Genomic DNA, 72,089 nt, shown 5'->3' with positions numbered 1-72,089 from the left:
TCATTACAGGAGAGCACCTAATACTGCACTAGAAGCCAAACATGGATTCTTCACTGGATTTAATTATTTCATTAAGTCACTGTTCTCCAGGTGATGAGTGTTGGTTTTATTTATTTATTTTTTTGAATTTTATTATTATTTTTTATACAGCAGGTTCTTATTAGTTAGCCATTTTATACATGTTAGTGTATATATATCAATCCCAATGTTGGTTTTAAATGTTCTTGTGGCCTTCCATTGAAATCAAGATCTAGTTATAGACATCTGTTTTTCTTTCTGACCATCATAATCTCCTCTTGCATGATCATCAGTTTGAGAGAGGGGCAAAAGTTCAAAGTTTTTTATTTCAATTGTGTCAAAACAGTCATCCCTGTAATGCTCTCATTCATAGAGCAGTGTGCAGTTCAAGTTGTTGCTAAAGTTATATGAGTCTGCTCTTCAAATCTCATCTACATTCTGATGCATGGCAACATGGTTATTTCTAGAACAGTTATGTTTAAAATACATTTAATGAGTAAAGACTTTTGTGGGAGAGAGTGATATATGATTTTAATTCTGTACTTTAGAGCTAAAACACTGGCACTTATGCTCCCATCTTTCTTTTAAATCTCCCACTAAACATTTCAGATTCTTACTGCCAGGGTTGTAGAGATTAGTTACTGGAAGAGTGCATATGTGGGAAGGGAGGAGGAAGAAGCCTATGCCAGGAAAAAGCAGGAAAGAATATTTTTGTTAATGTAATGGCTGATGAACTCATAATGACAGCACTACCTAAAGTGGGTACAGAATAGAGAAAAAATGCTAATGTCAATTGAGATATATAAAATGTAGGCATTGCCAAATGAATGCTTTCTTTGGGTGTATAACCGGAGTTTTTACTAGTTACTATCAATCTTTTTAAAAAATTGCTTTGATCTGCAAGACCCTCTGCATACTTTTTCGCACAGCTACTGATAGGTTAATCCTGACATAGACCTCTTCTGCAGTCTCACATAGCCAGCTTCCTACCTAGCACTATTCATGCACCTTGCATAAAGACCAAATGAGGCATCGGTACACAGATCAGCATGATAAATCCAATAATTGTCATGACACTAATTTTAGGCAAGGTGAATGCCAAATAGCATTTTAGGAAACGATGGGGAATAGTTACCAGACAGAAAAAAGGTAAATGTTATTTTGCTTTTATTATTAAATCTTATTAATCCAGTATTCCATTTACTTTTTCAACATTTATATCCTTTGACTTATATATATTTTACACACGTATTAATTAGTGATTAAAGTTGTCACATCAAATAGATTTTGAAAAAAATAATTAACATTCGTCACATGTTTGGGATTCTTTCATGAAGGAAACACTAGTTGTTTTACTGCTTTTAAAAGTGCAGGCTCCAGAATAAATTAAATCTGTAAGTATTTCTTTTAAACTTTCCAAAACTTCAGGTATACCATATATGATTTTTTTTTTTGGCACTAGTAGCAGCACAGATACGAACTGCAAGTTTGTTAACTGAAAGCCTAAATAGCTAAAACATGTAAAAATTAATCTGGAAGGTATCTTTTCATAAAGTTCACAGATTGAGCTTTTAAATTCACTAATGTAAGAGAAGTATTTTTACCAGTCTTCTTTTCAGTGCTCTTTCTTTTCATCAATGGGAAGAAAAAAAATCTAAGACTTGTTTCTGAGTGCCTTGTACATTGTAGACACACAATAAATATTTTGCTGAATCAGTGTTGATTCAAGAGTTCTCCAGAAAAGTTAGCTGTTACTTAAAGGCCGAGTTAGTGGTTATTATCTGCACAATTTTAGATTGTGCTTTCTTGGCTACATACATGGAAGGATTAAGCTTTCTTCCTACCCCCCCTTTTTTTTGATATAACTGATCAATGTGTAAAGCTTCCTTCAGGGTCAATGCAGACTCAAACTAGTGTCATTTCAAGTGATAATCCAGTGAGATTAACTCCACAAAGAAACAAAACAAAATAGAGCATGTGTGTGTGTGTGTGTGTGTGTGTGTGTGTGTGGTATTGTTTGGGAAAGAGAAAATGCACTTAATTCTCTATTCTGAAGCTGAACAAAACAGTAGCTCATAATACAACTTTGTGGGTTTACGCCCTTTGCTACTAACCTCAAAGGTATATTTGTGCTCGTGCAAACCAAAGTTACCAGGTCCCATTAGTTGGGGTCTATAACAATGGGTGGCATTTGCTAAGTATAGCCCCACCCAGTAATTTTTCTGGTGCACAGCTGTGTCTGGGAGCACAGCTGTGCTTCCCCTGAACCCTACAACATTTTACTATGCAGCTGTGAGAGCTGCTTAGGAAATTGTTAGGAAGCAGCTGCAGAGGCTTCTGGTTGTAGCATCTTCTGGAATCTGACCTGAGTCAGGATTCAGTGGTGACTGTGTGACTCTTGTAACCTCCATATTCTGAACACACACAGATGTGTGCTCTGGAATTTGAAGGAAAAATCTTAGGCCTAGGTTTCTTGTGATATGTTAGCTACTGTAGTTTCATGATGGGTCTCACTTAAGTCTCAAAATCATAATTCTATTAAAATAGCCTCCAGATTATGTTAGTCAATTTCCATATGAATAACCACATCCATAACCTGTGTGATTCTAACTGTATTTGGGGACTGGAGAATTTCCCTTTTATCAATTATTTTAAATTATCAGCTCATGTATCTTTGAAAATTAAATCATATACTTGATGTTATACTACACTAAGTCAGAATTTACTCCCTTAAATTCTCTGCTGAATACTGATTTATTCTTATAATTTACATTTTCTATTCCTATTTTATTATTTTATATATTGACTAACTCCTTTCTCACAATAGCTAAAAAGGTCTTTGTGAACAACTGTTATATGCTCAATATCATATCAAATTTGGTAAAGCATATAAAAAAAACCTCATTCTCTAACTTTAAAGACACCCAAGATATAAGCATGAAACATGTTACTGCACTTGATTAAGGCCAGATTAAAGCTAGAGATGAAAAATATAAGAGAAAAACCACCATTGCATGTTTAAAACTTGAAAGAGAAGGTAGGAAAAGAATAGTACTTTAAACATTAGGTCAGTTTAGGGAGAAAAAAATGTGAAATTGTCCTAGCAACTGAAAAAAAGAACTTCATGAACATGCTTTGAAGGTGGGGAAGAAATTTGACATATTCAGTAGACAGAGACGGGTTCTATGAGGTAGACAGGCACGATTAAGGAGCTGGAGATTCAGATCAGATAGGTAAGAAAGAGGTAGGTTATGGAGAGTTTAAATGTCATCTCATTTGATGCTGTGGAAATTGGAGAATGTTAACGGTTTTAACTTTTAAACAAAAAACGTGCCCAAATTAGGAAGGGCACGTTTATGTGAATCATGTGACTTCAGACCCTACCACCGGGCCAGATTCAAAGTAAATACTCAGCTAACACCGAATAAGATGTTTCTGATAAATGAAATATCAGAGACAGTCCTAAATATAAATTGAATAGTGAATTTAATTAGTGTATCTTTCAGAGTTCCAGCAAAAACCAAACACATTCAGTGGTGCTGTTTAAGAAATGTTTTAATGCAGCTACTCTTTAGAGAAGTGCAGCCAGATTTAAAAGACCCAAGTGTAGTTGAGGCACCTTTGGACTAACAAGAAGAGGAAGCCATTACCTGTGCAGGCCAAGGGGTCAGGGGCAGAAACAAGAGTTACTGAGCCCAGCTGAGAGCTGGAACCAGCAAGAGGAGGTGCTAACAGAAGCTGTGGTCTAAGTAGCCACACCAGAACTGAGTGAAAGCAGGAAAGAGGTGACAGGACTGAATACTTTTAACCTCTCTCTTCCTGCACTATGACCTCCTGTTGGTAACATTCTTGGCCAGACCCAATCAGGAGCATGAGAGCCAGGGAGAGTAGGTGATGCGTTTTGTAGAGGTCAGCCTCCCAGGGCACGGAGCAGGGCTGAGATGGACAGAGAATAGATCTGGGGGCAAATGGAGAATGATCAGCATAAAGTGTTTAAGTTTTTTTTTTTTTTTACTTTATTTCCAAATTTGGAGATAAAGCTTTTGTCTAAAATTTGGGTTACATAAACGGTATTCATCTTAATAGTTTATATTTGGCTAATTGAAAACACCCTTTTCTTTACTACACCAGAATGCTCTGCTTATAAAAATGTCTTGACATGTTGTGTTAAGAGTAACATGGCGTGAAGTCATGTTCAGACAGTTCACAAGAAGAGATATTCAGATGGCTAATAAAAATATGAAGAAACGTTTGACCTCATTAGTAATCAAAGAAATAAAAATTGAGAAAACCAATGTGATCCCATGCTTTTTTTTTCCTTTTTTAAAAATAATAATGGTAGTTGTTGCTATTTATTAACCAGTTATTATGAATTGGGCACTGTGCTAAATGCTTTATTTTATTTATTTATTTATTTATTTTTTGCGGTACGCGGGCCTTTCACTGCTGTGGCCTCTCCCGTTGCGGAGCACAGGCTCCGGACACGCAGGCTCAGCGGCCATGGCTCACGGGCCCAGCCGCGCCGCGGCATGTGGGATCTTCACGGACCGGGGCACAAACCCGTGTCCCCTGCATCGGCAGGCAGACTCTCAACCACTGCGCCACCAGGGAAGCCCTAAATGCTTTATTTTTATTTTAATTTTTTATTCTTTGGCTGCGCCGCGCGGCTTATGGTATCTTAGTCCCCCAGCCGGGCCGTTGGCAGTGAGAGTGCAGAGTCCTAACCACTGGACCTCCAGGGAATTCCCATTCCATACTTTTCTGATCAAACTGGAATGACAAGAAAATAGGTAGATTCTTAGAACTGCTGAGAGTGTAGTCTGACAGAATTGTCCTGTATTGATGGTGGAGAGAGTGAAGCTGGTACACTCGTTCTGGAAATCCATTTTCTGATTTATAGCAAGAAGCTTAACTAAATTCATTTCTCTGCCCTAAAAAATTTTACTTAGTGGAATTTATCCTAGGGAAATAAGCATGTAAATATGAATGTTTACTGTTATTGAAAATAGCAGATATTAGAAACAACTGTCAATATGGGAATGATTTAAAATGATGGATCTTATAGAATACTATGAGGTAGAAGCTTCTTTGAAGGAAATTTAGCAAGACAGATGTTAATTATGTAAGTACAAAAAGTAGAGAAAAAATTTACTGTTTAGCAGAAAAAAAGGAACATGTAAAAATTATTGAAAACCTCAAAGAACTTCATATAGATTATGAAGATTATGTAGATTTTTGTAGTTTATATAAATTATGTCTAGCAATATTTACCATATTAGAAATTAAAACTGAAAACTTTTTTTTTTTGGGGGGGGGTGGGTTGTTTGTTTGTTTTTGCAGTACGCGGGCCTCTCACTGCTGTGGCCTCTCCCGCTGCACAGCACAGGCTCCGGACGCGCAGGCCCAGCGGCCATGGCTCACAGGCCCAGCCGCTCCGCGGCATGTGGGATCCTCCCGGACCGGGGCACGAACCTGCGTCCCCTGCATCGGCAGGCGGATTCTCAACCACTGCGCCACCAAGGAAACCCTGAAAACTTTTTAAAATGTGAGAATACACAAGCACAGTCGTTAACTGTCAGAGTGATGCCATTACTCATATGATATAGTTTCTAGAAAATTCCACAGTACATTTGTGACAAGGTGAGAATGAAAAGGGCAAACGATGTCTTTATATTATGAAAATAACTTTCATCTTGTGAACCCCCTAAACAGTCTTGGGGACTCCAAAGGTCCGTGGATCATACTTTGAGAACTGTGTGCAGGTCTAGAGTGTTTTACCACTTACGTTGGCAAGACTTGCACCAGTTCCCTATCCAGAGCCCTGAAATAGCACGTGTAATGGTCAGTCTCACTGGGCAGGTTTCATCTCAGATTACAGTAGTGTCACCACTTTAATTATGTAACGTCAGCAGTTAAATTTCTTCTACCATTGTTCTTACATGTTTTTAAAATTATCATGGAAGAAATAACATTATGAATTTATTTTCTTGCTCAAAAATCAGGAGGCTGAGTCTAACATAGGTTTATTTCTTTTGCTTATTTGTTTAGCTTAATTATATGAAGTATCTTATAAAGACATGAAAATGAAATCCCCCTTCCTTGGTACTGTAACATATTGCCCCTATTTAAAAGAGTAACAATATAGTAAATCCAAGTTTCCAAGTTATTGTAGCTCTGGAGGATACAGCTGGCTTCTTAATAAGGCTAATCAATGGCCCCTATTTGGTAAAGTTAACAGCTAGCACCCAGTGAGACAGAACTAGTACTGAGATGTGAGCATACAGACGATCTGCTAGGATTGACGTTATATACTGGTTTGGATATATGCAGAGACTGGGAGACAAAAGCCTTCTTAGCTATTGGTGCATGTTGAATAGAAATGCCTGAGCTGGCAGGCATTTACTGAGTGCCTGCAGAATTCAGAGACCTTTGAGGCTGTTGGTTGAATTTTAGATTGGGGAGAGGGGTCATAGAAAGAATAGAAAGACAGGGCTCTTCTAGATGAGTTCAGGCTTCTTACTGAGTAGGTGCAGGTAGGATCTGAAGAGAGGAAACTTAACCGACCTCAAAATGGGAGTTTAAGAGGGGCTTCACTGAGATTTTCGGAAGTCATAGCAATGTAGGAACATCATAGCACACAGGTCACTACTGAACAAAACTGCCACACGGAATTTACTTTTCAGTCTTCTACTGCCTCTCTCTCATCTTCCATTGCCCTATTGCAGTCACTGAACAAAAGATCTCTTAAGAAAAATGCCATGATCACAATAGCTACTGTTTGTTGGGTCCTTGCTGTATGCCAGGTCCTGAGCAAGATGTTTTATGTGAATTATTCATACATGCATTTTCAGAACAACTGTATGAGATAGCTTCTACTATTTCCTCTGTTTCTCACATGGGAAAATTGAAACACAGAGAGTTTAAGTAATTCACCTAGCATCACACAGCTGGTAAGTGGGGGATGCTAGAGATTTAGTGTTACCCTAACAGAAGGGTTTGTGTTTTTAAAGAAGAGCGAGTACAGAAGGTAATATTTTACCTAAAAGAATCACTCTTGGGGCTTCCCTGGTGGCGCAGTGGTTGAGAGTCGTCTGCCTGCCGATGCAGGGGACACGGGTTCGTGCCCCGGTCTGGGAGGATCCCACATGCCGCGGAGCGGCTGGGCCCGTGAGCCATGGCCGCTGAGCCTGCGCGTCCGGAGCCTGTGCTCCGCAACGGGAGAGGCCACAACAGTGAGAGACCCGTGTACCGCAAAAAAAAAAAAAAAAAAAGAATCACTCTCTAAAAGAGGGATGTTAGGCACTTTATCCCCCTTAGCTGGGACAAACATGGGTTTTTTGACAGTAGAGAAAAGTAGCTTTCTTCTGGTCACTTCAAATCACAATGCCTCTGAGGACCTGTGGTTTGTAGTTATTAGGAAACATAATCGATATTAACCTGAGACACAAGTGAAGGAGAATATTCTAAATACCTTTGGTAGAATATGTTTTAAAACTGCAAATGCAAACCATTTGCTGCACTGGGATTCAGAGAGAGTCCAGAACAATAAAGTCAAAGCGATAACTGTAGTCTCTCAGAAGAGGTTATTGAATAGGTTTGCAATTTTATTTGCTTAAAATTGCTCTGATTCCATTGTCCTTTTGCATGTAACATGAATAGCTTGTGTACCAGCAAGCACTGCCTAAGAAAAAGATGGCACTTTGAAGTGTGAACTCTTTATAACAGAAAACACCATGATCACGGAATAAAGAGGATTAAAAAGTAAAGCACGTTTTGAGCCAGAACAAAAGAACAACGCGTGGCATGCTTGCACCACCTTGTGGAATAATATATACTTGCACGTCTTTTAGGAACGTGAAGCAATTTTTTCACATATTTAAATTTTATTTAGAAGAATCAGATGAATTAGAATAACAATATAATTTTAAACTACTAGAAGCCCATTGTTATGTTTTCTTAGTTATTATGTTATAATTAAGATACATTTATGATGCCCCAAAACAATATTATATGCTTGTATGCCTTATTTTATTTTGGTAATTTAAGTACTACTTGTCATTTAAAAAATAATGATAATAAAGTAATCTTTCCTGCCCTCCCCCCAGCCTGCACTTGTGAAAGGGATGTTAGTTCAGGTGTCATTTAAGACAACACAAGCATAAATTATTTCACATATAATCTTTTATGTTCAATGAATAATGCATATTATGATCAGTATCCAGGGTTCCAGGTGTTTTTGTTTTAATATTAATATGCATTTTAAAAATTAATAAATATGTGTATTAAGGTTCTCTATACCATTCATAATACAAGCATGTAAAAAGAAAGTGAAATGTTAACTGATTGATGGAGCTTTCAAATTTGGAGACAGCTCAAGACACAGTTTTCTATTAATTTTGCTTCATTTTGGTCAGACTAAACATTTATAGAATTTAGGTAAAGAATTAAGATATGCATTATGTTAATGACAGACATTGTTATTACACCATGTGTTTCTGAATTTGAACATTTTCATTTAAATCTAAAGGATGGAATCAGATGACACTATATCCCAAGTCAAATGAAGAAAGGAACTCTTTTCTCCTTTATTTCATATGTGTAAGCTATAATAACCCTATAAACAGCGAATGCTCCCACGGCTAAGAGCTATTATATTCCAATCAGATATCTTTTTATAGACATTTAGACATTAGAGATGAAAATAAGGTGATAAAATATCATTTGCTCCTAATTAAAGTGCCCTATTTAAATGACAATAGAGAGATCCTCTTTTATAATCAGATCATGGGAGAAAATTCTTTAATAAGATGGTACTATCCTATGTGATTTGATTAATAAATAAGCCACAGTCTGTTCTAGATTTTTTTATAAAAGGATCGTCAGACTCATAGTCAATCTTTAATCTCAGGGTAGGTTTATCCTTAGCTTTCTGCTGCTTTTCCACCCAGTCCAGGTGGCATTCCCCCAGGAAAACCCAACAACTATTTTAATCTTAATCTAAATGTGAATAAAAGTACTGTGAAAATAATGAAATAATGCATTTGAAGGTAAAATGGCAGGAATGTGGGGATGAATTGCTGTTTTGAATTTCAAATAATTCAAACCATCAGAAGTAGCATAGTATAAAGAAAAAACAGTTTGGGAATGAGCATGCCTGGATTTGAATCCTGATTCCAACCCTTACTAGCTCAGTGATATTTGGCAAATATTAGAACCTTGGTTTTCTCTTAAGTAATAATAATATAGACACAACAGGGTTGCTGAGAAGGAAGAATGAAATAGCATCAGTAAAGCAACGAGTGTATACAAAATAAAAGAGGAAGCAAGGAACACATATTGAACGTTTAATCTTTCCTTTCAGTAGAGTAAAAGACATTGACAGACTACACTATGTATGGGCTGTGAGCTTAAACTCAATGAAATCTTTAGATTAAAATAGAAATGTAAGTTAACTTAGACTTAATGAAGTTAGACAGTAGACTTCGAAGACGTTCAATACATTCAACAAATGGTTGATCTTGTTTATGTCCCTTTCATTTTACAGGACAGTCAGAGCAATTTATTCTTGCTGGAATCTCTAGATGCTGATGCTAAAATCTGATTCGTAAGTTAGAAACCCAGGAGTCATTCTCGATTCCACACTCTTCTTTATGCCTTGGTAGAATCCATCAGCAAATGTGGTCAATTATATCTCCCAAACATTTCTTAAATTCTTCTAGTTCTCTCATCTCCACTGGTGTGTGCTTGTCCAGGTCACCTTCATCTTGAGCCTGGAATTTTCAACAGTCTCCTAACTGGCCCTCTATCCTTTCATTCTTGCCTCCTCCAATCTGTGCTTTCATAGTACAGTCAGGGTTTGTCTACTTCCCTTCCTTTCTCCCTGCAGTCCTTCTCTTTGCACATCTATTTTCCTTATCCTGACCTTCAAGGTATTGCATCATCTGTCCCTTGCTTACTTCTAGGACCCTGCCCCAGACCACCAGCCCCTCTCCCGTTATACTTCTTCACATTGGCCTTTTTTCAGGTCCTCACCTTGTTGACCTCTCCCTGCCTCAGGGCCTTTGCCTTGAAAGCACTACCACTTCTTTTTGCATAGCTAGCTCTTTTTTATTCTTTATATCACTTTCTCAGCAAAGCCTTCTGATCCTCACCCCAATCTAGTCGTTCCTTCTTTACTCTCACTTTATCTGTCTCAGAAAGAGCATCGATTATGTACGAGCAGCTATTGTAGACATGGGATAAATCAATTCATATGACAGACAAATATCTCTAATCAAAAGTAGTTTACATTCTAGTATAGAAAATAAAATAATCAAATTGTATAGTATGCTAGAAGGTGGTAGATGCTTTGCAGAAAAATAAAGCAGAGAATAGGGTTGAAAAGTTCAGGAGTGAAAATTGCAATTTTAAGTAGTATGGTAAGAAAAGTCCTCCCTGATATGATGACATTTGTATAAAGATGTGAAGGAAGGAAGGGAATGATACAGATAACTGGGGGAAGATCATTCCAGACAGTGGCAGGGAAACTGTAAATGCAAAGGCCCTGAGGTGGGCATGTGCCTGGTATGTTTGAGGAACAGTGAAGGGCCAGTGAGTGTGGAGCGGATTCAGCTTTTGATTCGACACTTACCACAATATGAAAGTTAATTAATCCTTCTTCCCCCCTTGTCTCTCTTTCTCACTGATCTCCATGAGGGAGGAGCGATTTCTTTTTAAACCTCTGATGTATCCAGTATCCAAAGCACTTGACACAATGCCTAATACATAGTAGACAGCCAAGAAAATTGTTTGATGAATGACTCTTCTCTTAGGCTACTGATGTTGAGAACAGATGACTCAACTTGGACATGAGGTGGAGTGCGGCTGCTTTTAGATTTGTGTATTCCTATGGAAAGATGTTAAAGTTAGAGAAGGAGATTATGGTTGATGCTGCAGAGCCTCACCAGAAACTTACCAGACATGGGCAGGTCCTTCCAGAAACAATTACAGGTAAAGAACTTGGCTGGAAGCCATCAAATAATAATGAAGGAAATTGCATGATCTTGAGCGTGATTGTAGGCAATGTGATGAATTATTCCTCCCTACCTCAAAACTATTTCTGTCTATAGGATGAGAATGGATACCTGGAAGCAATGGACTTTCCCTTAGGCCTGGCCTAGAGAGAAGCTGAACTTCATTGTCCTTTGGTCTTCCCTTTTCTAGCTTCCATTCTCTGAGCCCATCTTTATCTCCTTATGTTGAAACATGTCTGACAGTGTGTTTCTTTACTGCAGTTATATTCTTGTTTCTGTGGATACATGCTGGTCATCATGATTTAATTTGCAAAGAGGCTAGTCTTTTTACTGAATTGTTTTCTAACTTAACATGAAAATCTCAAAAAATGATGCTTTACGGTAGGCACTGTTTTAATATAAGGTCAGCAAACTTATCATCTGGAAAGAAAGAAAAATCTAACTGTTTAGCTGGGGATACTCCTGATGGATGATGACTCGGAATTTATTCAGTGGGTTCTCAAATCCAAGAATTGGATTAACCCTGATATTTGGTAATGAGTTGTCATGATTGGAATGATAAATAAATACAAGTCTTTTTTCTACCATGTAGATTTGAGTGGATGCAGAGAATCCTAATTTTGCATTCAGGATTAGAAACCCCAATATTAACACTCTTCTCAAAATTTCTCACATCATCCCGCACTAATTCAGTGAGCATTCCTCTACAGTCTGCCTGAAACGGAGCAGGACCCTCTATGGTCCTACCCCCCCACCCCCATGTCCTCAGCCTGCTTTTGTCTGTGGAAAAACTTTAGCCAAAGAATAAGTTTAATCAGAGAAGTGAGAAAATGCAAAAACAGGAAAACAGTCAAAAGAGACCAAGTAATAATAGTTTAGTCATTGAGCATAGTCAAGGACCTTTAGTTCCTCCTTAAGGGCAGTAGATAATATTCTGAGCCATATCCTGTGAGCTGTCTTATAGATGCTGAAACTCCCACCAGGTAGAAGAAGTTAACTACATGATGACCAGGCTGTAGCCATGACATAGGCTGCCACAATTCTGAGAATTGGCTTCAAAGAAATGGGAACAAACTGACCCTGGAACTGAAGACTAACTGTACCTAAAACGATCAAGAGGATGCTGGTCAGACCACCGATGACCAATTTCAAGATGACTGTCAGAGCTGACTGTATTGTTTCTGCATGCGGCCCCCTCCCTCTGTCTATAAAAGCTCTTGCCCCCTGATTGTCCGGGCGGGGGTCGGGGGTAGGCATCAGCACCCCCCCGCCCCGGTTGTCAGCTTCCAAAATAAAGCAAACTTTCCTTTCCACCAACCTGGTCTCTTTATTGGCTTTTGAGCGGTGAGCAGCCAGACCCCACTTTTGGTTACATGCCTTGGTTGGTCTTCTGTTCCTTAGCTTTTCAAGCTACCACCCCTAACGTTCTCTCTTTCATTGAAGACTTAGCTGGTTCGAGCTCATTCATTCTCTCAGTTTTATCTGTCATTTACCTCAAGGCCTCCTGAGATTTATATCCACCAGCCCTCCTTTCTTTTTGGAACTATAGTCCCATATTTTCAGTTAGTTGTATGTTGTACATGTTCACCAGTTTCTTATTTTCAGGTACTTCAATCCCAAATTGTCCCACCAGACTTACCATTTCCCCTTTGAGATCTCTCTCTTGCAATCTTCATTTCCATTTGAAGATCTCATCATCAAACCTAGAAAATAATACTAGAAAATGAAGAAAATGATCTTCCTTCTCTTTCCCCCCTTCACATTCAGAAGTCACTTATTTACTTCATAAATATTGAACACTTGTGGCTCTGGGGGTAAAATTGTTAGCAAAACCACCTGCTTCCTGTCCTCATGGAGTTTATCCTCTGTTCTTGTCACTCAGCTCTTTCTATTCTATATAAAGATACCAACACATCCTCTCTTCTCTGTCTTCATAGTCACTGCTGTGGTTTGGGTCTCAGCATTTCCTGCTTTGATAGTGAATAGCCACAAAGTTGGTTTCTGTGCCTCCATTGTTTTCCCTCCAATCAGTCTGCATTGCTGACAGAACCTCCTGTTTCTTTAATGCATGCAGGTTTGCATCACTGCTTGATCCTCACTTAAACCTCTTTGTTGGATCTCCTGGACTGACAAAATAAGGTGTATAATCCTTAGTAAGACATCTTTGCCCTGACTTACCTCTCCATTTGCATTTCCTTCCTCTTTCCTTCTCTTGCACCTGCCTCGTGTTCCAGGCACATAAGAGCTTTTAACCATATTCTGATCACATGACTTTCATGCTCCTGTTTGAAAAACCATCTGCACTTTTCAGGGTTTCGTGAACACTGTTTAGAAGACATTCAGTGTCACTCCTTCTGTGAAACCTTTCCTGATTTCCCATGCTTCCCCATTTCAGGGCTCCCCCAGGGCTTCATGCATTGCTTTTTAGGACTTGACTTTCATTTTTTGTATTACCCACATCTGTAATACAATGTTTATTATTTCCAGTTTTAGCTTCTTTAAAATGAAGCAAGAGGTAAGAATACTTTTGAAATATTCCAGTGGCAGAGTCCTTATAGATTTTTTATGTTTTTTTTCCCAAGTCTTTTTTGCATTGTATTTCCACTGTATTGATATTTCTCTTAGCAGGTCACCTTTATTTAAAGCCTTTCCAAAGCAATTAATTGGGTTTTTTTCCCCTAATACAGTAGTTTTTAGTATATTCAAAGAATTATACAACCATTACCACAGTCAATTTTAGAAGATACGCATTACTTCAAAAAGGAATTCCCATATCCATTAGCAACCACTCTCCATTTGTCCCTAAATCCCTAGCCCTAGGCAACCACCCGTCTATTTTCTACCTCTATGGATTTGCTTATTTTGAACATTTTGAATAAATGGAGTCATAACTTTTATATGATTGGAGTTTATGCCTGGCTTTTCCACTTAGCATGTTTTCAAGATTCATCCATATTGTAACATGTGTCTGTATTGCCTGCACCTTTATGGATGAATAATATTTCATTGTACAGATAAGCCATACTTTGTTATCCATTCATTAGTTGATGGTGTTTTGAACTGTTTCCACTTTTGACAATTATAAATAATTTTGCTATGAACATTTCTTTATGAGCTTTTGTGGTTTAGTCTTAACAGAAACAACTCTTTCCTTTTGAACTCTTATTTGCATAGCGGCTAAGAGCAAGCATGGATTCTAAAGTTAGATTGTTTGTGTTTAAATCTGCAACTTACTATCTGTATGACTTTGGAAAAGTTTCCTAGATTCTTTGGGCCTCAGTTTTCTCACCTCTAAGAGGGAGATAATAATACTGTCTACTACATAGGATGGTTGTTAAGTGGGTTAATTTATATAAAGTATATAGAACAGTGCCAGGAACATAGGAACTTCTCTATAAATATTTGCTAACAATGTAATTATTTATGTAATATTTATTGAATTGCATAAGTCTAATAGCGGGTGCAGCTGGTAAAACAAGGTTGGGAATAAACACAACTGATTGTTGATAAACTTAACTTGTGGGATTCGTACTAGCTGGGATCACTCAGTGTGCAATCATATCAGACACTACTGATGGAAATGCAAATTGTTAATTAATGTGAACCCAGTGGGCCACTTAAAGGAAGGTCAGTTAAGAGGGCTTCTACCTTATGGGGAATGCTCACAAAGACAAGGTTAAAAGTTAGAGCTTAGATGAAATTGCAGGTGGATCCTTGCATTGCATCTTATATACTTTATCATTTAATCTGGTTAGGCATTGAAAAAGGAGAGAAGCACGCATTCAGTGTGGCCTAGAAGTGTCTAAGTTTCCTCATGTTAAATAAGACCACTAATACCAACTACGTCAATTTTGTAAGATTGTTGTGAGGTTGGATGAAGATGTGAAATCTGTGAACTGAAAGTTATTTTTTAACTTTTTTGAGGAATAATCACAAATATAATTGCATATATTTAAAGTATACAACATAATGATTTTATACACAGACACACACACTTTACAGAATGACTACCAACATCAAGATAATTAACACATCCATACCTCATGTAGTTAATATAGCTAACTCTTTTTCATGTGTGTGTGTGTGTGTGTGTGTGTGTGTGTGTGTGTGATGAGAATGCTTAAGATCTACTCTCAGCAACTTTCAAGTATATAATGTGTTATTAACTACATGGATTAATCTGGAGCGCATTATGCTAAGTGAAATAGGCCAGAAAGAGAAAGGAAAATATTGTATGGTATCACTTATATGTGGACTCTTAAAAAAAAAAGCTGATTTTATAGAAACAGAGAACAGAATGATGGTTGCCAGGGCCTGGGGGGCAGGGGAAGTGGGGTGATGCAGATCAAAGGGCTCAGATTTTTAGTTGGAAGAAGGGTAGGTCCTGAGGACCTTATGTACAGCACGGTGAGTGTAATTCTGTAGCAGTGCAGTACCGTCTATGTGAAAGGAAAATCATAATTTGAATTGTTGTTTGAACATTTGTGTATTTGTTTGATGTGTAAGTGATTTGGGTCAGGAAAGTAAAAACCACCCTAGGTCTTTACTGTAGAAAGGAGGTGTAATGTAGGGAATCTGAAAGGGCAGAACTTGAGAGGAGCTGGGCCAACAGTCTCAGATGCCTGTAGCAACGAACACGCGTACATCTCAGGAAATGACCCAAAGTCTTGGGCAAAAGCTCCTGAGCCCTCTGACCAGACCACACCTGCCCCAACTGCGACCTGAGAACAAGGGTTTCTCTTTCTTTTCTGCCTTCCAGCTCTCACACAAGCTTCTCTCACTGAAGGACTCTCCCTGGATCCTTGCTGGCAAAAGAATCTGGAAATGTAGTTTGCAGGCTTTATACTCCTGCAAGCTCAGGAGGCGAGCTCAGAAGGCAGGGATGGTACTGGGTGTCAACAAGTCATATCCAGCAGTGATTGGTAGTTTGAATTTGAAAATATTTCCACTGACATGTTGTGCTTGATCGAGCCTTATGCAGACTTTCCTGTTTTTCTTGTATTGTGTGCATGGTCCAGAGGGCTAAAATGATGAGTGAGAAGCAAAAGCATGGCTTCTAACAATGCACACACGTTTGAAAATTCCATTTGAGTGGCTTCCCTCCAAGATAATGGCTGGAGAGGTCAGTATTTGGGGCTTAAGTGAAATGGAATATTGCTCAATTTAGTGACCACACAGAATTAAAAGAGATGTCAAATGTTTTTGAAGTATCTTGACATGAAACATTTTGAATGAGGCAAGAGAGAGTGGAAGGCACATTTACCAAAGCAGAGGTGATAAGTTTATAGATAACAGTTTTGTGTATATTTTGAAATTTATTTAAGCACAATCTTTTACAATAATGTTTGAAGTAAAGTGATTGATAATACATTAAACATGATGTATATGAAGCTGTGTCTATTCACCTGTCTGTATATGTTGGATAGATTATTTTCTCCTCCATCTCCTGGGACCAGGAGAAAGCCCCAAAGACCCTTTGGTAGTGCTCATAAAGGCGGAGGAAGAGATGCCAACGTTTTTAACATAAAACTGTCCCAGGATCTTGGCAACATCAAGGGTCTAAATGCCCTGTGGGTCTTTTGACCTAAAAAGCCCAAGTTCAATTCAAGTGCAACTAAAAGGAGCTGAATGCCTAAGTCAGTGTGAGGCTGAGAGAAAGATGAGTGGGCCTGAGGTGGATGGTAAAGCAGTGCAGAATTACAGGTAGGAAACTACACAGTGCATTGCCCCAAAGAGACTACTAAGCATCAGTAACGTCACACAATTTCTTGAAATATTTCCTTATTTCCTGACAGATTTTTAAAGTATGTATAGTTACATCACAAACTATTTTCAAAAATAAAAAATTTTCTGAAATATAATATACATATTTTTGTATGTTGATGAAAAACCATATATTTATTATCTGAAAATTTAAAATAAGCAGAATGATTATATTTATGCACTTTAATTAGTTCCTTAATTATATCTGTCCCTAGTAGAATGGACAGGATGCATAAGTTTTCATGCATCTAGAATATTGCAGCTTGGTACACCCTGTGGCCACCAGGCATAGCAGTCATCTCCCCATGACTCTGGGTGAGACATTATCTGTTCCTAAACATTTGTGTCCTAAGACCCTGCATATAGTCCTTGAAAGGAAAGCATTATGTTGAGTCTGGAATAATTTGGGAAAAGAGAGACCAGTTATTACTGGCTGTCTTTTGGATTTTTTTATGTATTAAAATAAGAACTCTTTTTACTCCACATGATGTCACATACTACTAGATGAAACCATAACTGTAGATGGAAGTACAAAGTAGAAATCTTCCAAACTCATCCCAACTCTGACTGAGTCTCAACTGGATTCAGATACTGGTCCCACTACTTCTTTGTGCAAGTAATTAGTGCCTCAGTTTTCTCATCTATAAAATGGAATTTCTGTGAAAACTGTTGTGAGGTCTAAATAAATGTAAAACGTTTAGAGCCAGGCAGAGAGGAAAAGTACTATCAATTACTTTTATATTATTTAGAAAACTTTTTCCCTCCAATTCATTGTTGAGATTAAAGACATTGTCCTATAGTTTCAGAGGTGTTCTTAAATATCTACAGACATCCGTTGTGATTATATCACAATTTATTCAGTGTATTGTTGAAGGACATTTGGGTTGCTTCCAGGTTTCATCGTTTATAAATAGAACTGCTGTGAACATTCTTGTTTATGTCTTTTGGTAGAATGTCCATTCATTTGTCTTGAATAGAAACTCAGGAGTTAAATTGCAGGGTTAAGGGGTAATATGTTTGTGAAACTTTATTGAGTGCTTGAATTCTTAAATGTCATGTCATCATCATCATCACCACCACCAACAACAACATCATTACCGTCATTGCTAACAATTTTAGCTGGTCTGTTTTGCCAATGAGTTATTTATTTCCCCCTCTCTTTTCTAAGGCACACTTTCCTAAGTCAGAGAGATATCATGTATGTGTGTGATTTCAACACTTTCTCCTCTCAGTCCGTAACCTACTGGACCAGAGGTCACATCAGATTCAAGCTGGGATGTCCATATTCTGTTTCCAGAAGCTGCAGTTGGGACTAAGAGAGAGCTGTTCACTCTCTGTGGATCTGGAACATGGAAACTTGCAAATGCAAGACAGACATTATACCAAATAATTAGAGAGGCAAAGGCAGTCAAGGTTTAGAGAGAGAAGAATCAACCAGTTGTAGTAAAAGAAAGACATACTTCTTGGATTCCTGAGAATTTTCCATTTTCTCATTCAAGTCTCTAATTGAGATTAGTTTTTATTCTATCTGTGGATAGTCTGAAGCACTTCTGTGTTCGCTGAATAGAATGTCCCTTTTTCTACAAGCTTGCTAGAGGGAGTGTTTGATACCAGTAATCGAGTGTTTTCCTAATATCATTTTGTACTGTATCATTCCTGGGTTTAGCTGTGCCAATAATTTGGAAAATTATTTCTGTTGGATCAACTTGTATTCCTCCAATATACAAGCATATATAGCAAATGGGACAGTCAATAAATAATAGAAAGGTAATAAATATTCTGATATCAGCAGTGCTGAAGCAAAATATTCTCCTTACAATGTCACTAACATCACGGTTTTATAGATAACAGAAGAAGGCTTTATTTTATTCAGAAGGCTTCGTGCTCTGATGTCTTCAGCTAGAAAGGTAACTCTTGTGAGTTCTAAAGGCCTCTTTCTTCTCTCAGTGGGTTTTACCGTCCTGTCCCTTTGCACCAATACCCCTCCGTCCCCACATATAGTTCTGATTCTGTAGCTGGGAACTTATGTGTGCTTTATTACACATACCCAGAGTCAGGGTATTTCTTCCCAAGATACATAGATGTTTACACGTCTCTTAACAGAAATTAAGGCAAGAGTGTCCCTTTGCAGTTTGTTCTGTTGGTCCATCACTCCCATGAGTTAGAGCTCTCAGAAGTAATAAGTAATTGGAGCCTGTGCTTTAAGAGTAGTGTTTTGGAAAGATGCTGTTGGAGGTCAGGGTGCCTGACATGGAGAGCTGGTGGAAAAGTTATATAATTTAACTCTTCATCTACTTTCTACCTTCACTGGTCCACTGACCTGACTTGAAAAATAAATTTGAATGCCTACAGATACTATCTAACTCAGCCTTGAAGAAGCTAAAGGAAGCCTCTTATTATTTTGTTCTTTCCCCCACCGTAGTCTACTTCTAATTGTATACAGTGGCCTGAGGGGTGGGTACAGGGGTGGGGGGGTAAGGGGTTCGTAGTTCTACCAGACAGATTGAACAGATGAACAAGTTAGCATCTTTCACCCTCATCTCCTTGTTTATCCTAATCTTTTCCTTCACCATAAATTAAATGTTTTACTTTTATGAGAATTTGTTCCAGAGCTTGAACAACTAGACACCTATGGAAGGTTTGGTATCAGAGGATCTAAATTTCAGGATGGATGTGAAAAGTCACATTGGAACTCTCAGGTTCGAGGAAATGTCTTGAAAGTCCTTCTTTATCGTGTCCTCACCTGTTGCTTCTCTCCACCCTGGGAAGGTGTCAACCTCAACCCAACTCCTGTCTTCTTTCACTTCCTAATCTCACCTTTAGTCTGTAGTTTCCTGAAATATGATGATGAATCTTCCACAGCCCCTGAGTTCCTGTGTCTCAAAATATTCAGCTACTAATAGATCAGCTAAGACCAAATGGCTGCATGCAAGATCGGTGCTCCAGGTGGATTATAAACAGGCAGACCAGGCACCTGGTTAGGGGCATGGGAAAAGCTGGGTCCCTCAAACATCAGACAAAATGTAAAAATTCCTAATAATAGCTAATGCTTATTCAAGGCTTACCATGTGCCTGGTACTACGCTAAGCACTTGATATATAGGTTAACTCTTTTAACCTTCCCAGAAGTCCTATAAAGATATACTATTGTTACCCTCAGGAAACAAAGGCACCGAGAGGTTTCTTTCTTGTCCAAGTCACGGAATGAGTAAGTGGAAGCAGCAGAGCAGGAATCTAGACTCAAGCATCTGAATCCAAAGTCCAGACTCAATCTCACCTCCCAAATGAAAGCATTTGATATTTAAGGGAAAAAAATCATCTTGAAAACGTAAGATTTTTTTGAATGAACACTTATTTTATAGCCTAGAATTTTAATTTTCAGCATATCATGGATGTGTATAGGGAAAACACTAAAATCTCTTTTGTGTTAGGGCTTTAGAGTTTTTAATATGACTTTGGGCCACTTTTAGGCTGTGAGGCTTTGGGCAGTGTATGTCTCTGAGCCTCAGTTTCTTGTTTTATATAATTAAGATATAATAGGCGTGTCCTATAGTCGTATCTGGAAAGACAAATTTAAAAGATAATGTACATTATAAGTACTCAACAAATGGTAACAATACCTGTCATTTAATGAGTGATTATTAGGAGACAGGCAATTCCTACCTACACATTATCTCAGATAATCAAACGGAGGGACACTAGCTACTGCAAAACACTATCAAGTTAAAAAAGTTTAAATCCCTCTAATAGGACTCAAATGTGAATGTTCCTTTCTTTTTCCTGGTTGTCTGTTTGTTGTTGTTTGTTTGGTTTGTTTTTGTGTTTATTTTTTTGGCAAGGCTTATTACAAGTACAAGACTTTTGAGTATCACAAAAGTTTATAACTTAATATCTTTCTTAGGAAGAATTATACCTACGTTGCTGACCCTTAAGAAAACAGAAAAGAATACCATCTGTATGTCAGCATTAAAGATTAAAAACTTTGTACTAGGGGCTTCCATGGTGGCGCAGTGGTTGAGAGTCCGCCTGCCAATGCAGGGGACACGGGTTCATGCCCCGGTCCGGGAAGATCCCACATGCTGCGGAGCGGCTGGGCCCGTGAGCCATGGTCGCTGAGCCTGCGCGTCTGGAGCCTGTGCTCCGCAACGGGAGAGGCCACAACAGTGAGAGGCCCATGTACCGCAAAAAAAAAAAAAACAAAAAACTTTGTACTAGGCAGTACAAGTGGGTAATTTAATTCTCTCAGAATGTTTATGTCTGGTTTTCTTATTGCCCAATTTCAAAAGGATGCTGTGTTTTAAAAATGAATATATAGAAGTTTCTTGATTTCCCTTTACAGTAAGTGATTTCCCTTTACAGTAAGATGAACATTTGATGAAAAGAAATGGGATTTTCTGAAGTACATCTGACACAATTTGCTTCCAACTGGTAGGTATAAATTAATGTAACAAAAGGCAATAGTTTTTTAAGTCTTACCTAAAATTGAGGTATCTAACCTTGTTTCTTTTTAGAGACTGAGAGAATATCTACTGAAGGTAATGAAAACAGAGTTACTGTGTTCCCTCGCGGCATCATTCTTGGAGACTTGACATTTGAATTCCCAAGTTAGCTTTTATTTTTAACAGTTGTTGAAAATATACATTTTTAAATGCCAACAACTTAGAAGTAGTTTCCCTTTCCCTAGCAATATACTGGTGGCATTCAGTCACATGGTTCTTCCTTCCTGTTAACCTAACATGATTGGAAATGTTGTATATTGGGAAAAAAGAATTCCATGGTTTCTGATGGGTTAGACCACTAAATGATTCAATCAAGAATATGTGTGCGGGCTTCCCTGGTGGCGCAGTGGTTGAGAGTCTGCCTGCCGTTGCAGGGGACACGGGTTTGTGCCCTGGTCCAGGAGGAGCCCACATGCCGCGGAGCGGCTGGGCCCATGAGCCATGGCCGCTGAGCCTGCGCATCCGGAGCCTGTGCTCCACAACGGGAGAGGCCACAGCAGTGAGAGGCCCACGTACCGCAGAAAAAGAAACAAGGTACTTTAAGGACATAGGTACTTTAAGGAAGCTAATTTATTGTTCAGTCTCTAAGGAGGAAGGTATAAAAGTGAAAAGCTTTCACTGTGAGCTTGCTGAGAATTCAGATGTAAATTATTTCACATGACAGAGGTTCATAAAACTGTAGATGGTATAGAACAAAAAATCAGTGAAGAAAAAAATTGAATTAAATGAAGACCAGTGGCAGCACATTAAATTGTATTAGGATTAACAAGAGGGTTTTCCTATGGTTTAATAAAGTACTTTCCAAGTTTCTATGACCTCCTGGATGTACTTGTACAGTAAGTGCAGAACAGGCATGGGAATGTGACAGTCCTTCATATTTGCATTAATGCCAAAGACTCTTAGAAGTTAATGAGAAGGAAATGTTTGAAAAGATTTCAAGGTTATTCTCATATATTTATGAGAATATTTATGTATAAGGTTATTTATTTAGCATGGGACTGTATCTTAAGAACCACAAGACAAGAATACAGATTACCTTGATTGATTTTTTTTCACTTGATTTTTTTTCACTTTTCAGGCTTCCATTAGTCTTTCTTTTTATTTGTACCATGTCAGAGTTTCCATGAATACAGCATCTTTTTTTACCCCATAGTTTTATTTTCTTTTAAGTTGGAAGTAAATGGAAATATATATTTTTTTTCCTGTCTGAGTTTCCACTAGGTGACAAAACCTTGGATAATGAGAATAAAAATGAACAAATACTATAATTGTCCTTAAGAACAATATGAGACATGGAAAAGAATGTTCATGGCAGCACTGTCGGTAATATAAAAACTGGAAACAGCCCCAATACTCATTAATATGTGAATGAATAAATAAATAGTGGTACATTCATTTTACTATATAAAAGTGAAAACCACTTAATACACAGCAACTTTGTACATCAATCTTAGTATCATTAGGTTGAGTCCTAAAGCAAGTACCAGAAGGTTCCCTTTTTCAGAAGCCACTTTTTAAGGATTGTAAAAACTTTAAAGAGCCGAGATTCCTGATGCCATCATTTAGCTGCTACGCTAGCCCTAGATACCTAGGTTTGACCTTCTGATTGTGAGATAAATAACACCCTCCTTTTTCTATAGTCCCTATACTTACTATTATTAATTTTTGATATTTACAAGTAAACACATTCCTATTTGATACTTTTTAATAGTTTTCTTTCAATGTTATGAATTTTTCAATTTGATTAAATAATGATTTTTATTTATTTATTTATTTTTGGGCAATGGTCTTTGTTGCCGCACGTGGGCTTTCTCTAGTTGCAGTGAGCAGGTGCCACTCTTCATTGTGGTGTGTGGGCTTTGCATTGCCGTGGCTTCTCTTCTTGTGGAGAACAGGCTCTAGGGGCACGGGCCACAGTAGTTGTGGCTCGCGGGCTCTAGAGCACAGGCTCAGTAGCTGCGGTGCACGGGCTTAGTTGCTCCATAGCATGTGGGATCTTCCCAGACCAGGGCTTGAGCCCGTGGCCCCCTGCATTGGCAGGCGGATTCTCAACCACTGTGCCACCAGGGAAGCCCCTAAATAATGATTTTTAAATTGTCAAAAGTAAACTATGTCCTGTCAGTATAGACCAGGGCCAGTGAGAATGGTCTGCAGGGCCAGCTAGTGTCCCTGGGGACACTCATTTGAGAAACTCAACAATAACCAAGTGTACGTACAGAGCAGAGGAGGTTCAATGAACTATAATGGATTGTTATAGTATCTCCATTGAACTGAGAGCCTCTAAAGTCATAAACTCTATTAAAGCCACCCAAAGAGGGTTTCTAAACTGTTCATCTCTCCTAAAATTCCAACACAAGTAGACCTCTTAAGTCAGTGACCATACTACTACCCTGGAGGCCTATCAGGATGAGGCCCCTCTGTGCTTTAGAATTGGATTTGTTCACTATGGTCAAACAGAATAAATTGAACTCTTTTTGTATAATTCCAAGGATGCACCTTTAGATCTTTTCCAGAGATCTTAGGGTACATATTAAAATGAGTTGTAGCTGAAAACTACTTGCTACCCAGCTCCCCTTTCCAAATTAAACATTTATTCTCAGCTGGATGCTTGGGTTTCCTTATTATATTTGATTTTGTTTAAATATCTACAAAGACAGGCATTTTTGGATTTCTTTAACATCAGTGGATTAATTGCTTGCTGTATTGTTTCCTTTGTAATTCTTTTTTTTTTTTTTTTTTGCGGTACGCGGGCCTCTCACTGCTGTGGCCTCTCCTGTTGCAGAGTACAGGCTCCGGATGCGCAGGCTCAGCGGCCATGGCTCACGGGCCCAGCCGCTCCGCCGCATGTGGGATCTTCCCGGACCGGGGCACGAACCCGTGTCCCCTGCATCGGCAGGCAGACTCTCAACCACAGCGCCACCAGGGAAGCCCTCTTTTTTTTTATGATATTTAATAATGAAGTGTTTTACTTCATATTTCCTGCGTATCAGATCTCTATACCTCCCTTCCCTCAAGTTGCAATTTAAAAAAAAAAAATTCAGGACAAAGGCTGATTCTGTGATTACAGATATCCTGGAAAGAAAAAAGAGAGGAAATTAAAAAGGGGATGATCAAAATTGATATAGAATAATAAGATGATTTCTTCCTGGAACAAGATTTTTATTAAAAAATTGAAAATATCTTGCTGTCATATAGTATCAGTCCTGATAGTTAATTTCTGACTGGAAGAATTCTGGTTCTCATTGTGGTGCTTCCACATTGTTTCACATTGTTTTGTGTCATCTGATTACCTTATCAGTGAAAACTACCATTTAGGTAACTCAGGGAATCTGAACAAGATGAGTGATGGGAAGATTCACAAAGGCCTACTGTCTTTTATTATTTTCTTTCTTCTTTCTTCCCCTCATTACCCCAGATCTCTTCAAGTTCAACTTTTATGATGAATTAGACACTCTGAAGCCAGAGTTTACATCTCCTTAATCATGAAAAAGTCATGAAAGTTCTTGTTTGTTGACAAAATTTAAACCATGTGTAATTTGTTGAACTGTATGAACTCCAGCTACCATTTAGTGATGCTCATTGTGTGTCAGACACTGTGCTTAGCACGTTACCTATACTGTCTCTCATAGTTTTATATACACCTTTGTGAGGTCAATACTGTTCTCTCCATCAGTAAAGATAGGACACTGGTGCTTAAGAATGTTATGTAACTCGATCAAAATCAAACAGCTGGCAGTGGATAGACTGCCTAAGATTTGGATCCAGGTTACCTTAACCTAATTCCTTTGCTTAAAATAATTAAACACTTAACTCCTTTTACTCCATTTGTAGAATTAGAATCTTCAAATGGGAAGGAACCTTAAAGACTTTCTTATTTAACCTAATGCATAACTTCTCTGCATATCTCTTAGCTCTTCTTGAACCCACTAAATGATGGGAACCTCATTCCATCCTGAGGCAGCTTCTTCCATTTTCAGAAAGTTCTACAGAGAATTACAGTTATTTACAACTTGCCTCTTTCTGTACTGCTGTGGATAGGGCCCTGGTTCTCCTCACACGTGTCGTATGTAATCATTCAATCCCTTGTAGAGAGGTAGTGTGATGTAGTAGCTAAGCCTCATCTGTAGAATGAGGATGACAGTCATAATAGTGCAAGTGACCTTAAAATGGTGGTGTGGGTTAAATGAAGTAATACATGTAAAATGCCTGGTAATTAGTAACTTATAAAAAGTGTTGAGTTTATTCCAGCAAAGCCCAAGCATTCCTTTAAGACCTTGGGCATTTCCCTCACCACCTCTTTCTGAAACCATAAAAATCAAATTTCAGCAAAGTGATAATTGGTTCTAAATATCGAGCCAATTTTAAGCCAGGCCTCCACCTCTGTCTTAACTTTAAACTTTGACCTCACTTGAGCTCCAACATTTGTGTTCAATTTATTCTTACTTGTAGTCTATTCAGATTAACGCCTTGTTTGGATGGCCACCAGCACTGGTCCAAGCTTTGACAGGTTTTGATTTGTCTCCGTCAGCTCTAAGTGCTGCAGTCTTAAAACAAGTGTTTCCGGAATCTGAGGGCCCTAATAGTGTACTCGGACCTCACTTCCCTGGGGTACCTGTTGTGGGGCCGGAGAGGCTGCACACCTTTCAGATGGTGGCCTCACAAATGTTTGAGGATAGTTATTATATCCCCTCTTTAGACTAAATGGCACTAGTCCCATCAATCAGTTCTTACATGACATAGTCCGTCAACCATGTGTATTTTGTCAATGTCTGCCCAAATTTTGGAGTCCAGAACTAGGCAAAATATTCCAAGTGTGGTCTGATCTTGGTGAAGTACTGCTCTTGCCATCTGTGTTTAAGCAACCTAATCTTTTGAATTAAAGTGAAAGAAAGGTTGGACTATTCACAATCATTTTTTAGTAAAACTTTAAAATAGTGTGATGTGTGAGTGTGTGTTTGCGTGGATAGTTATGTGTATGTGTGTTTGTGCTTGCACCCAAGCAGAATATAAAATAGAGTGGTTAATTCTTTCAGGTAATTCATTTTTCTCCTGTTGTAGAACTTCAGAAAAAAAGTTGTTTTGATTTAGTAACCCTTAACTATTCTTTGATGTTGTTTGAAGAAACCATGGTTGAAGGGATTTTTTTAGTGTATTCTGTTTTGTCTGTTCTTATTTATAGATGTGCCTTTACTTGAACTAAAACGCCTCAAGAGAAGGCTAAGAGGAAACAGTTTGGTTTTAAAATTTATCTTTCCATTTAAATGAAAATTTAAACTAGAAGTGTGGATTAAGAAGTCATTAAACAAGTTAACTAAATTGAGGGAAGTAAATATCAGTTTACTATCATGAAGATCAATTCAACTAATTCATTTTCAGTGTCACCACAGTTCCTGATCATTTTCTCATGCTCTCCATCTGGTGTGTATGTGTGAGGAATTTTAGACCTTAACACAAATGTTGTCACTTAGTCTCTTAGGATTCCTTTTCCCAAATGCTAGTATTAAAGAATGCAGCCTCTCTGTTTTTCTTCTCTTGGCTGCTTCTAAAAACAATTCATTGGTTAAATTTTTGGCAGTGCAAGGAGCCAACACAAGTTAGCTTATGTGGAAAAAATAGGGGGACAGACTTGAGGGAGAGGAGAGGTCACAGAAAGGATAGGAACCAGGGCATCTCCTAGAATCTCAGCAGTAGAAAATTGTAGCTTTTCCTCCAGAGTTGTTTCCCAACCATTTATTGAACCAGTTCATGGTAAAATAAATCTCAGAAACTCTAGAATTAAAAAAAGTTCAAATTATTTTTGCACTTTATATGATAAACAAATGGTTTAAGTAAGAAGTATTTTATTTTGAGGTCAGTGTATTAGTTGTCGTAGTCTCAGTGACTATGAAGAAATCTTTAAAATTCAGTAAGCGTATGTCTCTCATATGTGATAGTCTGAGCCAAGCATTCTAATAAGCAGCCATGCTCTGCTCCACAGTCATTCTATTTTTACTCCTCCACCCCCTAACGCTTTATTATTTTCTACAAGTTACAACATCAAAAATAGACAAAAATAGCATTCGTGATTGATATTTTAAAATCTGAAATTTTGTTTTAGAACATAAATAGATCTTTATTTTTTTTGAGATTTGATTTTAAATGTGGATAGCTGTTCTTCCCAATAAATAAAAGCTACACATAATCATTCTTATATTATCTCATTACATTAAGTTTCTAGAGTTCTAGAAACATTTGCATATGCTAGGTAAGAGTCTGAATCAGATAAATGTAACATAATTGAGTTGCCACTTATGTGGTTCCCACTTCCTTACCCCTCCTTCACTATTCAGCCTCTGTCATTCATAAACCTTGCTCTCACAGGGGTTATCAAGGATTTCAGTGTTGCAAAAATCTAATGGACGTTAAATTTTTCATATAACTAAATGTCTTAGCAGAGTTGACTACTCCATCCTTTTTAAAGCACTGTCTGTCTTCGCATCCTTGATGTTGCACTATCCAGGATGTTGCCTCCCTACTTGGGTACTCCTCGTCAGTCTTCTTTATAAACTCCTCTTTCTTTGCCCATCCTCTAAATATTGGACTTTTTCAAGGCTCAATCTAGAGTCCTCTGCTTTTCTCATTGTGTGTGCTCACTGGCTTTAAATACCATCATTATATCTGTGACTCCCAAAACTCATACCTTGGATTCTAATCTCTTTTCTTAGCTCCAGATATATTTCTAATGGTCCACTCTGAATTCTCACAGACATATCAAACTCATTGTCTGTCAAAAAACTTCTCCAGTGTTTTTCATTTTAGTAAATAAAACCTGCATTGATTTAGTTGTACAGGACAAGATCTTCATACATTCATTCAACAAATAATTTTTAAGTATTTTGTGCCAGGTATTATTCTAGGTGTTGGACATTCAACGAAAGATAAACTTTACCTCTTCATTTTTCTTATCCTCCATTTGCAAAATCCATCATTAAATCCTGTTCAGTCCACTGCCAAAACTTTCTCAAATATATCCAGTTCTCTCTATCCCCACTGACCCCACCATAGTCCAAGTCACTCTGTAGACTTGCCTATTGCACTTACCAAAGTAAATTCTTCCCTGGAATACAGCAGTAGCCTCCTATGTGTTATTCCTCCTTCCATCCTTGCCACTCCATTAGCCAGTTCTACATAGAAGTTATAATAATCATTGACAATGCAAATCACGTCATTCCACTGCTTAATGGTTCCAAGTATACTCAGAATAAAAGTTCATTTGCTTACTAGGGACAATAAAGATCTTCTACTGCCTAACTCTCTAAGTGCAAGTTTCATCTGGATACCACACTCTAGCCCCAGTGGTATTGTTTTGTTACCCAATTGTGCCAATCTCTTTTCCATTTCCTTTTTCCAGAGTCTCCAAATTTCCATCATTCTCATCTCATCTTAAATATTTATTTTTTTCAGAGATATCTTACTTGCAATTTATTTTTTATTTTATTATTTAATTTATTTAAACATCTTTATTGGAGTATAATTGCTTTACAATGGTGTGTTAGTTTCTGCTTTATAACAAAGTGAATCAGCTATACATAGAGGAAATCAAAATATACCTAGAAACAAATGACAATGAAAACATGATGACCCAAAACCTATGGGATGCAGCAAAAGCAGTTCTAAGAGGGAAGTTTATAGCAATACAATCCTACCTCAAGAAACATCTCAGATAAACAACCTAACCTTACACCTAAAGCAATTAGAGAAAGAAGAACAAAAAATCCCCCAAAGTTAGCAAAAGGAAAGAAATCATAAAGATCAAATCAGAAACAAATGAAAAAGAAATGAAGGAAACAATAGCAAAGATCAATAAAACTAAAAGCTGGTTCTTTGAGAAGATAAACAAAATTGATAAACTATTAGCCAGACTCATCAAGAGATATCTTTTTTTTTTTTTTTTTTTTTTTTTGCGGTACGCGCGCCTCTCACTCTGCGGCCTCTCCCTTTGTGGAGCACAGGCTCCAGACGTGCAGACTCAGTGGCCATGGCTCACGGACCTAGCCGCTCCGCGGCATGTGGGATCTTCCGGACTGGGGCATGAACCCATGTCCCTTGCATCGGCAGGCGTACTCTCAACCACTGCACCACCAGGGAAGCCCTGAGACATCTTATTTGACTTCCAATTTAGGTTATGTTCTTATTGTACCTTATTCATTTTCTTCATAGTGCTCATAAGAGTTTATAATTATATATTTATTCCTTTTTTTTCTTCCTCACCAACTAAACTATAAAATCCATGAGAGTATCTTTGTTTTGTTCATTTTAGGCCCCAAATTTACCACAATACTTGATATATAGAAGTCATTCACTCTGTATTTGTTGATAAATGAATGAATTATCTTAAGTAGATGTGCAAAAATACCAAATTTTCTACAACCTTCAAAAAAGACGTTGTGTTTCAACATTCATGTTTCCTGTTTTTAATACACAATCCATCATGAATATGTTAATTAATATATGGCTAAGAATAAAAACAATTCAAAAAGTGTAAAATGGTCAATATGACCATGGCAAGGAACTAATGAACTGACCAGGTGAAGATCTGTGGACATGGTATCAGACCTCCACATAAGCCACACAGGCTCACTTGGCAATTCTTGAACTTTTTTTCAGTTACTACAGCAGGTATGTGAGTCCTAACTCCCTTTCCGTTGTCCATCCATAGAAGTTTTTAAGTTGATTTGCTTGCATTTTTCAGTTATATAATTATGTGTTCTGGAATAATTTTTCTTTCTTTCCAATTTTTATAATTCTCCATTACCGCACCCATAATTTCTGATTCATGAGAGTATTGACTTTCTTGAACAGCTGAACTTGAAGTCTTTAGAGATTCTATGGTTAAACCAATTCCTTTAGGACATACTTCAGAACCAGTTTTTCAACTACTTAACTAGAATTTTTAATATAAAATCACATTGACCAAGTTTCCACTCTTTCTTTAGTATATGTTGACACTAGTACAGTATAAAACTAGTAGGAAAGCACAATTTCTGTTTAGAAATTATGGTTTATGTAGATTCAATTTTTGATTTTCAGATGGTCCATCTGAGTTTCATTGGCATTTTATATTTATACTTTGCTTACAAACACAAAGATAGTTTCTTGGTGGAAGGGAGAGAAGTGGCAAAGAAAACTAATTTGTGAATCTTCAGGTAAAATTTTTTTCCATTCTGGAAAAAGAAAAAAAAGAAAGTAAATGGGAGCAAACGTACAGTAACTGACTGTATGTCTTTAAATTAGAGGTTAAGAAAATCTCTCTTGGATAATGAGAACAGGAATGGAAGTATTTAAGGAAGACTGTCAATTTTTAAGAATGCTCTCTCTCTCTCTCTCTCTCTCTCTCTCTCTCTCTCTCTCACACACACACACACACACACACACACACTTTGTGCTCAGGTGTCATGTTTCTTGATGTAGGTGTGGCTGAAGTGATAAGTCAACAGCTCTAGCTTCCATTACTGCTTAACTAAATGGGCAATCTTTTCAGGTATCAATCTGCTATTAGCAGAACTTTTCTTTTCATGAAGGAAACATGTGCTTGAAATGATTAACCCTGTGTTTAAGTACTGTTTGCCAATGTGATCTAAGTGCCATTTTAGTTTCCTAGCTGTTCACAGTTCTGTCATTTTAGACCTGGCCTTACTCTTACTTCCACGTACCTGGCACTTCTGCAAAACCATGAACATAGTCTTCATATTTACCTTTTTATTAAACTATAAAAACTTAAGGGTAGTGATCATGTTAATCTCATTTTTTTTGTATCCTCTACAAAGGCTTCACATGATGTCTTGTATGCAGTACAAGCACAATAACATTTTTTATTTGCATTTTTATGTATGTGTCTTGTCTCTGGAACTTCGTGGCAGCAAGGGCAGTGACTTATGTCTGTTAGAAATTTATCTAATTGGATTGTTCTTTTTTTTTTGATTTTGAGCTCCATGAGCTATTTGTATATTTTGAAGATTAATTCTTTGTCCATTGTTTCATTTGCAAATATTTTCTCCCATTCTGAGGGTTGTCTTTTTGTCTTGTTTATGGTTTCCTTTGCTGTGCAAAAGCTTTTAAGTTTCATTAGGTCCCATTTGTTTGTTTTTATTTTCATTACTCTAGGAGGTGGGTCAAAAAATATCTTGCTGTGGTTTATGTCAAAGAGTGTTTTTCCCATGTTTTCCTCTAAGAGTTTCATAGTGTCTGGCCTTCCATTTAGGTCTTTAATCCATTTGTAGTTTATTTTTGTATATGGTGTTAGGTAGTGTTCTAATTTCATTCTTTTACATGTAGCTGTCCAGTTTTCCCAGCACCACTTATTGAAGAGGCTGTCTTCTCTCCATTGTATGTTCTTGCCTCCTTTGTTGTAAATTACGTGATGATAGGTGCGTGGGTCTATCTCTGGGCTTTCTATCCTGTACCATTGAGCTATATTTCTGTTTTTGTGCCAGTACCATACTGTGTTGATTACTGTAGCTTTGTAGTATAGTTCGAAGTTGGGGAGCCTGATTCCTCCAGCTCCATTTTTCTTTTTCAAGATTGACTTGGCTATTCATGGTCTTTTGTGTTTCTGTATGAATTGTAAAATTTTTTGTTCTAATTCTGTGAAGAATGACATTGGTAGTTTGATAGAGATTGCATTGAATCTGTAGATTGCTTTGGGTAGTATAGTCATTTTCACAACATTGATTCTTCCAATCCAAGAACATGGTATAGTTCTCCATCTGTTTATGTCATCTTTGATTTCTTTCACCAGTGTTTTATAGTTTTCTGAGTACAGATCTTTTGCCTCCTTAGGTTGGTTTATTCCTAGGTATTTTATTCTTTTTGTTGCGATGGTGAATGGGATTGTTTCCTTAATTTCTCAGTTTCTGATTTTTCGTTGTTACTGTATAGGAATGCCAGAGATTTCTGTGCATTAATTTTGTATCCTGCAACCTTACCAAATTCATTGATTAGTTCTAGTAGTTTTCTGGTGGCATCTTTAGGATTTTCTATGTATAGTATCATGTCATCTGCAAACAGTGACAGTTTTACTTTTTTTCCAATTTGGATTCCTTTTATTTCTTTTTCTTCTCTGATTGCCATGGCTAGGACTTCAGAAACTATGTTGAATAAGAGTGGCAAAAGTGGACATTCTTGTCTTGTTCCTGATCCTAGTGGAAATGCTTTCAGTTTTTCACCATTGAGTATGATGTTTGCTGTGGGTTTGTCATATATGGCCTTTATTATGTTTAGGTAGTTTCCCTCTGTGCCCATTTTCTGAAGAGTTTTTATCTTAAATGGTGTTGGATTTTGTCAGAAGCTTTTTCTGCATCTATTGAGATGATCATATGGTTTTATTCCTTAATATGTTAATGTGGTATATCACATTGATTGATTTGCGTATATTGAAGAATCCTTGCATTGGGCGGAAGACCTAAATAGACATTTCACCAAAGAAGACATACAGATGGCCAAGAGGCACATGAAAAGATGCTCAACATCACTAATTATTAGAGAAATGCAAATAAAAACTACAATAAGGTATCACCTCACACCAGTCAGAATGGCCATCATCAAAAAATCTAGAAACAATAAATGCAGGAAAGGGTGTGGTGAAAAGGGAACCTTCCTGCTCTGTTGGTGGGAATGTAAATTCAAATAACCACTATGGAAAACAGTATGGAGGTTCTTTACAAAACTAAAAATATAACTACCATATGACCCAGCAATCCCACTACTGCACATATACCCTGAGAAAACCATAATTCAAAAAGAGATATGTACCACAGTGTTCGTTGCAGCACTATTTACAATAGCCAGGACATGGAAGCAACCTAAATGTCCATTGACAGATGAATGGATAAAGAAGGTGTGACACATATATACACGGAATTTTACTCAGCCATAAAAAGAAACTAAATTGAGTTATTTGTAGTGAGGTGGATGGACCTAGAGTCTGTAATACAGACTGAAGTAAGTCAGAAAGAGAAAAACAAATACCGTGTGCTAACGCATAGTAGCAGCAACATATATACACTACCGAATGTGAAATAGTTAGCTAGTGGGAAGCAGCCGCATAGCACAGGGAAATCAGCTCGGTGCTTTGTGACCACCTAGAGGGGTGGGATAGGGAGGGTGGGAGGGAGGCTTAAGAGGGAGGGATATGGGGATATATGTATGCATAGGCTGATTGTGTATGAATAGGCTGATTCACTTTGTTGTACAACACAAACTAACAAAGTATTGTTAAGCAATTATACTCCAATTAAGATCTATAAAAAAATTAAAAATAAAATTAAAAAGTAAATTAAAAAAATTAAAAAAGGATGTTCTCTGAGCTCAAAAAAAAAAAAAGGAAAGAAATTTATCTTAAGGTCCCGTTCACCTTTACAAAGTGGTTCCTTTAAGACAAGGAGGGCTTCCATTGTGTATAGTTATTCCCCACTAAAAATACTGTCATGAATGTTTCTTAACCTCAGGCCTTGCTGCAGAAACTTACTTCCTCTGTTTACTGTTGCCCTGGATCTGACCCACTGCAGAAGCTCTCATTCCTTGGCCAGCTGTGCTCTCCTAATTTGCACTTTACCGTCACAGTCCACTTGACCGGGTATTTATCTTTCTCAGCCCAGGCTAGCTTGACTTGTCATGCCAGAGCTGGAACACTCTGGCACCATTTCCATGGCTTTCTCAGTCTTCACTCCTTGTCAGGGCTTTCCAGGCTGAGAGCTAATTTAGTCTGACTCAGCCCCTGAGTCAACTGCCCCATGTATGCTGGCTGCTAGGGCGTCAATATCCTTGCCTGACTCTGCTTGGTAAAAGGTATTCTCGGTGCTCCCGTTTTCCTTCCAGCCTCACATCACCTTTTGTGATACATTCTAACAATTGTTTATATCAATGCTATATGTGTAGGAGGCACCCAATACATTTTAGAGACAAAGAACAAATGTTTATAGTAATAGTGTAGATAGTGTTAGGGAAACACCCCCCCTTCAGTTTTCACCACCGAACTGCTTATGATTTCAGTCATTCACCTGTTCTTGAAACCCCTGCATGTTTATGAGATACTTAATCCAGGTGATTTGAGACAAAAGTTTTCTCCTTCCAAACTAACTTACTTGGGTGGAGTTCTAAGTTCAGTGCTAAATTAAACATTAGCTTAATCCTCTAGTAAATAAAATTTTCAGAGGAGTATTTATTTCGTATAAGTAATATTTCCTTAACTTGCTATTCTTCTTGATTTATCATTTTCTTGGGCATATATTTTCCATTAGCTAATCTTTTGCTTTTTTTTTTTCTTTTTTTCTTTTTTGCGGTACGCGGGCCTCTCACTGTTGTGGCCTCTCCCGTTGTGGAGCACAGGCTCCGGACGTGCAGGCCCAGCAGCCATGGCTCACCGGCCCAGCCGCTCCGCGGCATGTGGGATCTTCCTGGACCGGGGCACGAACCCACGTCCCCTACATCAGCAGGCGGACTCTCAACCACTGCACCACCGGGGAAGCCCAATCTTTTGCTTTTTTAATGTTCACCATATCCACTGAGATGCCACTGAGTTTGAGATATTATTTCCTTTGGTTTGGTATCTGTTTATGGCACTGTAGTAGGTATTTGTTACACGGTTTTCCATTGCTTCAGTTTTCTTTACCTGAAGCTCATTTTCTGTGTTTACCTAAGGGCAGTCGTTCTTCATATGTGCAAGATAAGTTGTTCATGTGGAGGGAGACGACACCTAATTTGATTTTGAAGATCCTTTAGGAAGTATGTCCATTGATTTTTTTGGGAACCTACTAAACCAATTAATGCTAATCATACATTGCAGTTATAAAGATGTTAAAGTTTTTCATTTTAAGGAATTTATAACCTAGGGGCAATGACTTATTTAGAGATCTATAATAGGGACTTCCCTGGTGGCGCACTGGTTAAGAATCCACCTGCCAATGCAGGGGACATGGGTTTGAGCCCTGGTCTGGGAATATCTCACATGCCACGGAACAACAAAGTCCATGAGCCACAGCTACTGAGCCTGCACTGTATAGCCTGCGAGCCAAAACTACTGAGGCCCATGCGCTCTAGGGCCCTCATGCTGCAACTACTGAGCCTGCATGCTGCACCTACTGAAACCAGCCATGTGCCTAGAGCCTGTGCTCTGCAACAAGAGAAGCCACTGCAGTGAGAAGCCATGCACCACAATGAAGACCCGCAGCCAAAAATAAATAAAATTATATAAAAAAAGATATCTGTAATATATACCATATTAAAATTTTCAGTTTTTTCCAGTATTTTTTTTTCTGTTCTTGTCCCTTGGAGACAATGCAGTCCTTTAAAAAACATCTTCCTTGACAGTTCTTTGAGGAATATTATATGGAAGTTAATTTGCATCAATGAAAGACTCTAAGCTGAATTACTATTAATGATTTTACCTGCATTTAATTTTTAATTTCCTGTAATAGACTTCACTGTTTTCCAGAATTATCAGTCATTAGTATATTCTAAAATTTATAGTAGGATACATAATCCCTATATGTTTTCTCATATGTGTCACTCTGGTAGGGAAAATTTGGGATTTAAAAACCAGCTCTTTTGACTCAAAATCATCTCATTCCACTTCATCATGAATACTTTGCAATGCCGTATTATGCCCTAAAGTAATGTTCCTTAATAATTTTTAGTAATACTTCCTTTCTTAATGCTATGCCAGTTGTGGGCTTTTCTCCCATAAAGATGTACATGTGAACATACACTTAAAACTTTGTATACAATTTTAGGCACATTTTTGGACACTGAAGCCCATCCACGAACTCTCCCAGGAGCTCTGCTCTGAATTCATGTAATTAGGATCTTGAGAGCATAAGGTTGAGTGTGACATTAGAAAACTCACTGAGTATTACTTGAATCACAATTCTTCCATATCAGTGCCAAAGAATGATGCTAAAGGATTGGAGATGGTATTAATTTGAGATTTATAAAACAGGAAAAAAGAAAGGGAATAGTCAAAAGCCACCGTTGATTTATTTGTAAAGATATGTGACATGGGATACGTTCTAGAGATGATAAAGAACAGAGAATAAAAATTGTTTTTAAGAAGAAAGATTTATAATGCAGTTTTTACTCTGTCAGCAATTCAGTATCCAATGTAGATATTAGTAATAGAGGATTGAGTAAAGTGAAAAGAAAGGTTTTAGATCACAAAAAAGGTCATGTAAAGCCTTCTGAATCAATGAATCATTGAAACCTTTTAGAAGAGAGAGACACAATTAGCAGAGCAATAAAATTTCACTCTTATCAAAACTTCCTTTTTTTTTTTTTTTTTTTTTTTTTGCGGTACGCGGGCCTCTCACTGTTGTGGCCTCTCCCGCTGCGGAGCACAGGCTCCGGACGCGCAGGCTCAGCGGCCATGGCTCACGGGCCCAGCTGCTCCGCAGCATGTGGGATCTTCCTGGACCGGGGCACGAACTCACGTCCCCTGCATCAGCAGGCGGACTCTCAACCACTGCGCCACCAGGGAAGCCCAAAACTTCCTTTTTTTTAACATTTAATGTTCATTATGTATTATGATTTGAAGGATCACTGGATTTAAGAAATAGGTACCACTGATTCAGAACTTACTCCACTACTATATAGATAGTAAGGACCCACAGGGTTCATCATTACACACCCAAATTTCAAATATTAATCAGGCAAAACAATTCACAAGTTACCAGTAGCTTCTAAAAGATCACAATAAGTCATAACTTCCACTGCTTTATATATTCCATATCAACCATATCACCTTTTGACTCTGTAGAATGGTAAAAATCCTCATGTTCTAAGCTGCTATCAGATTTGATTACTTTTAGTTTGGAAGTTTGAAGTGAATCTGAAGTGTAAAAATTTACAGAAATTTGTCAGATGTTCCTGATTTTAACCAAAGTATATGCAGATCTTCCATACGGAAATGACACTTAAACCGAGTTTTATAGGTTGTCATGACAACATGAGTAGTGTTCCATGAGGAAGGATTTGAGCTTTATCATGTTTGCAGTTGTCCTAGCAACATGACAATCTGACTTCATGAATGAAGTGTCATTTTGCCAGTTAAACTGGTTTGAAAATAATTGGACTTCTACTGGAATCTCTATCTATATATATATCGTAGAAAATTGAACACTGTTTCAAAAACAGAAACAAAAGAAATAATATTAGAGACTGAGAAAGGGGACAAATATCAATACATATCAGAGTAGGAAAGAGATATGTGAGGATGAGGTCGGGACGTGGAAGACACGGAAGGAGGGAAGAGTAAAAGGAAAAAAAGCCAATAAAATAAGGAAAAGGAGGATGACTAATAAATCAACAAATTTCACAGTATCAGTGGGTGGGGAAGGTTGAACATGGAAACAGCAGAGAATGTTACCATGGAAACATTAGGGCACTTTGAACAAACAGGAGTGCCTTATTGTTTTGTAACTAAGTTGTTCCTGTTGTAATTCTTATCAGGAATATCAGTTGGAGTATCAGTCTGAATCACACTAGAAGCATTTTCAGTATCTGACAAAGGAGTTTTGAAGGAAACAGCGTCAAACTAAATAGATTTGGTACAACAGAGAACAGTGCTTTATACAATATCACTTTCATACATGGACAACTACAAATGAATCTCACATCAATCAGAGCAGCTGTGAATATAAACTTTACTGTAATTGTTAATAGTTACTGCTTCCAAACTATTTAGATATACAAGTTGAACCATGAATTGAGTGATTTTACATTTGTCAAGGGTTAATTTTGCATTACTGAAGAAGTAGAAGTTTGTGAAAATGAAAGTAACATACTGTAGATTTCTGGGGTGTGTGTGTGTGTGTGTGTGTGTGTGTGTGTAAAACTCTTTCTGTCGTCTTCATTTGTCTTTATGTATACCATGCCATACTTTTAAATCAGAACTTCTTAACACTGGTTCCATGGTTCTGAGGCTTTTGAGGTTCACTGAAACCCCTGAAATCAAATGCCAAATTTTTGTGAATGTATATGAATATGGGCATTTTCAAAGGATATGACCCCAAATTTTAATCAGAGGAATAATGACCTTCAAAACATTAAGCATCACCAACTAATGAAAAATGGTGATTTGGTAGATAAAATCATGAAGAAAAGAAAAAAGAGATAAATGGCCAAGAATTTTCACTGTGTGAAAGGCAAGCATGGGAAAGGACTTTTGACTCTGGATAATACCAGGTACCCTGAAGTTATTGGTGTGATGTGAATCATCCTTGAAACTGCCAGGAACAAGGAGACTAATAGAGAAGGCTCAGAGCAGTTATTTAAGAAATAAGTCACTAAAGCATAGAATAAAAGTATCACCAGTGATCATCGATGAACAAAACTAAGATTCCTGCTTTCCTGGAATTTACATTCTAGCAGGAAGGAAAAGAACTACAGATAAAAGCACAAAATGTGGTGAATTTTAACTATATATAAATTTTCAGGGTTTTCTCAGTTCCTGCCACAGAGTAGATACTTAACTATTTTAGAAAAAAGGAAGGAAGGAAGGGAGGGAGGAAGGGAGGAAGGAAGGAAGGGATGAAGGAGGGAGAGGGGAAGGAGCAAATAGAGCTTAGACAATTAAACAGTGTTCTTGTTTTGCACATTCTAATATACGTCATACGTTCTTGTAGTACATATCTGTGGGATACGTTTTTACAGATGTAATATTTGGATAGAACTGAGTAGGAAGTTAATCTGACAGACTAACATAGATTTTGTAGATCTGGTCACATTATATCAAATACATTTTCAACAGGAAGTTGAGCATGATAATTTTCCAAAATGAAAACTAAAGTAAACTGCAGGCAGCATAGAATGAAAGAAACCCTCAAATCTGCTATTTAACTCCTTCCTTTTATGGAGGAGAATACTGAGTCCCAAATATCTGAAATATTTTCCCAAAGTCATAGAGCCAACTAGCAGCAGAACTGAAATGAGAAACCGAATCTTCTAACTCCGAGCTTAATTTCATTCATGCTAGAATCTTCTAGGGAATATAACTGGTAGTCAGGAGATGCCAGTTTTATTGACTTCAAATAAGACAAAAGCCTCATCAATTCATTCATTTTGTTCAATATTTAGCAGGATGTAGAAGTTTGTATTTGAGTTATGTGTTTGAATTATGAAAATGACCATTTCCCCAAAACTCCTAGCAAATTATTTCCATGCTGACTGGAAACATGTTGAGAGGTTAGAACACTTCTAGTATTTTCTATAACATATTTTTAAAAATTGGGGAATCAAACATCATACAAAGGGCCTCCCTCAAATGCACAATGTAATTGCAAAACTCTCATCTTTATGTTTTTAGGATTCAAATGATCAGCATAACACAATTGTAAGATCATAGATTTCTTCTGTGTAATTCTGATGCCTTAGTATTGAGTAACTGTGTATTGGTAAAAATGTGCAACAGTTGTGTAGTTATAATACAATATATGTAAGTAAAATATAACCAAAGTTTAAAATTTATTTGATTCAAAAACTCAGGCAAAGCATAAGACTTATGTTTGGCTCTCAGACCTTTTAACTAATAGTTGTATGATCTTGAGCAAGTTCTGTGATATTTCTGGGTCTCATTTTCTTCCTCTATAAAATACAGGGAACAGTGCCTATTTTTCAGTACTGTTTTGTGGATTAAATGAGATAAGGTAATTGAGTGTAAACACACAATACATGCTCAATAAAATTTCTCTTCCTTTCTGAATAAGAAAAACAAGTTTCTAGATTAGAGTGCGTTATCAATTTTCAAAATAAACTCAATAATCAGGCAAATTCTAAATCTGGAGCAGTTTACTAAAGCCACTTAAATAATTTAAGAGTACATGTAAAACAACGTCTACCAAGGAGTCATTGTCAGAGAAGCCAATATAAACATATTTTGTTTTGTTATCACATTAAAGTTAAAATGTACTTCCTTTGTGATCTGTGGATGTACCAGTTGAAATGTACTTGTTTATCTTCTTAGAGGATACATAATGTGATTATAAGCACAAACTTTAGATTCAAACTGATTCATCCCTTTACTTCGCTCGGGCACATAACTTAATCCCATCTGTGCCCCAGTTTTTTCATCCATAAAATGGAGATAATAGGAGTCTTTACTTCATAGGGTTTTGTGGGGATTAGGAGAGTTTATGTATCTATAGTGCTTAAAACAATACCTATTACTTGGTAATTAAATATCATATATATTAACAATTACTGTTATTTGTATTTACTAGTGACTATGTAAATATTGGTTTCAAATAGTTATCACCTTTAAATTAAAAGAAGGTCTATTTTAACTTTCTCACATTTTTCTGATCATGTACATTTTATTTAGCGACAAACCTAAATTTATATTTAGCAAAATTTTGGCATCTAGATGAATTACACTAAAAAAGGTAGTAGTCGAGGGGTTTACTTATTTATGTAGGTACCTGAAATACATTATCTTGATTTACTAAACAAGTGAGAATTCTGCTCAAAATCTAATCATACAGTTAGGCATTGGGAAAATTCTGCTGGAAAATAATCTTTCAGACAAAGATTATTCTTTTCATGTGATAGTGCAGAAAGTTGGGTCTTGAACAGGCTCCAACTTACTTTCTGTGGAAAGTTTTGAGCCTGTTTTGGAGGGGCTTCTTAAAGTACCCATTAATTTAGAAAACACTGATTTTTTTCTGATGGTTAATTTTAAAAAATTTTAAATTTTATATTGGAGTATAGTTGATTAACAGTGAGGTGTTAGTTACAGGTGTACAGCAAAGTGATTCAGTTATACTCATACAAGTGTCTATTCTTTTCCAAATTCTTTTTCCATTTAGGTTATTACAGAATATTGAGCCGAGTTCCCTGGGCTAGACAGTAAGTCCTTGCTGGTTATCTATTTTCATTATAGTAGTGTGTATATGTTAATACCAAACTCCCAACATTGATTTTTTGCCTTTGCTTCCAGAATATGAGCTCTATGAGGGAACTTTACTTCATTTCCTGCTGTATCCTCAGCGCCTGGAGCAGTGCCTAGAACTTAGTACACACTTAGTAATTGTTTGATCAATGAATAAATGGATAAGATCTAAATGTCAGTATTAGGCGTTGGGTATACAACAATCAAGACACTCTTAAGTTGTAAGCAAAAATTATTCACACCAAGATTACCATCTACTTTCTTATTGTCTAAAGTAAGTAGGTCTTTAAAAAATCAAAACCCATAAAACAAAATATTTGCCTTATAGCTCCATGACAGTCTAAGATAGGTATTGTCTGCCATCCAGCGCCTCCTTAATCTGTCTAGATTTGTCAATATTAGAGAGATGTCCAGTGTGCCCATTAGGATTTTCCCCTTTCTACTTAACCAAAACATCCAAAAGCTGCATTTCCAGACAATGTTACCATGGCCAGCTCTGAACTGTCTGGTTGAACCTCTGGTTAACAAAGTCTCACTGAAGGGATAGTTGGAATTTGCACAGTCATATGTGGGAATAGGGTGTCTCTTTTCCTATCACTTGCATCCATGAATGTGAGGGAATCAGAGCTTAGTTGATTTCAGTTATAGTGGCATGTAATACATGTTAGGATGAATCATGACCATCTGTTTTATTGTCTATTATGTTTCAGGAATGTTACATGCACAAATATTACTGAATCCTTACAATACCTGATATGTATTATCATCTTCATTTTACAAATGAAAGAAAAACAGAAACAGAGACAAAGCTTCAGATTCAGAGGAAAAGTAAGTTATCTCTGGTGACACAGAAACTAAGAGACAGACAAGGAATTCAAACACAGGCCTGCTGTCGCTAAAGTCTGTGTACAGTACACTTTTGTAGGATACCTGTGAAAGCTCTGTGATTTCATCCAGTTATTGAGCTCGCTGGTGTATTTCTTTCTCAAAATTCTGTCATCTCATTCCACTATGCTTTATACCCACCCATGCCTTGTCTAAGACCATGCCTGTGTAGACAGCAAAATCTCAGGCTGGAGCTGAGCTGTTTTCCATGGTAACCGGCTGTATCTGAGACTGGGTTCAGTTCAGATGTCAAATCACACCAGAAACACCCTGGAGAGACTTGGGAATTATTCATAATTACCACCAATTGAAAGTGATGAGAAAATTGGTGCTGTTTCCCTATCAATCTCTAGAAAGATATTTTTAAAAATTCTCACTGTGAAAATTTGTCCCACAAGCTTCAACATTAATTCTCAATCTTTGTTTTGCAACACTCCAGTATGCCTCCAATTATTTCAAAGATTGCATTAAAGTTCTTAATTCCCAAACAAAATTAAATGTGATTAAAGTTGGTTTTCACTTTTTCTTGTGGAAAATTTCAAACATATTCAGTAGTAAGAAAAGAGCAACGAACCTCTATGGACCCATTGATCCAGGTTCAACCGTTATCAATAAATGTCAAATCTTATTTCATTTATATCCTCCCATTTCTGCTCCATGCCCACCACAGGGGTATTTGGTAGCAAATCAGATATTGTGTCAGATCATCCTGGTCTTTTTTAAACTTTATTTTATATTAGAATGTCATAAAAACAGTTAGACCAAAAAAAAAAAAAGAAGAGGAACACAGGAATAATATGAAACAAAGCCCAGCAAAATGCAGTGAAAAGTCCTCATTTTTGTTTTACTCAAAGAAGACAAAAAACATGTCTCTTTTATTCATTTTGTACAGAAATCAATATTTAATATATCTTTACAATGATTATGTTGACGATGACTTCCCTACAATGTGTGGCAAATAATTCCTGAGTGGGCATCAGACACTGAAGGAGATAGACTAGGTTGTAGCAGTCCCCAGATGGTAAGAAATTGGGAATCATTGATGATGTTGTGATATCAAGCACTATTTTGTTTTTTTCATTACTGACCAAATACAGGGGGCGTTTCCTTACAGTGCACCGTGGGAGGTGTTCTTGGCAGAAGAACTCTTTTGTATGCTGTATATTATGTTCAAGATAATCTATGTAGTAGCCAAATAACTCCCACATTGAAACCATTTTATTGAGATTGATAAAACGGGTATTTTAGATTCATATACTTTTGTGTTTCTCATCAGTAACTACTGATAATAGAGCTGCACCTTTATTATGCCTTTAAGTGTCAAGCTATTGAAATAAAGATTCTTTTCAACATGCATTTCAATGGTAATAAAAATGTCTTATTTACTTTACAGTTCTTTTTATGTTGTAGAATGTGCCTAATTACTTTTAAAAGTGTTTTTGTTCTTAAGCATATTGATGGCATTGAAAACACATATAAATTGGTTAGTAATTTAGCATAACAAAAGGTCAAATAATAGAAGGAAATGTTCAGTATCATCATTTTTTAAAATAAATTCATTTCAATTCCAATATAAAATATCAGTGTAAAATCTGGGCAAATGTATGCCTCATTAACATCCAGAATTAATTCCAATGTTGTGATCTAATGTGAAGCAACAGCTGTCAGTTCTTAAAAATGCAATAAGGAAATTAGGCTGTACATCAGTTAACACATATAGAAAAAAATGTTTTTACATTTTATAAGATTTTGGAATGCCTCAAACTCAAATCATAGTAGTTATAATAGCTTTGGTTGAAAAGTAGTATCGTTGGTATTCTATTAAATATTTTGACTTTATAATTTAAAGAAAGTGGGCGGCTCTAGATATTAACATACTCTAAAAAGAAAGTTTGTGTTCATCTTGTAGCATTTTTATTATAAAAGAATACTTTTATAAATCAAATATACACAGTTAAGTTGTGTAAAGGTAAATTGAGTAAGGACATACGGTAGCTAGTGGATTCTGACTTTTAGCTCTCATAAGAATCCCCTGGAGGGCTTTTAAAAACACAGATTGCTGGATCCCACCCCACAGTTTCAGATTCAGAAGATCTAGGGAAGACCTCAGTATTTTCATTTCTAACCAGTTTCCAGGTGATGTTGATGTGCTGGTCCAGGGTTCTCACTTTGAGAACCACTGCAGTAGCCTAATATGTTCTAAGAATGCAGGATTTAAAATTGTAATAATTATGAAAATGTCTTTTTTAAATTGGATAGTGCATGGGAAATATATCAAGAAGGTAGATGTTGCTACTAATTCTACTTCTTTCCCTAATCACTTCACTCCCTCTCTAGGACTTCTGTTTCTCATCAACTATTACACATGTTTTCTCTTCTCAAACTTTGAAAACTTCACCTCTTCTTCTAACCCTTAGATGATGACAATACTTTAAATTTTCCTGAATGCATTAATGAAATCAGAAGAGAACATTATCCTTCTGCTACCATATTTACCTCATACGTTTTAACTTTCATCGTCATACAATGGACGCACTCCCCTGTTCCAATCTATAGCCATCCCCTCCACTTATGTACTGCATCTCATTCCTACCTCCTTAAGAATTTGCTCCCACAATGATTCCTTTCCCTCTCCTGGTTTTCTTTTTATCTCACTTGCATCACCTTCATAGTTGGCTTTGCTGGATTCCCCAACGTTTATCTACCTTAAAGATAAGACTAGTTCCTAGATCCTTATAAAGTATGTGTCAAGAGAGTTCACCTGGGGAAAGAAAGAGAGAAGCATTTATCCATTGGATCCCATCCCCATTGGTCAAGCGCTGCCCCATAAATCGTCAGCTCGTCTGCATTCCAAGATGCGAGTGCATGAGTAAGAAGTGGGTTCCTTCAGGTGTCCCACAACGTGGTATCAAAGAAACCCCTGGCTGGATGAAAGCTAAAGAACCCCCCCATCTAAGCTTGATGTAAGATGTGGTCAGGTTGCCCCTCTGTTACACACCTGGTTTCTGTGGCAGTGGCTGAAATAAGACGTGAAGCTAAGAAGATTTGCTTTGATGCACGAGGGGAGTCCATTCCATGTTCCTACATCATACATACTTGCTGACTTTAATAAGAAAGGAAATTCTTCAGAATTGAGCTGGAGGCCGAGGCAGGGGCTTGATGGTAACTGATATAGACCAACAGCCTAGTTTCTGCCGTGCCTTGATAAACCGTAAAAGCCCATTGTTCTCTTCAGGAATCTCTAGGTAACATCAGGCTTATTGTCACCCATATGTAGCTATGAGTTAATTATTAGTCTTTGTTGTACAAGCAAGACAGCTGTAATAGTTCACTTCTGTACAACCTGGAAATTAAATGTATTAAAGACCATTCACATGGTCATGCAAGCCCTTTGAGGTTGTTAGGGGAATTGAGGGACTCTTCACAACTAAATTTGCATTCCTTTCTTCAGGTTCTCATTTAGTCAACATCCCCTAAGACTTGGAGTTCAGAGACTATGACCATCTCTCTCCTCTACCCGGAACCATTCGTAGTGCTCACATAATGAAACAACAGGAGAAGCATAATATCCTGATGTGCCATCCCATGTAACTATTCTATAGAACTACTTAATACATTGCTTAGGTAAGTGTCGTGCTGGACTTCACTAACAGCCAAGGGAATGCAAAGTAAAACAACAATGAGATACCCTTTCATTTCCAACAGAATGGAAAATTTAATAATAATAACCATATTAGTCAAGATGGGGGGAAACAGGAACCCTTAGCTGTTGCTGTTAGAGTATCAATTACAAACCCTTTGGAGAGCAATTTTAGAATACCAAGTATAAGAAGATGTTCATACACTTAAATCCAGCATTTAATGATACTTAATATAGGGGGATATTCATTTACTTCAACCCAGCAGTTTCTCTTCTGGTGTCTGTCTGCAACCAATTTATTCATGGGTTCAGGGATGTTTACTATGACATTGTTTATAAGAGTAAAAATGTGGAAATAACATTATTGTCCGTAAGAAGTAGAATGCCAAACCTGGCACCCCTTCTCAAAAAGGAATGAGCGAACACAGGGTGATTTGTTCATAAGGTGGAATATTATACTACAGCAGTTAAAATGAATGAATTCGATAGACATGTATTCCTCTCTGTGTTCAAGCTGCTGTAACAAAGTACTAGTGGTGGCTGAAACAACAACATTTATCTCTCACAGTTCTGAAGGTTGGGAAGTCTAAGATCAAGGTGCCGGCAAATCTGGGGTCTGGTGAGAACCTTCCTCCTAGTTTGGAGATAGCTGCCTTCCTGCTGTATTCTCACATGATGAAGAGAGAGGACAAGCTCCCTGGTCTCTCCTTATAAATGCACTAATCCTGCCATGGGGGCTCCACTCTCATGACCTCATATAAATCCAATTAACTCTCAAAGGCTATGCCTCCAAATACTATCACACTGAGGACTATAGGACTTTGACATACGAATTTGCGGGGACATAAACATTCAGTCCATAGCACTTTTATATATTTCCATAATATGTGTACGTGTATCTCAAAAATAATATGTTAAGTTGCAAAAGGATACATACAATCTGATATAATTGATCATATTTGAAAAACACACGAAACAATAGGTCGAATTGTTTATGGAGTAATCCATAAGTAGTAAATGAACAAAAACATAACAGAGGAATAATGGATAACAACCTTGGGGTGGAGGAGACTATTTCTGAGTATGGAAAATGGAAACAGAGGGAAAGAGGATGGCCATATTTGCAAGGAGAGAGAAGAAGATTTTATTTATTTATTTATTTTTTAAGATTTTTTTTTTTATGTGGACCATTTTTAGTCTTTATTGAATTTGTTACAATATTGTTTCATGTTTTGGTTTTTTGGCCGGGAGGCATATGGGATCTTACCTCCCTGGCCAGGGATCGAATCTGCAACCCCCTGCATTGGAAGGTGAAGTCTTAACCACTGGACCACCAGGGAAGTCCCAGGATTCAATTTTAGAGAGAGGAAAAAGAGAGGAGAGAAAGGGTAGCAGGGTTCGGGGGAGAGAAAGAGAGGGAGAATGAGAGGGAGATAAAGGAGCACAAAAAGGTCACGTCAGTCCTGATAGTGGATGCCTACGTGCCTACTATATGATTTTCTATTGTTTCTATACATTGTTTTGTTTTATCATAAAAAATATTTTATAAAAACTAGCATAGGTTTACTTTTGTAAAATGGAAAAGGCTTCATTAGGACTAGCTTTGTTGCTGCAAGGGTACAGATGCTTCTCATAAAAGGTGAAGGAGACCACCACTGCAGCTATGTATACAAGGTCGTTGGGGCCTTAATTCTTTTATCTTATATGTGTGTTTGCTTTTAGTGTTTGCCTTTTAAATTCAGGGTAAATTTCCACTGTTTTGCTGTCAGATATTGCAACAGGGCAGGCGGTTGGGGGGTGGTGAGAGTCACTGCTGGGGTTCCAGGGTATATCTCTCTGTTACATAGTTTTTCTTTAGGCCTGAAATAATGCACTGATTAGAGCACATCTTTCTCGGCTACAATTATATCATACTCTCTGATGAGACTTAACCCACTGTGATTGGAGTACATAGAACCCTGCACTCATATGTTTAGTTAGTCTCATCCATAATGAGCAGAACATCCGTCCAATTTTTGGAAGAACGTCTAATTTCAAAGTAGCTTTCGAGGGGAGGTGTGGTGAGCTGACTCACTGTCATTACAATGTACTTACGTATCTCACTCAACTTAAGAATACTTACATAAATCTTTATATTCAGAACCGTAATTAAAGGTCGAGAAAGCATATGTAATTTTTATTCAGTAGTTTCAGAGTCACTCCCCCACTTGCTGAGAAAATCTAGACGTTGAAATTATCTTTCAAAACATGAAATTTGAGAAGGGACTTAAAGTATACAAGAAGGAAAAGGAGAGAGAAAGCAAACTGCCACTGTTAGGATCGAATAATCACAGAAAAAGGTGATTTTGGTAGGTGATGTAGAACAGGCAATGAGTTTTTAGTCTGGTTAAGAAGTTCCAACCATCAGGATTAGGAAAAAAAAGAAAGTAACTCACCTAGAAAAATTATCTGTGTCAAGAATGCAGATAAGTGGAATATTTTAGTTTGGTTCACTGTTGAATTTCACCTGGAAATCAATCAAAATGTAAAGTTTTTGTTTGTTTGTTTTTGCGGTACGCGGGCCTCTCACTGTTGTGGCCTCTCCCGTTGCGGAGCACAGGCTCCGGACGCGCAGGCTCAGCGGCCATGGCTCACGGGCCCAGCCGCTCCGCGGCATGTGGGATCCTCCGGGACCGGGGCACGAACCCGTGTCCCCTGCATCGGCAGGCGGACTCCCAACCACTGCGCCACCAGGGAAGCCCAAAATGTAAAGTTTTGATTTCAGTTTCTAGCAGCGTGAGGCTGTTACATATGTATTTTAAACTCACCAACACCAGTCACTAGGAGACAAAAAGCAATGATCATGGTTGGGTTTCTCTGGATAAAGCAGTTATTTTTTGGGTTTGTTTCTTTTGTTTGCTTGTTTCTCCTGAGAGCTTGACTAGGCACTAAGGAGAAAGACTTTATTGCCATGTTTAGTTAGCATGAGTTTCTGACTTTCTCAAGGCCTTTTCTGGCACAGAATTCAAGTTATCTCTCAGCTCTCTAGGCAATACTCCAAGTTCACTTCAACCACACCAGGAGTTTTAAACCGTTGCCCAATCTCCTTTTCACTCTCCATCATACCATCCCAACCTCATTTCATTGTGTCAGGTTCTAAGATCAGTCATAGAAATCACCCTCAGCTTCCTTGCTGCTTTCTCCTGAAGTTCTTGCCCCAAACCTGATGAAATCCATCTTTCTGCCTGTTCTCCACCTGTACCTGAGCAGCTCTGTGTAGCTAGAGAATAATCCATGGCCATACTGACTGGTCACAGTTTAAAATGATCACAGATTTGAGGTGGTTCCTCAGTGTTGTTCAGTAACCTTCCTGCTTCTACCAGTTCAGTTCCCCAGACAGTCATTTTATACCTTCTCCTTGATCCTCAAACTTCCCCCTTGTAAGGAGATCTTCCTTGGCTACCCCATCGAAAAATGTACCTTGACTCCATCATTCTCTCTCTCCCCTCTTTTTTTTCTTCATAGCATTTTCAGGCATTTTGTATATTTAGAATGCAAATTCTATGAAGGCATAAACTTTGTTTTTTAATAGATCTTGAAATAATTAGTAGATATCCAGTGTTATTTATTAAATAAAGAAATGAGATGCTCTATTAAGTCCTTGGAAGATCTACTCAATTTGATTTTTAGTGACCCAGGGAGAAGGATGTAGTATGAGAATTAGGAAGGTCTCTTTTGCAATGTGAGTCAGAACTTTGCTGATCCGAGATGTTCCACTGGTTCTTTAATGAATATATTTTTCCCTTCACAGGCTAGTTTATAGTCACTTTATTCCCACACTTGCCACAATATTCTGTTGTTATAGTTGATAGATAATTTCCTGTTATGTAAGAGCTGCACTCCATACACGCACATGTAATTTCACGATTGCTGAGCAAGCTTGACAGCATTTTTTGGTGTTGATTTTGTCTTTGATGATTCTATGAAGGAAGCACATTTAAATGTTAACATAATACAGGGAACACCCTTATGTTAAGAGTCTTTTCAGGGTAATGATGACTTATACCTTGTTCATCAATGAAGTAGGATGAATATTAACCAAGGGAACTTGTTTATTTGGCTGATAAATTGATGTTTCTGATAATTGAACAAAAATATTCCAAAGAGAACATGAAATGTTTCAGCCCAAGATTATTGCCCTAAAGAGGTGTTTCATCCTTAATGGAGCAAAGAAGATAGAAGATAAAAGGCACTCATGCTGCATAGACTTCCAAAAGTGTTATTTTCCCACCCATTTATTGTCTTCCTTTCCATTTTAAATCCAGTGAGGACCCAGAATTTAGTGCTAAGGAAATCATGGAGCACAGGATGAATTACTTAATATGGGTAATTACTTAAAGTCTTGAAAATGACCCTGGGGTATGAAAGCAGAATCTCATCAAACATCTAGATAGTGTACCAGATACCCAAAAGTCAAATAGTAGTCATGTACCTCTATAGGCTACGGAGATATCAAAGGCAATATAGCATCTACAAGCAAATGCCAGAGATTGTCTCTGATTTCATGTTATTGCTACATATATATTTGGGTGTAATTAAGACTCATTTCTACAGGAAAACAAAACAAATATGTAACTTTAAAACTACTATTTTGGAAAAAATATACCTTATTCAAGTGTTTCTGATGAAGTTTTCTTCAGAACAAATTAAGAGCTAGGCTTTAGAACTTTAGCCTGATTTGGAAGTGGTGTTATTTTTTTTCAGGGTAGCTGGGATTGGCATCGTCCAAAGGATCTCAATTCAGTACATTTGGCTTCCAGTCCCTGTGCTGCCACTCAAGGCCGCAGGACAACACCTAGGCTGGCCAGAGTCTTTGGGCCAGTGACCTTTTGCTTTAAGTAGCCTGCTCCATTTACCCGAGAGTGCCATACAAAATGATCTTTTCCCATGTATTCTATAATGTGAAAAAAGTTGGGAAACAGTAGGCTAGATTGGTTGATATATTTATACAAAAATGTGCTTTGAATGCCTACTATGGGAAGCTGGGAATACATTCTGGGAATATAGAGATGAATAAAAATTTTACCTCAGTAGTCTCTAAGTGACACATCATTTCTAAAATTCTATCATTTATTTCTATTACGTCAAAATGGCCAATTTTAAGCAAAAAGATAATTATATCAATGGAGAGAGAGAGTAGAGATGACTGAGTGTGGAAGCTACAGAATATTGGGGCTTATAAAATAATATATTGGAGTTCATACTGCAACTGACTATAATCTTTTATCTCTTGAGGACACATTTCTACTTCTGCTTTCCTTTCATTGGATATGTTTCAAGCTATGTTTCTTCATATTACTTTCATAAGAGTTTTAAATAAAAATGTTATCTGTACAGAAAAGAAAAATATCTGATTTTTAGTTATTAAAAATAATCAGAAATTAATTCAAATATAGATGGCTCAAAACTTAACCACTGTTCCATAATATCAGTATTGTTAAATATTACAAATAGATTAAATATCACAAAATACTTCTTGAGGTATTCACAAATAAGTGAATGGAGTTATAACCTAAATAATAAATGGTCCTTAGCATCTCCACAAAAATAGAAAACTACTGTAATGTGGTTGCATCCTCAGAGACCCTGTTTAGCTTCTTCATTTTTCTTAGCACTGTATGGTTCTCTCTAAGAGAGTATCTGTTTATTGATATGATGCTTGGCAATCACAGCAGATACAAAAGAATAATAAAATTTGGCAACAGATTGGAAGTCTTAAATGAAAATGTGGCAGCTCTGCATGAATACAAACTCTTTCCAGACAATTAAAAGAGCACATGTGTTTATATTTTATACACATCCATCAAAAAATATTGAAAACAGTTTAAAACATTTCTGACAAAGTAAAACTTTTTAACAATCAAAAATAGGTTTTAAATATGTATATTTGATTTAAAATAGTGATATTGTAATTCTGAGTATGAACTTCTTTTAATGACAGTTCTGGTAGATAAGTATTTTATTATACTGTGTTTAACAACAACATTCTCAAAAATATATAGTGATAAAGGATCTGGTTTCTCTTTCTTATCATGGTTTATTATAAGATTCTTCACATATTTTAATCCCCTACTAAGTGGCAGTTATGTTGGATATAGTCATCACCTGCTTGATGTCAGTGACAAAATCATGAAAATCTGATACTCTGTACAATAGTACTGACTGGTAGACTATTCCCCTTTCTTTAAAAATGTGAAATATTTTAAGGTGTTTCTTTTCCACTCATAGCCCCCATTCAGTTTCTTAAAAGGTAAAGAAGACAAAGTAAACTGCCTATGTGTGAGTTACACACAACCATGTTAAGAAGCAAAATAATTAAACTGTCAATTATTGATCACCAATCAATATATTGTTTCCCATACAGTTGTTTATGTGTTTGGAAGCATACTATATATTTCCTTTGTTGACACCTTGTTTTCAAAAGGTCTACATGTGATTTTGATGGTCTAACAATTGTATTTGGAAGGTAATTAGAGATATTTCCTACACATTATTTTGTTAAAAGTGTAGTGAGTTTTGAGCATTACATTGTTTCTTTGTAAACATCAGCCAAAAGCATTATCTTGAGAAATACGTACATTCCATGAAATTTGTGTACTCTAAACCAAAAGGCATTCTACAAAGAAAGTGTTAGCTGGAAGATATTCTGGAGGATGTGCATATATTCGCTCCTGTACTTTTCACGGGTTCCAGCAATTAGCCATTATTTTCCCCTTTCACAGAAAGGAAAGTTGAGATTCAGAGAGCTTAAGTGACTTGCAGAAGGTCTCTTACATGCTGAAATTGTCCATAAAAATTTTTACTGAACTTTACTTAAATTTATTTATTGAGGTAGTTTGTTTTGATAATTTCAGGAATCTAGAGCCAGCTGGATTATTCCCTTTCATAAAGAATCTTCTTTCTCCAAAGTCCCTTCTAACATTTCATTTCTTGTGAATACTGAATAAATATTTGCTGACTCCTATGGGTTCAGCTCCTGGGATTTCTTTCATTTCAAAAGGAGATAAGATGGTAACTCTGGTTTGCCCAATTAAGAGAAAGAATAGTAACTCTGCCTTCCAGATATAGTGTTGTACTTCCTGTATCTAAATTATACTATTGCATTTAAATCTATATAATTTCCATGTATTCACATTCAATTCCCTATCTTTTAAAATTATTTTCTAAAAGTACGCTATTGATATTTTACATTCAACATTTTTTTCTCTTTTTCTTGTACCTTATCGTCCTTATTTTTGTACTATTATCACAAATAAATATTAACTTATATTGTGGCAAATGAATTTTTTTTTTCAATTTCTTAGCTTGGGTGCAATTCAGTAATTTCCATCAAAATGGTTACCTGGAAAGTCATTCCTGTCAACATTATCTATCTGAACGAAAGACATCATTCTATTATTCTATTTTCAGAAACTCAATTTCCTAGATTTGTGTTGAAAACCCATGATTACATAGTGGAAGGCCAACATGAGTCTTCCAATTAGTACTGCATTTCACCAGATAACCAGGGAAAAATGTCTTAGATTAGTAAATTTGATGACTTTAAACACATTTCTCTTTCTAAGTACCTGGAATACTCAAAACAAATGGTTGATTTATGCTGACCTGCTAGCAGCTAACTGTATAATGTATTAAAATAGCGTTCTTGCATTCTCTAGAAATACAGGGGTTCAAGTTGGTTTTCACTTCAACCATTTTTTTTTCATACATAAAGCTGAGAAGTTCCTGAAGGTATCTTCAATATGCTAATTTATGGAGAAATACAATATCTTTCCCTTTGCCAAAATTTCTGGAATTTTTACTTTTTCAGATGACTGTAAAATCTAATCCTTCCTCATACAGAGAATAGTGTTTTTAGTGACTTTTTTTAGTGCTTCTCAATATCAAACTCTCACTAAGAACTGACAGTTTATTTATTAAAAAATTTTTTTTGAACTATAGTTGATATGTAATATTATATGTGACTGGTATAAAATATAGTGACTCACAATTTTAAAGGTTATATTCCATTTATAGTTATTGTAAGATATTTGCTATATTCCCCATGTTGTACAATATAGCTCATTTTATACCTAATAGTTTGTGCCTCTTAATGCTTATTTTATACCTAATAGTTTGTACCTCTTGATCCCCTACCCTTGTCTTGCCCCTCCCTGCTTTCCTCTCCTGACTGGTAACCACTAGTTTGAAGAACTGACAGTTTACTTTTAAGTTCAGAAACAACTGCAGTTTAGACATACTTTTTCCTTCAGGAAATTTCACCAGTGCTTTTCTACAAATGTCCATAATATTTCTTTTTTTCTATTTACTCAAGAAATCTGTCGTTTGATTCTCTGGCTTATGTTCTGTGACTTTTGGGTCTGTGCACGTGTCTGTCCCCCTTTCAGTGTTAAATATTCTCAATGACTGCATCAGCTTTGTGGTCTGATGACCAGGTGAAATTCTTTAGAATCATTTTCCTTAGGCTTTCTAGGCATGAATCATCTTCACTCTTCTGAATGGAAAATTTCATTAAAATGCATAGGTTTACTTTAAAGAAAATTGTTTAAATTGATTAGTTAAGAATTTTGACAATCACAATGAATCAATGCATATGGACTCTGTATTAATATAATTTCCCTGTTTGCTTGGACCTTTATTTTCCTTTATTCAACTGAACAAATATTTTTCAGTGCTAATTCAAAAACTTGTGCTAGACAGTGTAGGAGATAAAAAATGAAGCATAAATCCTACCCTCTGGGAGCTCTTTGCTTAGAGGAAGATTAGGCATATATAAGGTAACTATTCTATTAAAGTGCTGTCCCAGAAGTGTAGATAAAAGTCTAGGTGGAATAATGATACTCTTTTTAAAGAGTACTTACTTTCAACAAAGTAGTTGTGTTAGCTAAGGTAATGCTAGCTGCTATAACAGATAGCTGCAGAAACCTCTGTGTCTCAACGTAGCAGATGTTTCTCACTCACAAAGAGTCCAGTCAGCATAAGGATGAGGTGGCATTTGGGATTCTGCTCTATACATCACTCAAGGTTCCAGGCTTCTTCAGTATGTGGATTTCAAGGTCCCTAGAGCTTGATATCTAAGAGGAAGGCATGGGAAAGAGAGCATATATAATATGGGTGTTTTTAAGGGCCCAACCTGGGAGTGGTATACATCACACTACATTTTGTCATCACTGTTATTGGTTGAATCGTGTCCCCCTAAAATTCACATGGTGAATCTTAACCCGCACTATCTCTGAATGTGACCTTATTTGGAAATAGGGTCATTGTAGACATAGTTAACTAATCCAATATGACTGACGTCCTTATGAAAAGGGGGGATTTGGAGACAGATATACAACCAGGGGGAATACCATGTCAACATGAATTCAGACATCAGAGATCAGAGTAATGCCTCTACAAGTCAAGGAATGCCAAAGATTGTCCCAACCAGCAGAAGCTAGGAGAGAGGCATAGAATAGCTTCTCCCTCCCAGCCCTCAGAAGGAACCAACCCTGCTAACACCTTGGTCTTAGACTTCTAGCCTCTAGAACTGGGAGACAATAAATTACTCTTGGTTAAGCCACCCAGTTTGAGCCAGAGCCATCATGTGACCACACCTAAAAGCAAAGTCTCTGGAAACTGTAATTTAGCTATTTACCTAGGAGGAAAGGGGAACAAGTTTGGTGAACAGCTAAATGGTCTCTGCCACAGTCTGCCCTTCTGTCCACCTAACACCCATTTCACACTTCCTGCCACATTTGAAGCTTACACACTCTCCAAGAGAGACAACAGAAAGTTCTTTCCAATCACTGCAGCAGGCTGGTAGCCCAGGGTCTCTAGATGATGCAGTGTTCTTCATTAAGTCTGGGTGGGGCTTTTCATGGTCAGGTGACCTATGAACTGTAAGACAAATTGTTACCTTCCCCACTTTACTGCCTCCCCCCCACACCTGCCACAAACAGGATGCAATCAGGAGTCAGAGATCACATCAGCTATTTTAAAAGAGGATTTAATACAAAGTGTTAATTAACTGGTCCTTGAAAAACGGAGTCAAAATAAGAATTCTAAGAGGTCACAGAAAGTTGTAGCTACCACCACTAGGACATAGGGAGTAAAGGGAAGAGGTTTGAATTATTAACATTTAGAAGCTTGGAGAAGAGACTCTGTGAAGCTGAAATGTAGAATTCATAAAAGAGTTGCTGATCAACCACTGCTGGTATCTCTAAATTTGGAGGAAGGTGCTCTATAGGGCTGGGACCCCAACCTCTGAGGAAGGGACATTGCTCCACTGGTGTTGATGCCTCTGAGGAGCTGCAATGAAGCTGGTTCTGTGGGGATTGGAGAAAACTGCAAAATGGATTCAACTGCTGCTACTGAAATGAACTGCCACTTCCAGTGCGGCTGGTGTGGCACAGACACAAACAAGAACAAACGGGAAGTATAGTGTCTCTTCTTTCTTTTCCAGCCTTCTGGGCTGCCACAAGTATCCCCTTTGGGCATAGCATTGCCAGGGGACAAGCTGGCAAAGCAGAAATGTGGTTTTCAGAGCCTCAGGACGACATCACAAAGAAGATACTGTATAGGAGGGTGGGTTAGAGGCTGATAGACAAGACACCTATACAGTTCTCCATGGTGGAGCAGACACAAGACAACTACAGTAAAATTGCCCATTCAGAAAGGAGAAGAATGGGAGACACATAGCAGTCACTGGTCCATAACCAGGGAGGTGATTCAGTCAGCTGGGTAGGACGCATGAAGACTCTGTACCTTAGGAATGAGGGAAATTTCTTAATTAGGCCCCTGTTACACAATCTGGGAGGAACTTGATTTCCCATTTGTGTTGGCAATTTCCAAGACTGTCCTCAGCTTAGATGACTTACTAGGAGGATTAATGGGACTCAGGATATAGTCATACTCATGGCTATGATTTACTACAGCAAAAGGGTACAAAGCCAAATCAGGGAAGAAAAAAGGCATATGGTGTAAAGTCTGGAGGAAACCAGGTAAAGCTTCCAAGAGCCCTGTTCCAGTGGATTCACATAGGATGTGCTTAACTCCCTCAGCAAGCTGTGATAATCCATGTGAAACGTTGTCTAGCAGGGAAGCTCATTAGCAACTAATTGCCTAGGATTTTCACTGGGAACTGGTCATGTAAGCACCTTCTGCCTAGCACGTACCAAAGTTTCAGTCTCCCAGAAGGAAAGCAGGTATTTAGCATAAACCATATTGCTTCACAAATATTTTAGGCACAGCAAGCCATTCTTATGGTGAGAAGGACCCTCCTTGAAATCTAAGTTTTCAGACACCAGCCTGGGGCCAACTTTGCAAGCAGGCTTTTCTAAGGGTAGCAATCTCTGTTCTGCTGTTTTACCTCTTTTCTGCACACCATTGTTCTCTAGATTCATGGTCTTCTCTATGGAGGTGTTCAGTGGGTACACCTTCCAAATTATCTCATGTGACAGTTTACCCAAATATTTTTTCTATTGCATATCCGTATTTGCAGGCTCTCTGATAATTTCTTCACCTCCTATTACCCATCCAACAAGCAGTGCTACATATTTTTAGTTATTGTTTGGCAGTGGCCCTCTCCCTTTTTAAGCCAAATTTTGTGTCTGTTCATATCAGGTCAGGAAAACAGAAACAACTTGAAGTGTTTCAAGCAAGAACATATATTTGTAGAGCAGTATTTATTAACAGTAAGTTAGGTGCTTGCTTATAAATCCATAGGAAAGGTAGGAGGATTTAAAGTCAGAAATCCTGCTTCTAAATCTGTGTTCATTTCTCGCAGTCCAGAGATTGCAGGATCCATAGGAAATACCAGTGATGGTCACAGCTGCTCAACTTGGAGAAACAATAGTTTTGTGTTTTGTTTCTCTTTTACCTTCAGAATCCCATGCAAGAGACTCTCACTGATGGATTCTAATGGCAGGGATATTTGGAAATTTAGCTCCAATTTTTTAGCTCCTGCAGTACAGACCATAGAAGGGAGAAAATGACAAATTACCAAAGACAATTTAAACAGTAGTTTTTATTTTTAAGTATATGTGCAGTCACTATATTTTTATCACCACACTTCATAGAATGAGACTTCTATAGTAACAAAACTAAGGAATAAACTTTGAGGAGGAATTGAAGCTGTCAGTGAGTCAAACGATACTTAACAGGTTGACAAATAAAATGGATAAAAGTCTGGTGATTATAAAGCAAATAGAAAGGTTTTATATCATACAATGTAAAATTAAAATAGATCAATGTACTTCACAAAAATGAATTTTGTGAATGGAAAACATTATAAGCAACATATTAGTGGAACTGTAATTGTGAAATTAGCCATAAAATATTCATATAATATTAATGGGAATGGTATTTTTGTAGAAGTGCAAAAATGGTAAGCAATTCATAGAAGAAAGTTTCAAAATCTATTTCCAGTATAAAATTTTTAAAAGATTTATTCATTTGACTTCCAATTGATCATATTTTACCTATTTCTATAATCTATTAACATAATAAAAATATGTATTTTTTGTGTATATAAAATTTTTCTAGAGACTAAATACACAATTCCCAATGAAGTCAGTGTTCATTTGCATATGTCAAGGAAACATGATTCTAATTTGCTTTATTCATTAGTATAGGAATTGCTGTGACATCTGCTTCTTACCACATTTAGTGGAGTGAGTGATTTGTACCTGTGCTTGATGTTTTCCATTTTTCAATTCAGTTTACCTCCTTTCTTCTCCTGGCTGTCCTGTGCCCTGGGAGGTGGACCTCCATGGACTACTTCCATGGGTTCTCTTGCCCCTGGCTTCCAGTTGGATTTAGTCAGGGTATTTATATCTTCAGGCAATTTGCTGCAACTCCTGACAAGTGGCCTTCACCATAGAATTATTTTCTCCAGGTTTCAGTAACTGCTCCATCCTCAGATCCTTTAGGCCCAGGCTGGGGGTGGGGGTGTGGTGGAGGAAAGTGTGGGGATAGCTCCCCTGGGAGACTGCACTATCACTTGCTGTATCTCTTCCTGTAAACCCTATCCACACCTTCAAATTAATCCTTTTTATTAAACTCTCTTCAATTAGCAAGTTTCAATATGTTTTCTTCCAGGACTTTGATTAACATAATGCCCTTTGCAAGCTATGCTCTAGAAAGAATTGCTGTGACTAATAAAAAAAGAAAAAGATACTTATGCTCTAATAAAGCTAGTCTTCTGCAGTTTTCTAGATTAATGATTTAGGGTCTCTCTGAGCACATCTGGCCTTCAAGCCAAGTCTACAGTATAGCTGGTATTTAAACTACAAGTAATTCGTCTCTTGTTTAATCTATCAACAAATAACTTCCAAACTCTTACTATGTATGTTGCCCTGTGTTTGATGCAGATAACAGTATAGCAGTATAAAACATGGCAACTACCTTTAAGATGCTTTCACATTCCCTCTTATCTGAGTCTTTCAGACCCTTGTTTTTAATCCCTATTTGTCACTAGTCTAATGAGCCATACCATATGTATAATATATATATATATATACCCACACACATATATAATATATATGGTGTAGATATAATAAAATTTAATGTACTAATTAAATAATATACCTTATTCTAAATATCCCTATATAGTAAAATAGTAAATGAATTATTAATCTGCACAATAATCCTGCTTATCTTTCCTTAGCCAACCTGTCCATTTTGGAAGAGAGAAAATTATAGAGAGGGGAGAATATATGATATTTTATTATTTAAAGATTAACTGTATTGTGCCATTTCTTCACCTCCTTCCAAGGCCAAGTGGAGCACAAACTGGGGAAAAAAAGAGTTAAATTATTTCTGCATGGTCCTTTCATAGTGATCCCCTCCAAGTTTTATTTATTTATTTTTTAAACACCTCATGGTAAATCTATCAGTCCTTTCTATTATGTAAACTTAACTGGTTTAACTATGAAATTCATGTTTTATTGGGTAATTTTTTGTTAGGCATAAATTTGACTGGTTGAGTTGTAAAATTCAACTACCCTTGAATGGATAGTTTTTCAGTAGATTTCTACACCAAGGCCTATTTTCATAAGAAAAGAGTTCCAAAAGTGCAGGCTAAGAACCTTGCAGTATCTGTTTTCCTCCCTTCGTCCCCAACCCTAAGTGCTACATCCCCTCTACCACACCCAGTCACTCACCAAAGTCTTGCAGATACTATCTTCACGATATTACACTCCTTAATCCAACAAATGTTTACTGAGTGCTGTACTTTTCTAGGTGCTCAGGATACATCCATGAATCAAATGCAGAGCTCTGCTCTCATAGAACAAACATTCCAGCAGGGAGAGATGATAGACAATGGATATAACAAATCATTATACAGGATGATAGAAGGTGAAAAGTGCCATGAAAAATGACAAAGTAGAATAAGGTGAGGGAGGATTTCTGAGGTATTGGGTGTCCACAGGAGGTCTTACGAGGTGGTGGCATTTGAACAAAGCTCTGAAGGAGGCAAGGATAATCTGTGGATAATGCCCTCCAGGCACATGGAAGAGCCTGCAATGATCCAAAAGTGAGAGTGTACTTGGCACATTCTAGGGATAGAAAGAATGGCTGAAATGTGGAAAGGTTCAGAGGTTGAACAAAGTGGAGAGGAGTGGGAAGTGAGGTCAGAGAGATAACAGGGAATAAGCTCATTTAGGGCCTTGGAGCTCATTTAAAGGGTTGTGGTCTTTACTGAGTGCAATGCAGAATCATTGAAGGGTTCTGAGCAAGGAATGATTTCATTTATGTGTTTTACAGAAAACTTGGCTGTGATATTGGGAGCAGAATTTGGTGGAGGAAAGGTAAAGTGGAGAGAGTATTTGGGAGGCTACTGCAGTAATGCAGGCAAAAGCTTTGATGGCTCAGGTGAAGGTGGTAGCAGTGGAGGTGGTAGGAAATGGTTGGGTTCTGAATATGTTTCAGAGTGACAGCGGACAGAATTTACTGGTAGGTTGGATGTGGAACTTAAGAGAGGAGATCATGTTGACTGCAGGGATTTTGCCTGAACAACTAGAAGAATGGACTAGTCATCCATTGAGATGGGGAAACTGTAAATGCAAGATGATTGGAAACAAAAGACAAGAGCTCAGTTTGACATGATTACTTTCCTGCTCCTTCTGTTGACTTCCCAAGGATCTACAAAATGAAGTAATGAGAACCAACATTAATTGAATAGTTTACATATTTTATTTCATTCCCTCTTAAAAGCAACATGATAAAGATGTTATCATCCCCATTTTGCAGGTAGAGAAACTGAGGAATGCCATCTAGCACTTTGCATCATATAGCCTGTCCTCTAGCTGTAGACATCTTCAAAAACCTCAAAGCACAATTATTCCTTCTTCCATGGACTAGATTATAGTGCTATTCATTTATTTGTGGTCTCTCCCTATGGGAAGAGTACCTCCCTGTTCCATTGATATCAGGTTTGGTAAATTACTTGCTGTGGCCAAAGAAGTATGTGTGAAAGTGATATGGACCAATTATGAGCAGAAGCTTCAACGAGCTGTGCTTTTCCCCCTTCCATGAGACCTGCAGTATACTAGTCCAGGGCTACTCTTTCAGTGTGAATCCTAGAGTAAAGACAATATTGAACCTAACTGAAGCTTATTCTGATGAACATGTGGTATGATCAAGTACTGACCTTTTTGGTTTGTGAGCCATTGAAAAAGTGAGGTAGTTTGTTAGGACATCATAACTTAGCCTAAACTGTCTGACACATTCTCCTAATTCCTTGCATTACTTCTATTAATGTGTATGTAATGTGTATATACATATATATATATATATATATATATGTGTGTGTGTATATTTAGCAAGGATATAAGGTGGTTTACAAAGACATATAAAATAAATAAAGCAGCCCCAATTAAAGTCTAGGCAAATTAATGAAAACAAAGATGGGAATAATAGAGTAGGATGAAAGATGAAGCAAAAAATACATACCCACCATAGTGGGCCACATATATGGCTCTAAGTTTTCCAAAAGCTAAAAGCTAAAAGAGGGAAAATTTGATTAATTCTGAAGTTTACAATATTTTTGAGATTAAAAACTTACCAATCACTAATGGAATGGATAAGTTTTCTGGATATTAGGACAAGACAGGATTTTTTTCTCCAGGAATTCTTTATAAGATAACAACATGTGTTCTATGGCTAATTTTAAAAGACATATAAGTTAACTGTATCATATTGAAGCACATTATTTAGGGATGAAATGAGGGTTGTATTGTGCCACGTACTTGAAACCTACCATATGTTATACCATATTATTTTCTAACTTGTAAAGCCTATTCCTTTAAAATCAGTAAGAATACTCTGGGGCAGGAAATGGGGATCTGATGCAGGATTTTCTATCTCTTACTAATTGTAACACCTTTTACAGAGCCATGGATACAGAAGTATTCAGTATTGATTTATTGATAATGAGAATATTAAAGGTAGAGAAATGAAAAAAATCTATTCACGATGCATGAATACATCTATTCATGACTACAAATTATTCTATCACGTAGATATATCTTAATTAATTCAGGAATTTGCCTTGTTTGATTTTTAGATTTTCTCTACTTTTTTTATTGTATATATTACAGTGATGAGTATCTTTGGGTGTAAATTGTCTGCATGTCTACTCTTGCAGAGTAGATTCCTGGAAGTAAAATTACTAAGTCAAAAGGTGATTATCATATGTTTCCAAACTTTCTTCTTGAAAAGATGTGACAATTTATTCCTTCTGGTAGTATTAAGGGTATCATTTTTATCATATCAATACTCTCATCTATGTATTCAATAATGTTATACCCTAGAGGCTGGAGTATCCTAGAGGTTGGGACTTTTGTCCAGTTCAAAAGAAAGAGCTTCCTTGCAGCCATTAGCAAAAATTATAGTAACAAATGAGTCAAATTGGATTATTTACTGTTGTTGATTTAGTAACTTAATGAGGGTTACTGTAGTAAAAGTAAACATCATTAGGTTTGTGGATCACTTGTTACTATAATCTCTGTAAAACTACGTATACAAGCCTTGCAGATATTAGTATGTGTAACAGTAAATATATTCTAATAATAATAATTACAGCCAGCATTTATTGAGTGCTTACTATGTTCTAGTCACTATTCTAGATGCTTTACATTTAATTCACACTCCAAATCAATGATATTGTTAATAATATTGCCCTGGAATTGATGCATAGGAAGCTCAAGTAATTTATCTAAGGTCACATAGTAAGTAACTGGTGGGACCAGGATGCTATTTTAGTAACTCAACTCTAGAGCTTGCCATCATATTGCCTATAACATTACTTAATTACATGGAAAAAAAGTCTCAAACTCAATATCCATATTCTATCATAAGATTAATTCTAAATTAATAGTTACATTGATAATTTGATGCTTATATTTTAACTTTTTCATTGTGAAGAATAACAAAGTTTTTTAGCATATCAACCATCTCAAAGTTTCCATCTAACTTCCACTTCATTTATATATAAATAAATATTAATGTACTTTCTTGCTGTTTTATTTTAATCATTTGGCCAAATTAATAGCTTTCATGTATTTCTTGATAAACAAAATTGTTATTCCTTGATTAACATTATCATGATGAAAACCTCAGCAGATAATTAATAAAGCTTTTGTGGTAACACTGTGAGGCTGAAAGAAACCAGCTGGGGAAACTACCACCATCTTCATTCAGCCATTCAAAATGAAATTATAATTTTAATGAGCCTTAAAAGTATCCACTTGGCTATAAAGGAAATAAACCATACCTCACTTGGTATTCCTTTATGGCTGAGGAACTCAGTATTATACAGGCAAGAAAGAGTATATCATTTGTCTTTGATATGTAGACTGAAGCATGTAGATTTCAAGGAGAATTTCAATAAATTTAAACTGTTCAAATGTATCAGTAAAACTGAAAAGAGAATCTTTTCTGATGTGTGACCTTTTTGACCTTTTGGTGATACTTCTAATCCTTCATAACACAAAATACACACACACACACACAAACACACAAACATGCACAATAAACAAAAATCAATCAAAGCAAAAACACAATTTCTGAAGATCTGAATTATTACTTTTTTTAAATAGAAGAAATTTTAGCCTTAGGGGCAATATTCTACATTGAAAATAATCTGCGTTTCAGATTTAATTAATAAACTATAATGCTTAATCTTATTCACTCCACTGACTCACTGTTTGACTTTGGGCAAGTTACACAAACTCTTTGGGCCTTAGCTTGCCCCATCTGTAAAATGAAAACATTAGATCAGATGATTTCTAAGATCCTTACTACTTTGGGGTCAGCCTACCACAACACATACTGTGGGGTTTTTTTGTGGAATAATAAAAATGGCCCAGTTTTATTATTCCACTGTGGTGTAGAGTATCTTTATTGGCATAGCTGAGATCACGCTATCAGCCGGCAATTGCTGTAGTAATGTTATCAAGTATTTTTTTATTTGTCCCTTAGTTTGTGGTCTTCTCACTGAAAATTGAAAACTAAAGTAAGCATTTTATCATAACTTTTAAAGAGTGGTACTGTGAGAACAAGATAAATATTTATAAAGTGCCTAGTGCTGTCTATGATGTAGGTTTTCACTAAATGGTACCTATTATTGCCATTAAAAAGGACTACTTTGAGGAGCTTCCCTGGTGGCGCAGTGGTTGAGAGTCTGCCTGCTGATGCAGGGGACACGGGTTCGTGCCCCGGTCCGGGAAGATCCCACATGCCGCGGAGCGGCTGGGCCCGTGAGCCATGGCTGCTGAGCCTGCGCGTCTGGAGCCTGTGCTCCACAACGGGAGAGGCCACAACAGTGAGAGGCCCACGTACCACAAAAAAAAAAAAAAAAAAAAAAAAAGACTACTTTGAGTGCTGAGGAAATTCTTCAGACGCTGACAAAGAAGAGGTGAGTCATTTCTTTACAAGTTAACTATTTGATATATTCAAATTGTTGAATGTGCTCCTTAGTGTGCTCTTGAAAACTTTCTTGCATGTATTTCCTTTGCCATACTTTCCTTCCTAATAACCCACTCACCAGCTGTTCATAAGCAACATTTGTTTAGGTCAGAAAAAAAAGATCCCAATATGGTATTTGAACTCCAAGTTTTTCTGGATTTGTTTGATGTGTTCCATATGTTTATGTAACATGAACATACTCATGTGGATGTTGTGGATGCACATATTGAACAATTTTGTATGTCAAATTTATGCCATAGGTTAGTGCTCTAGTGCCTGTGTAAATTAAGCCATAAGATTATAGGCAGGAAACACCAATTAGTTCTGCTTATTCTTTCCTACTGCTTAGAACAGTTGTTTAAAATGATTTCACAATTCGTTTTAAAACTTTGAAACTGCACCTCCATTTCTTGTTTTGAAAGATATAAATCTCGTCTGTCTCATTGAGTTGATCTAAATTGTATTCCTCATAGGCTACCCCACCAGATAATCCTACCTGGTCCATCAGGGATTTTCTTTTTTCTTTCTTTTATATATATATATATATATATATATATATATATATATATATATATATATATATATATTTTTAGGCTGTGCAAGGTATTCGTGCGGCATGCACGATCTTTGTTGCGCCATGTGGGATCTTCATTGCAGGATGCGAGATCTTTGTTGTGGCATGCGAACTCTTAGTTGCAGCATGCATGCAGGATCTAGTTCCCTGACCAGGGATCGAACCTGGGTCCCCTGCACTGGGAGCTCAGAGTCTTACCCACTGGTCCACAGGGAAGTCCCCATCAGGGACTTTCTGATGTGGTTGAATTTATACACAGATAAAGAATTTACTTATGGTGGGAAGAATGGAGTCCTATAGAGGAATGTAGTGGGTACATTCTCAAGGACCACAGAGATTTTAACTATCTTCTCCCCGAATACTCCTGGCCATTCTTTTCTGGCCTTGATATTTGCTTGTGACCAAGTGTCCTGACCCATAGCAGAGTCCCTATAATTCCAGAGATAGACAGGAGCAATTTGGGCCAAGTAAGGAGTCCAGTAAAAAGAACTCATCAGAGATCAGTGGGTTCAATAGCATTGGGTTCAATAGCATTGATTGAAAGGTGGAGAGGAAGAGTAATTGAGGAACTAAGGAACCCTATATGAGGAAATGTATATGGCATAATCCCAAAATGAAACACACATTTTTAATTCCTTCTTCATACCACAATCAATGATTGATCATTGTATTTCGAATTTTCACTAGAAAGTTTTAAATATTGATTCTAAATGTAGCTTGGGCATGAGAAGGTAAGTCACCATCATGTTCCTTATCTCCCATAGAATCCATTCTAAGGCTAAACTTCATTTCCCAAGAGGTGGATTTTTTTAAACTCTTTTAACTCAATCTTTTTCTAATGATTTTGAGTTTTATGCATGAAAAGCTGTGATAAATAAATAAATAAATTTCTGTCTTTTGAATAAATTGATCATAGACAAACATCAAGGGTTTTTAGAAGCATGAACAGGAAATTGGATTTTAAGAGATTCTGTGTCATTATCTTAAAAAGATTAGAACAAAACAGTGTAAACAAGGTACCTGAGAAAACAGAACTGTTTAGTTGGCTGTATTCGTCTTGACAAAGGCACACAAATACATCAAGTGCATACATCCACTGGCAGAACATATAAAAGTCTTCAGCATTACCTTATATTTAATTTTAAAAATAAGTATTGGCCTTGCCCTTTCAGGAAATTTTTATGATTTTCTTCTTTGGCTGAGAATCTATATGACCTTTGTACCACCCGTGCTAAGGAATACCATAACATTGTTAACATTGATCTTTTTCTGCAAATGTTCCATCAACTTCTCTCTAAGGCCTTATCTTCCTTGTGGGCAGAGTTAGTACAGGCTACTGTACCTGAAAATCCATACTTAGCTTTCTATCTGTAGCAATTAATAAATGATTTTCTTTATCAGCCATTAGTCCCTATGCCATTAATCAAAAAAGGCCATTTGGTCTGGTCTTCAGTATGGCAGAACAGATGATGAATACACATAAAAACAGAAAAGACAGGGCTTCCCTGGTGGCGCAGTGGTTGAGAGTCCGCCTGCCGATGCAGGGGACACGGGTTCGTGCCCCGGTCCGGGAAGATCCCACATGCCACGGAGTGGCTGGGCCCGTGAGCCATGGCCGCTGAGCCTGCGCGTCCGGAGCCATTGCTCCGCAGTGGGAGAGGCCACAACAGTGAGAGGTCCGCGTACCGCAAAAAAAAAAAAAAAAAAAAAAACAGAAAAGACAAAGAAATTTCATTTGAGAGGATAAGAGAAACAGTATAGACTTAAAGACCATTTCAAAATGATTCCTGGCCCTAGACTTTAATACCTGTTTCAACACAGTTTATATGCTCTAACACACATACAACAAGTTAACATTTTTCCACTCAGGCCCTGTGTAAGAGTTAAGAACCTTAGGTACTTTATCCCATTTCATTGTCAGCTAACCCACATCGACCAGTAGGGAAAATCATAGGTAAATTATCAGATAAGTAAGTATGTGTTTTATAACCTTTGATCTTCTCTCTTTGTGTTTCCTGCCTCTTTTGGGCGTCTCCACTCCAGGACACACAGTGTTTTATCCACCTTTTTTTTTCTTTATCATAGTTTTAGAGGTCCATTTGGCACACATAGTTTGACCCGATTTCCCTTGAAGTCCTGGATGCATTTTGTTCACATAAATTTAAAGCTACTTTACAGTAAGTGACCTGAAAGCGTAGTCATACATAGTCATACAATCCCCGAGTGAAGTTAAGGTTAGGGAAGTGTCCGTCAATGAAAAGCAAAATAATGGATTCATTATTTCCTTTCAGATGTGCATTTTTCAGCCTATCAGACACATTTCTTAACTAGGGAATGTGCTCTTGGAGGGCAGGAATAGTGTGTGTTTTCCCTTCGGATATATCATATTGCAGAAAATAGAGTCTCAGTAAATATTGTATGTTCATTAATTGATGCATAATTAAAACAAATTAAACATTCATTTCAAAGTCATAAAAATGTTAATTTTGGAATATGGGCTGTTTGAGGTACTTCTGTTCTTCTTAATTGGTAACTATAAGTTACCAAGTTATCTTAATTAAGTTATCTTAATTGATTGACTATATTCGCTAAGCTCCTTTTTTGCAGGCTTGTGCTTAGTATGAGAGATACACTGAGGTATTAGAGATACACCAGTGTACAAGATAGATGTGATTCCTAGCCTCTGGAATATATCCACATTTTTAAAAAGATTTGAAATAAGGCAACACTGAACAGTACCCACTCCAATAATCAACTAGACAGTAACACTTAAAGTTTAATGCCTTTGACTTCCACTCTTTCTCTCCTTTTTTAATCTCTATATTTCTAAATTAGTATGCACATAAGATTTAAAATTATTTTTCCTTTCTGAGACCATTACTGTAGAGATTAATATCACATTTGTACAGCATAGGGAGATCTCAGGGCTGCAGGGCATTATAAATTCTGTTTTGAATTCTGTTTTGAATTCTGTCTTGCAGTCTTTATTTGAACATGTATTGTAGGTATCTTTTTCCTTGAAAAAATCAATTTTCGTTGGGTAAGGACACCTTACTTTTTGATGTAAAGAACACATAGCCAGTCTTTGCACTGTGCTAGTATTTTCTTCTCCAGAATGATCCTTTTGCATAGAAAGAAGGACTTGTGTTTGTTGATGTAACTCTACCATTGTTTTCTTTTCTAAACATTATCTGCTGTCCCTTCTCCCCCAAAGACCTGTGGTCATAAAGTGTAAAAGATAATGTACCAGAAAGTACTTTTAAGCTATGAAGTCCTATAGGTTTGCTGGCTACTATTCACTTCAAATTAAGCCTTCCATAAGTCTGGACTAAGTGGAAAAATTGTGAAAGATCACATTTTTGTGAAATATTCATATATTACAGAGAGAGAAAGAGCAGGAAAAAGAGAATGTGAGGCCAAGGGAAAGCAATGATTTAACAGTTGTTATTCCTTGGTGGTCAAATTAGAAAAGACTTTTATTTTCTTCTTTATATTTTTGTATTTTCTAATATTTTTAAACCAAAACAGTATGAAAAGGAAAAGAAATGAGCCTCCAGACGCTTCTGTCTTTGCAGTCTCTTCAGACTCAAGTAGCTGCACCTGTTCACATAGGCGGACACATGCCTTATGTTAATTGAGGACAGGTAGGAATGAACCCCGTGCAAAAAAAAAAAATATCACCCAAATATAATATTGTATACTTATCTCTCTGTCAGTAGTTTAAAATGCAGATTCTCTAGGCAAGTGTCATTATATCACAAGTACCTTTCAGTGCATCAGATTTTCAGGTCGTGTTTTTCAGTAATATAAAACTATTGATTGGAAATTTTTGTGAAATAAGGCACTTATATGCTTCTAGTTTTGAATTAGCTGTGGCCTTGGAAAAATCTAAAATTCTGAGCATTGGTTCCTTTCACATATGTATAAGATCAATAAGATTCTCTCAAGCTCCAAAAATTAGTAATTCTATGACTGTCTCCAGGTGCTGAATGTGTGGGTGTTTTTCATGCTCCCTTCACTTTTAGTCATCTATTTCCAGGTATCCACATCTGAGGCCTCCAGAACAGGTTCCTTGGGGTGGGTTAGGAGTGAGGGGAGAGACAGAAAAGAGGACATGAGATTGCATTTCTACCGTACTCCTTGCAAGGAACTTTACATCTACTTCACAGCCACCCTTAGAAGCAGCATTATTTTTCTGTTTGAAAAAACAAAACTGAGAATTATACTAAATTATCAAAGTTAATACATCTAACAAATAGCTGAGTTAGGAATGGAAAACCTATAGGTAAAGTCTGTGACCTTTCTACCATACCAGGTCATCTCTCAGAAAGAAATCATAACATCTAGGATTGGGGCAGGAAACTGCTTCTAAACTAATTTTCTTTCTTTGCTGCTGGGCCCTTTGTCAATTCTAAAATGCCAACCTGCATTCCTGCAGCTTCTGGGGATGCTTTGGTAACTGACTATATTGCCAGTAGTTTAAAAAATTCTAGTCTTTCAGTTACTTCATATTTTTCATGGAAATACCAACTAGGGTGTCCAAAGACTGATGTCCAAAAACTAGAACCTTAGAGGTTGAGGATAATTAAGTACCTGAACAATTCTAGAAGAAAAGGATGCTAGAGTTCAGAATTGCAGTCTTTAGGTACATAAAATATTTCTTTTTTGAGAACCATTTCCTTTGTATTTCTCCCAGTCCTTAGAGGTTCAGTAAGCATGAACTTGACAAGACAGAGCTGGTAGTTTAATACCAGCACAATATTTGCATTGTTCTGCATGCTGTGAATTTAGGTTTTTGTTTTGTTTTGTGTGATTGCAGGCAACAGAAACTGACCCTGGCTGCCATAAAGAAAAGGATATTTATTGTAGTGTTATTATGTGTGTGGGTCTGTATGTGTTTGTATGTGTGTCTTGGGGTTGTGGTGGTATTGGGGTGGGAGTCTCATGGAGTCAACCAGAAGCTGGAGAGCCAGGCTTGGGAACACCCAGGAGTCACGGGGACACTAGAGCGATCGGCCACAGGAAGTGCAGAGACAGCCTTTAGTGGGAACAGTCAGTCTGGTCAGTATCAGGATAGCACCCCCATGGCTTCTAAAGAAATACCTCCAACAATCCCATATCCTTGCATCACTCAAGAGTCAGAAGTTCCAGTGTCCCGTTGATCAAACTTTAGTCAGCAGACAGCGAACAGATTAGTCCTTTAGGCTGTTTTTAGTGTGAGACTGACTATACTTTCATGATAAGCCCAAAGAGGAATTTCAAAAAGGAGGTCAAATGTCCAACTGTGGGATGCTGAACAGATAAAAGAAAATTATATAGGATTCTCTATAGGTAGGTTTATAATCAAATCAAATATGGACTCATTGTGAAGAAATGATGTTAGTTTTGTTTTATTTTGTTTTTATAGAAATTAGCAAAGCCATTTTCTACTAGTAGAAAATTTCCTATTCTTCAATGGTATAAATTCTTTATTTCCCTGTTGAATTAAAAACATTTTAACAATTTTGTTGTATTTGTTCTTTACAAAAAAGGAAGACTTTAAGAAAATGTCAAAGAGAACTTCAGAGCTGGTTTTTCTTCAGACTGCAGTAGGTACTAATCCCTAGGTTTATTTTGAAATTATCTGGACCAAGTAAAGCAGACTCAGATCTACATAGAGGTAGATGTAATTATTAGGTAGATGCAATTGTGGCTTCAGAATGACTAGATTTTATTTTGCTTAGGTGGAACAGTGACATCTAGTGCCTGAAAAATTATGTCACTGGGTTGAAAGATAAGAATAGACATGGCTTTAGTTTGATTGAAGATGAATGAGGGATCATTTATTAGTTATATATGCAGAGATTCGTCTCTTACACTGCGTTTTCTCCATTCCCATGGTTACCACATTAGTGATTACACCTCCTTCCTAGCTGTTCTCCTCAATTCTGGGCTTACCACATGCCAATATATTATTCCTCTATTTACAGTTCTTCAAGGAATTCCTATATTGTTTCCCCCTTTTTCCTACCAATCTTATTTCCTATTATTTCCCAAAACATATGCTTGTTTTTTGGTCAGATTTGATTTCTTCACTTTCAATGAACAAATCAGGTTTTTTCTGCTTCCACAACTTGATTTATACCCTCTGCCTGGAAGGTTCTTCTCACTGTCTTTTGTCAAGTTTTATTTATCTTTCAGATTTCATTTTCTTGACATGTCTTCCCTTTTTTTTTTGTTTTTCCAAAGCACTTATCTGAATCTCTATAGCATTTAGAGTCTATATAACTCCTGATATTTAGTTATAGTCTGTCTTGAATTAATTGCTACTTCTCTTATAGGATGGTTTGGTTTCATCAATTAGACTGCAAATTCCTTGAGTTCAGGGAATTTGTACACTTCTAAACACCCTTTTCAAATTGTTTGAGGATGTCAGTCAATGATCAATAAAAATATTTGACAGGATTTTTGAAGTTTTGGTTTTCTGTAATTTTTGATAATTTATTTTGGTAAATTTTTATAGTTTTTTGTAATTTGATTTTTGTATTTTGATAGTTTATTGAAATGTTTGTTTCTGCATTACAATAAACTGAGCATTCCATGAGGTAAAAAAAGAGCTGTATGACCTTGATGTCTACTTAAAAATATCACTTAGATAAAAAGAAATTCTAATAACTTACTTAATATTTCATCTGATGTAAGTGTATCTAATATTCATATAAAACATTAGATCATAAGTTGATTGCCCACCAGAAGTTATTGAAGATAATTAACACAAGTCTACAATTCTTAAATTTACTGGTGAGGACATGCAG

General features: G+C 37.0%; 1 long non-coding RNA gene across 1 annotated transcript; it reads left to right on the top strand.

Moving 5' to 3' along the window:
* The first annotated feature begins 21,129 nt into the window (after positions 1 to 21,129).
* LOC117200397 (uncharacterized) lies at positions 21,130 to 64,586 on the top strand. Its single transcript, XR_004481933.2, has 4 exons — positions 21,130 to 21,220; positions 41,124 to 41,163; positions 45,543 to 45,715; positions 64,395 to 64,586. It is a non-coding gene; the product is annotated as an uncharacterized LOC117200397 (long non-coding RNA).
* Positions 64,587 to 72,089: the final 7,503 nt, after the last annotated feature.

Source organism: Orcinus orca, chromosome 7 (assembly GCF_937001465.1).
Source record: "Orcinus orca chromosome 7, mOrcOrc1.1, whole genome shotgun sequence".
Lineage (NCBI taxonomy): Eukaryota > Metazoa > Chordata > Mammalia > Artiodactyla > Delphinidae > Orcinus > Orcinus orca.
This window is presented reverse-complemented; position numbering and strand designations above follow the sequence as displayed.